The sequence below is a fragment of the Zingiber officinale genome, chromosome 4B (genome assembly GCF_018446385.1).
Source record: "Zingiber officinale cultivar Zhangliang chromosome 4B, Zo_v1.1, whole genome shotgun sequence".
In the NCBI taxonomy this organism is placed as follows: Eukaryota; Viridiplantae; Streptophyta; class Magnoliopsida; order Zingiberales; family Zingiberaceae; genus Zingiber; species Zingiber officinale.
In genome coordinates, this window is record NC_055993.1 from 46,512,113 (window position 1) to 46,584,201 (window position 72,089).

General features: G+C 37.7%; 2 protein-coding genes and 1 pseudogene across 4 annotated transcripts; all 3 read right to left on the reverse strand.

The window, feature by feature from the left end:
• Window positions 1-10,703: 10,703 nt before the first annotated feature.
• Window positions 10,704-12,994, reverse strand: LOC121977526. 3 transcript variants are annotated; one of them, XM_042530052.1, is made up of 5 exons: window positions 12,466-12,994; window positions 12,304-12,374; window positions 12,116-12,180; window positions 11,870-11,933; window positions 10,704-10,851 (listed from the first exon to the last, which is right to left on the reverse strand). In XM_042530052.1, exons 1-5 carry the CDS (start codon window positions 12,617-12,619, stop codon window positions 10,756-10,758), a joined length of 450 nt encoding a protein of 149 aa, XP_042385986.1. In that variant the 5' UTR covers window positions 12,620-12,994; the 3' UTR covers window positions 10,704-10,755. The 3 variants fall into 3 exon arrangements, with proteins under 3 accessions (XP_042385986.1, XP_042385985.1, XP_042385984.1); XM_042530051.1 differs by having other exon boundaries at window positions 12,304-12,377; XM_042530050.1 differs by having other exon boundaries at window positions 12,304-12,392.
• Window positions 12,995-28,342: 15,348 nt separating this feature from the next.
• Window positions 28,343-30,294, reverse strand: LOC121978237 (annotated as a pseudogene).
• A 6,146-nt stretch (window positions 30,295-36,440) lies between these two features.
• Window positions 36,441-51,931, reverse strand: LOC121975020. The gene is made up of 2 exons (XM_042526366.1): window positions 51,448-51,931; window positions 36,441-37,025 (listed from the first exon to the last, which is right to left on the reverse strand). The coding sequence occupies exons 1-2, from the start codon at window positions 51,782-51,784 to the stop codon at window positions 36,697-36,699; spliced, it is 666 nt and encodes a 221-aa protein (XP_042382300.1). The 5' UTR covers window positions 51,785-51,931; the 3' UTR covers window positions 36,441-36,696.
• Window positions 51,932-72,089: the final 20,158 nt, after the last annotated feature.

Here is a 72,089-nt window from a genome sequence, read left to right on the forward strand (position 1 = left end):
TGAGCCATATAGCTTCTTTGGCTACCTCAGAGGCTGCCACATACTCAGCTTCCATGGTGGAGTCTGAAACGCGTTTCTGCTTAGCACTCCTCTATGCTATGGCTCCACCTCCCAAAGTAAACACATACCCCAAGGTTGACTTACTACTGTTTCTATATGATTGGAAGTCTGAATCCGTGTAACCTACAGGGAGCAAGTCATCTGCCTGGTAAACCAGCATATAATCTCTAGTCCTTCTCAAGTACTTTAATATATGCTTTACGGCAGTCCAATGTCCCTGCCCTGGATTACTTTGATATCTGCTAACCATGCTCACGGCAAAATAGATATTCGGTCTCGTATATAGCATTTCATACATTAGGCTTCCTACAGCCGAAGCATAAGGAACTGCCTTCATTTCCTCTATCTCCTTTGATGTTTTAGCACACATCTCTTTAGATAAAGGTACTCTATGCCGAAAAGGTAGAGAACCTTTCTTGGGGTTTTGCATGCTAAAATGAGCTAGGATAGTATCGATGTATGAAGCTTGAGATAAGCACAACATTCTTTTCTTGCGATCCCTTATTACTTTGATCCTAAGGATATGTCCACATTCTCCCAAGTCCTTCATATCAAATTACTTGGACAACCATACCCTTACGTCTAACAACACTTTGATATTATTGCCAATGAGCAAAATGTCATCTACGTATAGTACAAGAAATACCACCACGTTTCCGTCACTTTTCTTGTATACACAAGACTCATCCGGACAGTGAATGAATCCATAAGACTAGATCACTTCATCAAATTGGATGTTTCAAGATCTTGAAGCTTGCTTTAGTCCATAAATGGACTGATTGAGCTTACATACAAGATACTCTTTGCCCTTTGCAATAAATCCCTCTGGTTGCTTCATATAGATGTTTTTTTCAAGACTTCCGTTAAGGAAAGTTTTCTTAACATCCATTTGACAAACCTCATAATCCATATGAGCAACAATAGATAAAAGAATCCGGATAGACTTGAGCATGGCTACCGGTGAAAAGGTTTTCTCATAATCGATTCCCTCTTTCTGAGTATACCTTTTTGCAATAAGTCTTTCTTTGAAGGTTTCCACCTTCCCGTCTATCCCTCATTTTCTTTTGTAGACCCATTTGTTGGAACCCCAAGGTTATTTTGGTGTGATCAACAAGTTAAGTTAGGTCCTGTATGTTTTTAACCTTGTGTCTAAGTGTGCAGGAGCTTAAGAGCACAGGTAGTCGAGCGGAAGACGCAGCTAGCGAGAAGGACGGCATGCGGTGTGTCCGAGGGACGAGGTGCTGTGGAAGAGTACACCGACGGATGAGAAGGAAGCGTGTGGTGGTTCCGAGGGACGAAAGCCAGAGCGGAAGATTGCTCGGGGAGCAAGAGACGCAACTAGCGAGAAGGTCGGCACGGAGTGCGACCGAGGGACGAAGACTGCGGATGAGTACGCTGGCGGACGAGAAGGAAGCACGTTGCGATTCCGAGGGACGAGAAGCCGGAGCGGAAGCCCGCTCAAGAAAATCGGAACTTGGGTTTGGGTGAGCCCTTTTTCGGATGGTCAAGATCACCCAAGCAAGCGGATCCGGAGTTGAAGACCCGGACCGTGGCGATCAGAGTCAGAGCAGAGGACTCGGACCAAAAAAGTCAACCAGAGTTGACTTTTGGGTCCGGGCGTCCGGAACGTACCGGGGCGCTCGGAACGTACCGGGGCGCCCGGAAGTAGACTTTTGACCAGATCAAGTTTTGACTCGATCTGAACGTTGGGGGATAAAGTTTTATCCCCCTAGAGCGCCTGAAACCCTCAGGGCACCCCGACCAAGGCTATAAATATAGCCTTGGTCCAAAAGCTTTTTTAACGAACTCAGAAATTCACTTCCAACGCTTGTGTGCTATAATTTAGAGTTAAGCTTCTATTTTCTGCGCTTCAACGTTGTAAGAGGCTTCTCCACCTGAAGGAGTATTTAGTGATTCAACTTCCTTGGATTAACAACCGCATCAGTTGTAACCAAGTAAATACTTGTGCCTCTTCTTTTAATGTTCTATTTACTTTCTGCTTATTCTTTATGCAAGTATTAGTTTAAAAGTTCGAGAATGATTGGTTTTGTTTTTGTATTTGCAGGATATCCAACCCCCCTTCTAGCCGGCCGCCAACGGTCCTACAAGTGGTATCAGAGCTGAGACGCCTCAGAAGGACTAATTGCCGTCTGAAGTAACAAAACGATGGCCGGAGATAGCATCTATCCATCAACATTCGAGGGGGAGTTTTCTTTATGGAAGAAACAAATGGAGGTATACCTAAGGACTGATTTTGGTATTTGTTTAATAATGAAATCTAGTTATGAAGCACCAAAGACAACGAATGGAGAACAACTCGATAAACGCCTCTGGAACAAGAGGCAATGTAACGAGTGTATGGCAAACGCTCGGGCGGAATTTCACCTTCTAACTGTAATACCAAATGAAGATATTGACAGAGTTGGAGAGTACAAAAGTGCAAAAGAACTTTGAGAAAAGTTCTTGAAACTCTACGAAGAACCTTTGGAAGCCGACAACTTAATGGACATCGAGCCGCCGACAGAACAGTCCGAGAATGAGGAAACTGCCGAGACAGCTGAACTCCATCCCAAGGACACGGATAGCTCATCCCAGATGAGCATCGATGAAGGGGAAGAGACTTCGGAAGAAAGCAATTCAACAGGGGGAGAATCAATTGTTGACAAGGTAAGTCAGGTATGGTCTCCACCTTCTGAACAATTAGTTAAATCAACCGAAAAGTCGCCGAAAGAATTTTGCAAATTAGAAATTGAATCATCGAAAGAGTTTTTCGGATTAGAAAATCTTCTGTCGAATAAATTTTGCAAATTATAAAATATTTTGTCAAACGAATTTTGCAAATTAGAAATATTGTCGAAAAACTTTATTAAGTTAGAATTTATATTCTTGAAATATTTTTGTGAATTAAAAATTCAAAATATAACAAAAGATATTAAGTTAAAAGAAATAACTTGTCGATTAAAGAATTTCGACAAACTAATAATAGAAATTAACATGATACATTTTTTTGCATGTTTAATATTGGTCGCTTTAAATATGAAAAATTATGATTTAAGAAACTATGATAAATTAAAATAAAAATTTAAAACTTTCTGATAAAAGTATTAGAATTAAAAAAATAAATAAATAAATGCATAGAAAGTTTTAAATTTTTCTAAATGTTCTCAAATTTTTTTTTAAAATTTTCCTGCATAAAGTTCTCGGCTTAGAAAGTTCTTAATTCTTGATGACGAAAACTTAGAAATTTTTCAAAAGTTATGTTTGACTTAGAAATTTTCCTTGACTTAGAAAAATTTTCCAGAAAATCATTGAAATAGATTTTTATAATTTTCTAAGTGTCAATCCTTAGATTTTTCTTGCAAGCCCAATTTTTTATGTGATCAAAGGGGAAGAAGAAAAAGTATAAGTCTAGGGGGAGGTAGAAATTAATTTTTCTATCTTGTTGCACGTTATTGCAATATAAAGTGTTCATTTTTATGTCTATTTTAACCCTAGCTTAACTTGGGTTGATCACATTAAAAAGGGGGAGATTGTTGGAACCCCAAGGTTGTTTTGGTGTGATCAACAAGTTAAGTTAGGTCATGTGTGTTTCTAACCTTGTGTCTAAGTATGCAGGAGCTTAGGAGCACAAGTAGTCAAGCAGAAGACGCAGCTAGCGATAAGGACGGCACGTAGTGTGTCCGAGGTACGAGCCATTGCGGAAGAGTACACCGGCGGACGAGAAGGAAGCGTGCGGTGGTTCCGAGGGACGAAAGCCGGAGCGGAAGATTGCTTGGGGAGCAAGAGACGCAACTAGCGAGAAGGTTGGCACGGGGTGCGACCGAGGGACGAAAACTGCGGATGAGTATGCTGGCGGATGAGAAGGAAGCACGCGACGATTCTGAGGGACGAGAAGCCGGAGCGGAAGCCCGCTCGAGAAGACCGGAACTTGGGTTCGGGTGAGCCCTTTTCCGGATGGTCGAGATCACCCAAGTGAGCAGATCCAGAGTTGAAGACCCGGAGCGAGGAGACCAGAGTCAGAGCAGAGGACCCGGACCGAAAAAGTCAACCAGAGTTGACTTTTGGGTCCGGGGCGCCCGAAGTACCGGGGTGCCCGGAAGTCGACTTTTGACCAGATCGAGTTTTGACTAGATCTGAACGTTGGGGGATAAAGTTTTATCCCCCAGGGCTCCCGGAACCCTCAGGGCGCCCCGACCAAGGTTATAAATATAGCCTTGGTCCAGAATCTTTTTCAACGAACTCAGAAATTCACTTCCAACGCTTGTGTGCTGTAATATAGAGTTAAGCTTCTGTTTTCTACGCTTCAACATTGTAAGAGACTTCTCTGCCTGAAGGAGTATTTAGTGATTCAACTTCCTTGGATTAACAACCATATCGGTTGTAATCAAGTAAATACTTGTGCCTCTTCTTTTAATGTTCTATTTACTTTCTGCTTATTCTTTATGCAAGTATTAGTTTAAGAGTTCGAGAAGGGTTGGTTTGTTTTTGTGTTTGCAGGCTATCCAACCCCCCTTCTAGCCGGCCGCCAACGGTCCTACACCATTTACATCCAATGTCTTTTACACCATTTGATGGTTCTACAAACTCCCATATCTGATTAGAATACATAGATTCTATTTTAGAGTTCATTGCATTTTGCTAAGATGCTACATCTTTATCTTGGAGTGCTTCATCATATGTCCAGGGATCAGGTTCTTGTTCACCAGGGACCAAATCCAAAGACTCTCCCAAAAATATGAAACTATCAGGTTGCCTAACAACCCTCCCACTACGATGAGGCATTACTTGTAATTGTGCATTATTTGTGACACGTGTTGCAGTTTCTTATGGTATCTCATCTTGTACCGTTGGTACTAAAGTAGACGTGTCTTCTCTTATTTCCTCAAGAACAATTTTACTCATGGGCTTGTGGTTCATCACATAGTCCTCTTCTTAAAATCGGGCATTGGTGCTAACAATGACCTTATGATCTTTAGGACTATAAAATAAACCACCTTTCATTCGTTTAGGATAACCTACAAACAAGTGAACTTCTGCATATGATTCCAACTTATCAGCATCTCCCTTCAGCACATGTGCTAGACTACCCCAAATCCGAATGTGTTTCAAACTAGGCTTACGTCTATTCCATAATTCTGTGGGAGTAGAGGGTACTGACTTAGAAGGTACTAAGTTCAGAATGTACACTACTGTTTCCAGAGCATATCCCCAAAACGAATTTGGTAATTCTAAAAGGGAAAGATTATAACAATAATTAAAAACTCTCTCTTTTAAATTTCCTATTGTTGTATCATGAGAGTTATTGGATTTAGAGTATATAAATTGTCAACCAACGTACCAAAATAGATAACTACCCTATTTTCTTGACAACTACTTTGTCATCAAAAGAAACAGAATATCCATCCATAAATAGTTTAGAAACTGACATCAAGTTCATTCTAAAACTTGGTACATAAAGATAATTTCTCAAAATCAATGTTTTATTGCTATCAAAAGATAAATAAACATCTCCCATTGCAACAGCCACCACTTTTGTAGCATTACCCATGTAGACGGTAATTTATCTTTCATATAGTCGTCGGGTTTCCTGGAACCCCTGCAATGAATTGCAGACATGATCAGTGGCTCCCGTATCTACACAAGAGGTACCGGTAGATAACATCACTAAACATGTTTCGACAACTAATGAATAAGATACACCTTCATTGTTCTCGTTTCTATGAGGACAGGCCATTAAATGAGCCATCATTTTGAGGATATGATCCCTTATGGGTGTCCCCTCAGTCATGGTGGTCGTCATTAAGTTTCTCATGGCCTCCTGCCTAGCAGCCCAATTCTGGTGTCCAAAGAGTTCCTTGAGATTGAGCATCATGTCATAGGAAGTGGGTAGGGTCTGATGTTGATGTTGCAGTACATTTGACATAGAAGCCAAAATGTAACACCGTGTCATCTCATCTGCCTTAACCCATTTCCTATGTCTGTCAATCTCCTCTTCACTAGAATCGCTATTAAGCATGTTAGGACAAACCTCAAGAAGTACGAACTTATATCCCTCAGCAATTTAAGACAATGTCCAAGTTTATTTTCCAATCAATATAATTGGGACCAATAAGTCTATTCTCTAATATAACAGCAGGAGGTTTGAAGGCCATTTGAAATCCTAAGAATAACAAAATAAGATTTTTGGTCAAAACTTTAGAATTTAAAACAATATTGATTCCTCAAACAATATCATTTAAATTCACCAACTCCTCAAAACACCGTGAATTTTGTATGCCACGATAGTGTGGATGTATACAAATTTAACCATTTGTAAGAAGAGGTTTTACCCATTAATTTTATTATCTTGTCAACCTAACTTTATGACAAATAAAATTAATAGTTGGTTTGTCTTTGGTCACACAAAATAATAGCAGTAACTCCGATGGGAGGATACTATTAAGTGCACCTAAGTGTATACCATTACTTGATACTTAGTCTATTAAATAGGATTGTGCTCCTTCAGATGGAGAAAATCTCACACAAACCTAAATAATTTCCTATAATCATCCATAAAGGAAGTTTGATCTAGTGATCCGCAAATAAACTCATCCGATGTGGAGGAAAGCACTTAGAGCCAATGCGCAAGTTTAAATGCATCACTTACAAACCAGTAATGGAGATCATGGAATTTAAATAAATAAACCCTCTCCCAATTAGTTATTTAAAAACGAGGAATTTTAACATGCACACATATCACACATGCACACAAAAGCATACACATCACAATACATAAAGATAATAAATATGAAAAAAATAATTTTTCAACTATTATGGCCTCATCCATAGCTGTTCTCCGTATGCCGCTGACCCTAGCCGCTGCCAACGGGTCATGTCGTCGCATCTATCTTGCTTCCTTTTCCACTATGCCTCTGGTCCTCAAATAGCACCACGCCTCGCAAGGATACGATCCGCGACAAAAATAAAATTTTACATTTATCGATCCTATATTCCACAAGGGAATGCACATGTAATCTTGATCGAACAGAATGTAAAATCCTAAAACTAATACAACTCCTGCTATATTTAATAATTACAATCATGCACACACAAAATGCCCTCGACATGCCCAAGGGTCCAATCACACACAAACACAATAGGCCATAATAGCTGGATCTAGGATACCTACAACCACAGATTTAATCTATTTGCACATCCTACTATTATCCTGCCTAAATTTTTGTATGAAAAGTGCATAATTTAAATGAAAACCAAACACACAAAGGCAGAAAACTAGCTCTGATACCACTTGCTGGGTGCTACTTGGAATACCGTTCCGTTTCCCCTATATAAAAAATTTATACAAGCACAGAACTTTTCCTAGCAACCCATGTGCTCTTTAGAAGTTAAACTTGGATTGGAAATAAAACTTAACATTTTTACTCCAAGTTCGTTCTTCAAAGTTAAACCTGGATTAAAAACGAAACTTAACATTTTTACTCCAAGTTCAACCCTTGTGTTCTTCTGAAGTTAAACCATATTACAGAAGTTTATTAAATATTTATTTCAAGGATTGACATCCAGGTCATTGGCGAGGCACTATGCCTTCTTGGTTATGAGATCATCCACCATTTCCTAGACAAAGCCTTCCAAAGAAATTGAATATTTAAACTTCTCACAATAACCTTAGGTTTAACTACAGAGACCTTAATCAAAGCACAAGATTGAAACAAAAAATCAAAGCACAAAAATGAAAACACAAAATTACTAGCCTCTTGTGTTGGTGTTTCAGGATCCATACAAAGAAAACAAAAACTAGTTGCGTTGCGGAATAAACAACTAGTTGTACCTTTCTTCGTTGACAAAGACCTCTTGATCTTTTGCCGTATTCCTCTTCTCTTCTTGGACGTCGTGTGGGCGATGATCTACCAAGATAAAAACCACCTGAACCCTCTTTTGTTTCCATGCCACCTACCACCAAAAGTTGCAAAGAAGATGAACACCTCCTCCTTCTTCTCCTCCAAACCATCGGCCACCAAGGTCCTTCGTCTCTTCGTTTTCTTTTCCTCCAAGCTCTGGCTACCAAGAGAAGATGGGGCACCGGCTCTAGAGGGAAGAAAAGGGAAGAAGTAGAAGTGGGGCACCGACCCTAGAGGAAAGAAAAGAAAAGAGAGAAAAGAAGAGATGAGGTACCGACCACAAGCAAGGGGAAACAACTCAAGAGAGATTGGATGATTATAGTGGTATGACCTCCTCCCCTTTTATAACCTTCTACACCAGATAAAAAAGGAGAAAAAGTAATAGATTTTTTTTTAGAAAAAATCTCTAGAAAAAAATTAATATAATTCTTTTTAGAAAAATTTCTTAAGAAAGAATTAGTATAATTCTTTTTAGAAGATTTCTAAAAAATAATCAACATACTTCTTTTTAGAAAAATCTCTAGGAAATAATTAACATAATTCTTTTTTAAAAAATTTCTTAGGAAAGAATTAATATAATTCTTTTTAGAAAATTTCTAAGAAAGAATCTACATAATTCTTTTTAGAAAAATCTCTAGAAAAGAATTAACATAATTCTTTTTAGAAAAATTTCTTAGGAAAGAATTAATATAATTCTTTTTAGAAAATTTCTAAGAAAGAATTAACGTAATTCTTTTTAGAAAAATCTCTAATTCTGTTGAGAAAAAATCTCCTTTTTTTTTCTTTCTTTTCTTTTCTCTTCCTTTTCTTTTTTTTTTCCTTTTTCTTTTGGTTTGGCTGGCCCCTTGCTTGGGCACCAAGCAAGGCTTGGCCGACCCCTTTCTTGGGTAGGAAGAAAGGCTTGGCCGACCCCTTGCTTGGGCACTAAGCAATGATGTGGCCGACCCTTTCTTGGGCAGGAAGCAAAACCAAGATGGGTGTGTTAGGATATATACTAAAAGCCTAGCTTTTTGTATGAACATTTATTTTGAAATGAGAATCGCATTGGTCAAATGTCTGTATTTAGTTAAATGCAATTGTCTATTTAATTTATATTATAGATAACATGATGTGTGGTGTCACACAGAAGATATCAGTTCCTTATAAATTATAAATAGTAGCTCACAACCAAGATGGATTGGGACAAACCATTGGAATGGTTGTAGTGTAATTTGGTATTAGTTTATCTTGACTATAAAATTACACTAGTACACTATGTGTGTATTGAGTAGGACCATTTGAGATTGTTTCTTTTTATACTGACTGCTTAAAAGAACAAAACCTCTGTTATTATGGATGTGCGTACTCTTAATCTCGATATAATAACAAACACATATACTTAGTATTTATTTCTTTAATTTATCAATCGGTGAGATTTGTTCAATTAAATCAATATGCCCGATAAGTTGGGAAATAATATTATTTATATGGTGTATTGTTGATTATAAAAGGAAATCGTGTCCTTGTAATCTAGATTGATGATGTCCCCTTGAGGAGCTTATAAGGATTATCATGTAAACCCTGCAGGTGGATTTAGTCCGACATGATAATAAGGTTGAGTGGTACTACTCTTGGAGCTAGATGTTAATTAAGTGAGTTGTCAGTAACTCATTTAATTAACGAACATACGATATCTTAAACACAGGGAGACTAACGCACTCACGATAAGAAGGAGCACATATTGTAATATGGGATTGATGCGGTAGTTCAATAATAACTCTTTAGTAGTATGAGTTATTATTGATGAACTTGAGTTTAGTGTTCGTGTCGAATACAAGAAGCTCAAGTCCATCAGGAGGCCAAAACTAACTCCTCCTCTCGGTCCCTGTTATAGTCTCTATAAAGCTTCGCATTCACCTGTTTTGGTTTTGCTTCCTACCCAAGAAAGGGGTCGGCCACATCCTTGCTTGGTACCCAAGCAAGGGGTCGGCCAAGCCTTGCTTCCTACCCAAGAAAGGGGTCGGCCTAGCCTTGCTTGGTGCCAAAGCAAGGGGTCGTCCAAACCAAAAGAAAAAGAAAAAAAAAGGAAAAGGAAGAGAAAAGAAAAGAAAGAAAGAAAAAAAGGGAGATTTTTTCTCAACAGAATTAGAGATTTTTCTAAAAAGAATTACGTTGATTCTTTCTTAGAAAATTTCTAAAAAGAATTATATTAATTCTTTCCTAAGAAATTTTTCTAAAAGGAATTATATTAATTCTTTCCTAGAGATTTTTCTAAAAAGAATTATGTTGATCCTTTCTTAGAAAGTTTCTAAAAAGAATTATACTAATTTTTTCTTAAGAAATTTTTCTAAAAAGAATTATGTTAATTCTTTTCTAGAGATTTTTTTTAAACAAAAATCTATTACTATTTCTCCTTTCTTATCTGGTGTAGAAGGTGTCACGCCCCGGAGGAGTCCCTGTCCGAAGAAATTTCGACAGCATCTCCCCTGTACGGCGAACAATATGAAACTTTACTACATCACCATATACCTCAGCCACATGCGGTTGGAATAAATAACAATAATAAACAAACCACAACACATATACATCCACGCAGTTTAACAGGCAATGATACTAAGACTCAAAATCCACCCTACTCAACTACACTTATAAAACTCAAAACTGATATCCTACTCCACTACACTCATAAAACACAAATCACAACGAACTTACCTCTTCTGCCCTCTAGGCAGGCATGCAGTAAAACAAGTCCGAATGAAACTCATCGACAAATAATAGCAATCCATACATGATCCAAAGTATCCAAAACATAACAAGTCTAAACATAGTCAATTAAAGAAAACTCAAGGACCAATAGACGTCCTCGTGGTCTACAGGGGACTAGCAACTGGAACTCTCTCCTGACAACATCAACCTGAAAATAATAACAGAGGCGGGGGTGAGTCCAACGCTCAGCGGGTAACAACTGATATACATAGTAAGGAAGTAACATCTAGCACTAATCATGCGTACAGTCTTCTGACGTAATAAAGGTAAATGCAAACTGAAATAAACAGGAGAATACTGTACTAACCAGGATCTGGTACAAGGATAAACAGTCCGAGAGGTATAGAAATCCTGTATGCATGTCAAGCATGGGCATCCAACCAATATGCAGCAAATAAATGCAGCAAATACAATCACAAGAAATAAATGCATCAATGCGTATGATGCCAATGCAGTCATGGTCACCCCTGACGCCAGTCAACCATCTCACACACAATGGTGGGACCGAGTGGGTAGGGCTGTGACAACCGTGCACTCTGCATCACTACTCCTGATGAGTGACCGAGTGGACGGGATGCTGTCGGAGTATACACATACTTCTACCCCAAATCATAAATGGGGGAGCGCAATGCTCTCATCTCCCGGTACACGATGACGGGGAGGGATCTCGACGTGCTACCACGCTGCAATCACACTACCCATGAGCGGACCAACGGAGCACCGAACGAGCAAACTGACGTGCTACCATGCTGCGTCACGCTACCCCTGAGCATCGATGAAACTGGCGATGTGCTCGACAATAATGGAGCAATCTATCACACAGCATGCAATCATGTGAATGGTGCATGACACTAAGCATGGTAATATACTGAACCAATCTATATACATATATGATGTGCACCATAATCAATAAATCATATCAAGGGTACACAGATCAGATAAGGTATCACACCTAGGTTCTGAACATGGTGAAGCATGGTTATATCACTACCCCTATAAGCATGTATAATCAGGTAAGTAATAACATGAGATGCAAAACAAGCAATCAACCAAGCATGTAACAAGTATCGGGTAGTGACTAACCGAAGTAAATAAGAAACATAATTATTACTATTTGTTAAATTCACTACTATGCATATCAAAGACATAAAGTCAAAAGTACCCGCCTCCAATAAGAAAGGTCCAATCGGTCCAAATCCGACGTCGAGATACTCATCTCGCATCAAAGTCCTGTGTCACAATATTTAGTTTAGTTAATTCTATCATGCATCCATTAATTAAACTAAATCCTAATCCATTGATCAATTATGGTTAACTTCATTAACCCTAATCGTTCCATCTTCTAATTAGGACTTACTATAATATAATCCATCATAGATTAAACACAAAAACTCACCTAAATCTACACTTACCCAAATCCAGGATGTATCACTATTAATCCAAGGTCGAGGAATTCCCTATTGTCACGGCTGAAAACCTTGCTGTCGGAAACCAGAAACAATTAGCAATTCTATCTCCAATTTACCTAAATCAAATCTATCATCACAATAGTCCAACCAACACAGAATCTACAACAAGGATACAATTCTCTACTACTTACCTCACTACCTAGCCACTGTTGACGATGGAAGAAGATGGGCCAGACCAAGAACACCAGAGAGCACGATCTCCCTGCTGGATTCTTTCCCACTGGTCTGATCAGGTTGAGATCAAGAAATAGAGATAACAAATCAAGCAACGACCAAATTCCAACCCACCTTACCTTCTCCCTCTCCACTGATCGGAGGTGAACAAAAATTTGGTGACAGTGCTAAGGCACGGGTGTAGTCAGCAGTCGGCGCTAGGGCATAGCTTCTGTCGGCTACACCTTGGCTGGCGCCAGAAATCCGGTGGAAATCAGGTGGTTTCCCCCTCATTGTGACGGCTAGGGCAAAGTGGCGACACCTAGTGCGGCTCGGGAAGGAGAGGCCGACGGCAAAAATCTAGGGCACAGGTGACAGCTAGAAGGCCGGCGACGGTGCTAGGGCACGAAGGTCGACTGTGATGGTCGGCTTTGGCAGCACAGAGGGAAGAAGGGAGAGCGTCGGCAGTGGTGCTGTGCAGAGCTCGGCATGGAGAAGGCTGACGCCGCAAGAGATGAGGGAGGAAGGAGGGTTCGGCTCGGAAAGGAAAAGAGAAGCAAGACCCTTGCCGAGGGGTTTTGTACTCAGGTGGGGGGAGAAACCGTCAGCGCCGGTTAGGGCTTCGACGTCGGCACGCGCGGGGGGGAGGAGTCGGGCACACGGCGTTGAAGAAGAAGCGGGGGAGAAAAATAAGGAAATAGAAAATAAAGAAAAGAAAATAAAAGGAAATAAAGAAAATCAACATTTCCTCGCTAAAACGGGGTAGTCTAAACAGGCTTTTTTGGGCCCCGTTTTTATCCCCGTAAACTCGTCCATACGAGCTCCGAAAAATTCCCGAAAAAATTCCAAAAATTCCGAAAAATTCCCTTAGTATTATTCTCTATTTTCTGGTATTTTACAGAAGGCTATAAAAGGGGAGGAGGCCATGCCACCATAATCATCCAATCTCTCTTGAGTTGTTTCCCCTTGCTTGTGGCCGACACCTCATCTCTTCTTTTCTCTCTTTTTTTTTCTTTCCTCTAGGGTCGGCGCCCCACTTCTTCTTCTTCCTTTTTCTTCCCTCTAGAGTTGGCGCCCCATCTTTTCTTAATGGATGGAGCTTGGAGGAAAAGAAAATGAAGAGATGAAGCACTTTGGTGGCCTACGGTTTGGAGGAGAAGAAGAAGAAGGAGGCGCTCCTCTTCTTTGCATCTTTTGGTGGTAGGCGCCTTGGAAACAAAAGAGGGTTCGGGTGGTTTTTATCTTGGTAGATCGTCGCCCACACGACGTCCAAGAAGAGGAGAGGAATACGGCAGAAGATCAAGAGGTCTTTGTCTACGAAGAAAGGTACAACTAGTTGTTTATTCCGCAGCGCAACTAGTTTTTGTTTTCTTTGTATGGATCCTGAAATACTAACACAAGAGGCTAGCAATTTTGTGTTTTTGTTTTTGTGCTTCAATTTTGTGTTTCAATCTTTTGCTTTGATTGAGGTCTCTGTAGTTAAACTTAAGGTTACTATGAGAATTTTAAATATTCAAGTGGTGGATGATCCCATAACCAAGAAGGCCTAGTGCCTCGCCAACGACCTAGAAGCCAATCCTTGAAATAAATATTTAATTGACTTCTGTAATATGGTTTAACTTCTGAAGAACACAAGGGTTGAACTTGGAGTAAAAATGTTAAGTTTCGTTTCTAATCCAAGTTTAACTTTGAAGAACGAACTTGGAGTAAAAATGTTAAGTTTTGTTTCCAATCCAAGTTCAACTTTTGAAAAGCACATGGGTTGCTAGGAAAAGTTTTGTGCTTGTATAATTTTTTTTTACAGGGGAAACAAAACGAAATTCCCAGTAGCACCCAACAAGTGGTATCAGAGCTAGTTTTCTGCCTCTGTGTGTTTGGTTTTTTGTTAAATTATGCACTGCTCATACATAAGTTTAGGTCAGATAATAGTAGGATGTACTAGATAGATTAATTCTATAGTTGCAGACATCCTAGATCCAACTATTATGACTTTTTACGTGGTTGTGTGTGATTTGAGCCCTCGGGCATGTCGAGCGTATTTTGTGTGTGCATGATTGTAATTATTAAATACAGCAAGAGCTGTATTAGTTTTAGGATTTTACATTCTATTCGATTTAGATTACATGTGCATTCCCTTGTGGAATATAGGATCTATAAATGTAAAATTTTAATTTGTCGCGGATCGTATCCTTGCGAGACGTGGTGCTATTTGAGGACTAGAGGCGCAGCGGAAAAGGAAGTATGATAGATGCGACGACATGACCTGTTGGCGGCGGCTAGGGTCAGCGACATACAAAGAACAACTATGGATGAGGTCATAATAGTTGGAAAATTATTTTTCATATTTATTGCATTTATGTGCTGTGATGTGTATGCTTTTGTGTGCATGTGTGATATGTGTGCATGTTAAAATTCCTCGTTTAAATAACTAAGTGGGAGAGGGATTATTTATTTAAATTCCATGATCTCTCCATTACTAGTTTGTAAGTGATGCATTCAAACTTGTGCATTGGCTCTGAGTGCCTTCCTCCACATCGGATGAGTTTGTTTGCGGATCACTAGATCAAACTTCCTTAATGAATAATTATAGGAAATTATTTAGTTTTGTGTGATCTTCTCCATCTGAAGGGGCACAATCCTATTTAATGGACTAAGTATCAAGTAATGGTATACACTTAGGCGCATTTAATAGTATCCTCCCCATCGGAGTCACTGTTATTATTTTTTGTGACTGAAGATAAACCAACTATTAATTTTATTTTTCATAAAGTTAGGTTGACAAGATAATAAAATTAATGAGTAAAATTTCCTCTTACAAATGCTTGAATTTGTATACGTCCACACTATCGTGGCATACAAAATTCACGGTGTTTTGAGGTGTTGGTGAATTTAAATGATATTGTTTGAGGAATCAATATTGTTTTAAATTCTAAAGTTTTGACCAAATATTTTGTAATTCTTAGGATTTCAAATGGTTTTCAATCCTCTTGATGTTATATTGAAAGAAAAACTTACTGGTCCCAATTACATTGATTGGAAATAAAACTTAGACATTGTCTTAACTGCTGAAGGTTATAAGTCCGTACTTCTTGAGGTTTGCCCTAGCGTGCCTAATAGCGATTCTAGTGAAGAGGAGATTGATAGGAATAGGAAATGAGTTAAGGAAGATGAGATGGCGCGGTGTTACATTTTGGCTTCTATATCAAATATGCTGCAACATCAGCATCAAGCCCTACCCACTGCCTATGACATAATGTTCAATCTCAAGGAGCTCTTCTGACACCAGAATCGGGCTGCCAGGCAGGAGGCCATGAGAAACTTAATGACGACCACCATGACTGAGGGGATACCCGTAAAGGATCATATCCTCAAGATGATGGCTCATTTGATGGACTGCCCTCGCAGAAACAAGAACAATGAAGGTGTATCTTATTCATTAGTTGTCAAAACATGTTTAGCGGTGTTATCTACCGGTACCTGGTGTGTAGATACAGGAGCCACTGATCATATCTGTAATTCATTGCAGGGGTTCCAGGAAACCCGACGACTACATGAAGGGGAAATCACCGTCTACAGGGGTAATGTTACAAAAGTGGCAACTCTTGCAGTGGGACATGTTTATTTATCTTTTGATAGGAATAAAACATTGATTTTGAGAAATTATATTTACGTACCATGTTTTAGAAAGAACTAGATTTTAGTTTCTAAAATATTTATGGATGGATATTCTGTTTCTTTTGATGAAAAACTAGTTGTCAAGAAAAATACGGTAGTTATCTGTTCTGGTACGTTGGTTGACAATTTGTATACTCTAAATCCAATAACTCCCATGATACTACAATAGGAAATTTAAAAGAGAGAGATTTTAATTATTGTTAAAATCTTTCCTTTTCAGAATTACCAAATTCGTTTTGGGGATATGCTCTAGAAACAGTGGCGTACATTCTGAACTTGGTACCTTCTAAGTCAATACCCTCTACTCCCACAGAATTGTGGAAAAAGCGTAAGCCTAGTTTGAAACACATTTGGATTTGGGGTAGTCCAGCACATGTGCTGAAGGGAGATGCTGATAAGTTGGAATCACATACAGAAGTTCGCTTGTTTGTAGGTTATCCTAAAGGAACGAAAGGTGGTTTATTTTATAGTCCTAAAGATTAGGAGGTCATTGTTAGCACCAATGTCTGATTTTTAGAAGAGGATTATGTGATGAACCACAAGCCCATGAGTAAAATTGTTCTTGAGGAAATAAGAGAAGACACCTCTACTTTAGTACCAACGGTACAAGATTAGATACCACAAGAAACTGCAATACGTGTCACAAATAATGCACAATTACAGGTAGTGCCTCGTCGTAGTGAGAGGGTTGTTCGGCAACCTAATAGATTCATGTTTTTGGGAGAATCTTCGGATTTAATCTCTGGTGAACATGAACCTGATCCCTGGACATATGATGAAGCACTCCAAGATAAAGATGCAGCATCTTGGCAAAATGCAATGAACTCTAAAATAGAATCTATGTATTCTAATCAGGTATGGGAGCTTGTAGAACCACCAAATGGTATAAAAGACATTGGATGTAAATGGGTTTACAAAAGAAAAAGAGAGATATATGGGAAGGTGGAAACCTTCAAAGCAAGGCTTGTTGCAAAAGGGTATACTCAGAAAGAGGGAATCGATTATGAGGAAACCTTTTCGCCAGTAGCCATGCTCAAGTATATTCGGATTATTTTATCTATTGCTACTCATATGGATTATGAGGTTTGGCAAATGGATGTCAAGACAGCTTTCCTTAATGGAAGTCTTGAAGAAAATATCTATATGAAGCAACCAGAGGGATTCATTGCAAAGGGCAAAAAGCATCTAGTTTGTAAGCTCAATCGGTCCATTTATGGACTGAAGCAAGCTTCGAGATCTTAGAACATCCGGTTTGATGAAGTAATCAAGTCTTATGGCTTTATTCAGTATCCGGATGAGTCTTGTGTATATAAGAAAAGTGAAAGAAACGTGGTGGTATTTCTTGTACTATACGTAGATAACATTTTGCTCATTGGTAACATTGTCAAAGTGTTGTCAGACGTAAGGATATGGTTGCCCAAGTAATTTGATATGAAGGACTTGAGAGAATATGGACATATTCTTGAGATCGAAGTAATAAGGGATTGCAAGAAAAGAATGTTGTGATTATCCCAAGCTTCATACATCGATACTATCCTAGCTCGTTTTAGCATGCAAAACTCCAAGAAAGGTTTTCTAGCTTTTCGGCATGGAGTACCTTTATCTAAAGAGATGTGTCCTAAAACATCAAAGGAGATAGAGGAGATGAAGGCAGTTCCTTATGCTTCGGTTGTAGGAAGCTTAATGTATGCAATGCTATGTACGAGACCGGATATCTGTTTTATCGTGGGCATGGTTAGCAGATATCAAAGTAACCCAGGACAAGGACATTGGACTACCGTAAAACATATATTAAAGACCTGGCGGATTAAAGGACACTTGGTCTTATAAATCTCTTAGTATAAGATCAATCAGACAAAAGCCGATCAAATATAAAGCTTTCCGTGTACGCCCGACCGACTAGAGACTGGGCGGATTTAAGGATACTTGGCTTATATTATAGTTTTTTCATATACACATTATAGGGTTTATCCCACCATGCGCCTGACGCCTGTGTACCTACATGTACCTCCCTCTATATCTGTAGGGCCGACACTAGGGGCTTGTTAATATAATGGGTCTATATTTTTTTTTCATATACACGTTATAATTTATATCATATATAGGATATATTATTTATATTTCATTTAAGATTAGAAGGATAATTTATACACATAAATGCTAAGTCAGGTATAATTTCTATATAAAAATTTATATCTATATATTATTTCTTATATAAATACTAAGTAATTTTTGTATGCATACTAAGTCCTATAATTTTTTTATATATTTACTAAGTCATATATATTTTTATATAAAAATTTACACACATGGGTTATATAAATTTTTATATACACTTTTGTTTTTTTAAATAAATTTTATTTATATTCAACCGTTTTCTTAATTGATTAATTCCAATTCCATAAATATAAGCTAACTTAATTAAATCTAACTAAATCTATCTATTAAATTAATAAATTCTTGATTAAATTTGAATTCTAATAAATTACAATTAAATAAAATTAAAATTAAATTAAATTATAATTAATCCAATAAATCTCCTTAATTAAATAAATTTGAATTCTAATTAAATTATAATTGAATAAATTTAAAATATAATTAAATTACAATTAATCTAATAAATCTCCTTAATTAAATAAATCTAAATTCTAATTAAATTCTAATTAAATAAATTTAAATTCTAATTAAATTATTATTAATCCAATAAATCTTCTTAATTAAATAAATTTGAATTCTAATTAAATTATAATTTAATTCAATAAATATCCTTAATTACATAAGTGGTTTCAGACTCTACAACGGTATAATCTTACTAATGTATTGGTATGAGCCTATAAAACAAACAAAGGTTCAATAGGATACTCGATATCCTACACTACAATACAATGTTACTATCATATAAGTATGAGCCTAAATAACAAACAAACGTCTAGTAGGATGCTCGATATCCTACACTATAGTATTGTTATATAAAGGCACAAGTATAAATAGCATAGATAGCGAACGAGGATGCATGGATATTAAATAGATCAAACTAGTACAAGTAACTAAGTATCAACTTAGGAAGCAAATAGAGTCGAGTCAATATAAACTGTAACTGATGTCTATGTTAGAGTGTATACTAAAAGCCTAGCTTTTGAAAATATTTATTTATGAAATAAAAGAATCACATTAGTCAAATGTCTACATTTTATTTGCTAAGTGTAGTTGTTCAATTAATTTATATTGTAGATAACATGGTGTGTGGTGTCACACATAGAAGATCATGTTATCAGTTCTTTATAAATTATAAACAGTTACTCACGACTAAGATGGAAAGGAACAAACCGTTGGAATAGTCGTAGTGTAATTAGGTATTAGTTTATCTTGACTAATAAATTACACTAGTACACTCTAAGTGTATTGAGTAGGACCAATTTAGGTAAGTTCTTTTTATACTGACTTAATAAAAGAACAAGACCTTAGTTATTATGGAAGTGCGTGCTCTTAATCCTAATGTAATAACAAGCACATATATTTAGTATTTATTTCTTTGACTTGTCAAAGGGTGAGATTTAGCTCGATAAATCAAAAGGCCCGATAAGTTGGGAAATGATATTACTTATAGTGTGCATTGTTGATTAAAGAAGGAAACTGTGTCCTAGTAATCTAGGTTGATAATATCCCCAAGAGGAGCTCATAAGTGTTGGGACTTTCAAGCCGCAAAAACTATTTTTTGCGTTGCGGAAACCTCGAAGTCTTGCCACGGATCCGTGCGAAGATATATAAAAATAAATGATGTACATGTTTCTAATCTAGATCTACCTTAGATCAACATGAATAAGAAGCGTTACCCTTGTTGCGAAGCCCTTCGCTTATCCCGCTCGTCCAAAAGGTTGTCAAATCTTGAGAGTGTCAAGCGTACACTCCTCTATACGTATCCACACGGACAATAGGTGGAGAAGAACCACTTAGAGTGTGCTAGCACTCTTGGGTGGCTCAGCAATGGAGGAGAGGGAGAGAGAGCTAGAAGAGAGGAAGAATAAAGATGATTCATTTATAATGAAAAATAAGAATAAAATGGCTTAAGTATTTTCATCTAATGAAAATACTTAATGATCATTAACTCCATTAATGAGCCTCATTAATGAGTCTTAATGAGTATTTAATGAATATTCATTCTTCATTAAATGACCATTTTGAAACTCCTCTTCTCTTCATAATTTGAATTGAAATTTGAATCTAATATTCAAATTGAATTCATAATTCAATGAATGTCAACATTTATCATTGAACTCAAAATTCAATGAATATCATCATTAAGCCTCACTTGAGTCTAACTCAAGTCTACCCTCACTTGAGTCTAACTCAAGTCTAACTTAATCGAGTCTTACTCAATTAATCTAATTTGGATTACACTTAATCTAATTTGGTTCATCATATGAACCTAATCTCCATCTAATTACCCTTTGTGTATGACCCTATAGGTTCTTGTAACGTTGGCAATGCTCCTAAACCCATTTAGAAACATAAGTAATGAGCGGTATCTAGCAACACATCATTACTACCCAAGTTACAAGAATGTTGAGATCCAACATCACCATTGTGACTCTCACAATATGTGACAATGTCCTTCTATCCTTGACATCTAGATTGATCAATTGAGGCATAGACCGTGTCATCCTCTAATCAATATATGTCTTGAACTCCAAGTAGACTCACTCTAAACAAATGAGCTCAATATCTCATATTGACTCATTTGGGCATGACCATGTAGTTAGTGGTCTCACTCTATCAAGAATCATGATGTCACTCCCGTCATATAGGAGGGATAGATCCCATCTACATCACTCACATCCCTCCTCCTAATTTGTTACATACCCAGTAATCGCCTTTATAGTCCACCCAGTTACAGGTGACGTTGGACGAAGCCAAAGTATGCAACTCCTTATGTAGGGAACCATGGTGACTTCAGGTCCAAGGACTGATAGTCATACTAATAGTCACATGATAAAGTATATGACACTCATATAACGATCCATGATACTTTCTCATGGTGGGTCATTCAGTATACATTCTCCAATGCATACCCATGTGTCAACTTGATATCTCTATATCCATGACTTGTGAGATCAAGTCATCGAGTTGACCTACATGCTAGTCTCATCGCATTAACATTGTCCCTGAATGTTAATACTTGACTAGGAATGATTAAGAGTAGTGTTCTCTATATCATCTCACTATCAATTCAACCAATTGATTGATATAGATAAGAACCTTCTACTCAAGGACGCTATTATACTTAGTTATTTGGCTCCAATACAAGCAAGTATAATAACCATAAAGAAATACCTTTATTAATATATAGGAATATGATACATCGAGTCCATACAACAATCATCATATGATTGGCTCTAGGGCTCTAACTAACAATCTCCCACTAGCACTAGTGCCAATCAGTGTAGGCTCTAAGGCCCAATGACCTAGTGTGACCATCATGCTTTCTCTGTGCCAAAGCGTTGGTCAAGGGATCAGCGACGTTAGCCTCTGTGGGTACTATGCAAATCTTCACATCTCCTCTATCGATGATCTCTCAAATGAGATGGAAGCGCTGTAGTATGTGTTTGGTCTGCTGGTGTGAGCGAGGTTCCTTAGCCTGTGCAATTGCTCCATTGTTGTCACAATAGAGCTCTATAGGATCGGCTATGCTAGGAACCACCCCAAGCTCAGTAATGAACTTGCGGATCCAAACTACCTCCTTTGCTGCTTCTGATGCAGCAATATACTCGGCCTCTATTATAGAATCAGCAACTGTGTCCTACTTCGAACCCTTCCAGCTCACAGCACCACCATTCAAGCAAAACATGAACCTAGACTGCGATCTATAATCATCCTGGTCAGTTTAGAATCTGGCATCACTGTAACCCTTTACAGCAAGATCGTCATCGCCTCCAAATATCAAGAAATATTCTTTAGTCCTTCTCAAGTACTTAAGAATACTCTTGACTTCTATCCAGTGATGTTCACCTGGATCTGACTAGTATCTACTCGTCATGCTCAAAGCATACAAAACATCAGGACGAGTACATAGCATGGCGTACATGATAGATCCTATGGCTGAAGCATAAGGGATCTTATCCATGCGGTCTCTCTCCTCTCTTGAAGAGGGACTTTGAGTCTTCGAAAGACTCACACCATGTGACATCGGCAGAAATCCTTTCTTGGAATTCTGCATGGCAAACAGTAGTAATACCGTGTCAATATATGTACTTTGACTTAGGCCAAGCAACCTCTTAGATCTATCTCTATAGATCTTTATGCCTAGAATACAGGCTGCTTCACCTAAGTCCTTCATTGAGAAACAATTCCCCAGCCAAGTCTTTACAGACTGCAGCAAAGGGATGTCATTTCCAATGAGTAGTATGTCATTCACATACAATACAAGGAAGACAACTGTGTTCCCAACAACCTTGTTGTAGACACAGGGTTCATCTTCATTCTTGATGAAACCAAACTGTTTGATCGCATCATCGAATCAAATATTCCAGCTCCGAGAAGCTTGCTTTAGTCCATAAATGGACTTATGCAGCTTGCATACTCTGCCAGTATGCAGTGGATCTACAAAACCCTCAGGTTGTGTTATGTACACATCCTCGAGCAAGTTTCCATTCAAAAACGCGGTTTTGACATCCATCTGCCAGATCTCATAATCGTGGTATGCTACAATAGCAAGCATGATCTGAATGGATTTAAACATCGCTACTGGAGAAAAGGTTTCATCATAGTCAATACCATGAATTTGTTTGAAACCTTTAGCTACCAAGCGACCCTTATAGGTAATAAGTCCATCCATGTTAGTCTTTCTCTTAAAGACCCATTTACACCCAATGGGTTTGACGCATTCAGGTGGATCAACCAAAGTCCATACTTGGTTGGTGTACATGGATTCCATCTTAGATCTCATGACCTCTAGCCATGACTCAGAATCTGGTCTCATCATAGCTTCCTGATAGGAGGTAGGCTCATTCTCAACGAGCATAACGTCATCATGGTCAGACAAGAGAAATGAGTATCTCTCATGCTGACGACGTACCCTATCAGACCTGCGATGAGGTAGGTCTACTTGAACTGGTTGTTGTTCCTCAACTCCTCGTAGAACAATCTCATCATCCACAACACTTTGTGGTTCCAGTTCAACTTTCATCAAGGCTGCAGTGCTATGGTCCATATCTTGAACTTCTTCAAGATTGAACGTACTCCCACTAGTTTTTCTAGAAACAAAGTCCCTTTCTAGAAATACCCCAGTCTTAGCCACAAACACTTTGTGTTGACTAGGAATGTAGAAGTAATATCCCTTCGTTTCCTTGGGATATCCTATAAAATAACACTTATCAGATTTGAGTCCCAATTTGTCTGAGACTTGACGTTGAACGTAAGCCTCACAACCCCAAATCCTCATAAAAGACACCTGGGCATCTCTCCCAGTCCATATCCTATATGGTGTCTTTATCACAGCCTTGGATGGAACATGGTTAAGTGAGAAGGCTGCTGTGTCTAGAGCATATCCCCAAAAAGATATAGGAAGATCTGTGTGACTCATCATAGATCGTACCATATCTAATAGGATGCGATTCCTCCTTTCGGATACACCATTCCACTATGGTGTTCCAGGAGGAGTGAGTTGGGATAGAATCCCACAGTCAGCTAGATAGTCACGAAACTCATGGCTAAGGTATTTACCACCTCGATCTGATCAAAGTATTTTAATACACTTGCCTAGCTGGTTTTGTACTTCATTCTTGAATTCTTTGAACTTTTCAAAGGATTATGATTTATGTGTCATAAGATACACATAACCATATCTACTGAAGTCATCAGTAAATGTAATGAAGTACCTATAACCACCTCTAGCAGCGACATTGAAAGGGCCACATACATCACTATATATAAGTCCTAACAAGTCAATCGCTCTTTCGCTGTATCCACTAAAGGGAGTCTTGGTCATCTTTCCCAGTAGGCATGACTCGCATGTCTCATATGATTCGAAATCAAATGAGTTCAGCAAACCATCTTTATGGAGCTGAGATAAGTGATTCTCATTTATATGACCTAAGCGACAATGCCAGAGATAGGTTTGGTTCATTTCATTTGACTTGAACCTTTTGGTACATATGTTATAGATGGGGTTCTCTAAGTCTAACATATAGAGTCCATTCATCAAAGGTGCACTACAGTAGAACATATCTTTTAAATAAACAGAACAACATTTGTTCTTTATTACAAAAGAAAAGCCTTTCTTGTCCAAACAAGAGACTGAAATGATGTTCTTTGTAAGAGCAGGCACATAACAACATTCATCTAATTCTAGTACAAGCCCAGAGGGCAGAGATAGAAAGTAAGTTCCTACAGCAACAGCAGTAACCCGTGCTCCATTGCCTACTCGTAGGTTTATCTCGCTCTTCGTCAATGCCCTGCTATTTCTCAACGCATGTACATTAGTACAAATGTGAGAAGCACATCTGATATCTAATACCCACGATGAAGAAATAGAGAGATTGACTTCTATAACATGTATACCTGAAGTAGAAATCTTATTTCTCTTCTTCTTAAGATCTTCCAGGTATCCTTTGCAGTTCCTCTTCCAGTGCCCTGCATGTCCTCGATATATTTAACGAAGATGTTTAACCATGTCATAAGCAATCATCAACTCGTGTTGCTTCTGAAGCTCAGAGTTCATGGTTACGAGCATGAGGCATGACACATCTAATGCGTCATCTTGATGCTTCTTATAAGCATCTCGGTTAGCTCGCGTGATAGTGGCAGGAGGTGCCTCCGGAATGGGCTGCTCCAGGACGTACAATTTTCTTTCTTGTGTGAGAGCAATTCTCATATTCCTGTACCAGTCTAGGAAATTAGCTCCATTGAGCTTGTCCTTGTCAAGGACAGAACGCAGGGAGAAGGTGTTCGTGTTTGTCAACATGGAAATCTACAACAGAAATAATGCAAAAAATAAATATCATATTCCTTTAATCATTTAATTAGGCCTTTAACTAAATGATGCTCACACTGAATTATAGAGCTTTTGTAGAATCAAGTCATGGATGTGGTCAAACCACACTACTAGATTCTTACCAATTAGCTATAATTTTCATGGGACAAGATCCACATCATACCATGACTTGAGTTAGCTTTGGCTAAAACGCCCAAGACTTAGTATGATCGGTAGATAACTAATTATCAATTATATCTCTATGCAACTCTTATTTATAGGATCAAAAATCTCATTTATATTAAAACTTGAGTTAGCTTTGGCTAAATCGCCCAAGATTTAGTATAAATGTGATTTTTATCCTATCGTCCAACCGTTGGAAAATGCCTATCGTATACTCGATCCAATTGAGTTAACTAGTTATGCTCAATCTAATTGAGTTTGTACTCACCCAAGCTTTGATAGGCGTGACCAAGGTTGTCCCTCCGCACCCTACCAAGATAATATGCGTTGCTCTGCTTTGGCAGATTCAACAACAACATATGATCGAGGTAGTGATGGGTATCAAAACTTGGTAGGCATATCAAGTTGACTTGATTAAGATCTAATCTAATCATAGATTCGTATCTTATACGTATTAAGGCACTAATTATCCTACATTATCATGCATCACATACACAAGCAATGATAGATAACTAATTATTTTGTGATGAGGTCATGGCCCTACTACGATCTTTTCAAGCCAATGAAAAGATCGGATGGTCAACCTAGGGTCAACGACTTCTTCAAGCGCCTCCCTTTGACCGTCATGTGTTGAAATCACCTTCCTCTCGTAACTCCTTCTTGAGTGGACCTTCCACCGCTTCATTTTGTACATTACAAATGTGAAACTTGAGTTACATTCGAGTCTAAATTCTATTTACAACAAGAATATAAAAGAGAAGGTACGACGCGCAGGTCGCATATCAATACAACACGCACAACACAAAAATGGCGTGTAGGCCATATTATGAATTACAACACATTTTAACCAATAATATTGAGGTTTTTGGGTCATGACCATCACAAAATCACACATAATTCTAAATTATGTATTTTATATAAATTTCTATAATTTTACTACTGATTTTATCGATTTTATGAGTCACAACTTCCCGGTGGTCCCCGTTTAGCGGTTTTCGGGCGCGATCGTGGGACAATGCCCCTTGCGGGGTTAGGGGCAGCGCCCCTTCTCGCGAAATGAATATCACGAGTGTCCCATCTTGATCTAACAGCACCTTAAGCCGTTGTCCCAAAATGATTTGGGCAAGACCTTGTCGTTTCGGTAGGTTTTTCTCGATAGTCGAAGCCTACAAGTGTCCAAGCACTTGTTGTTTCGCTTCTATGAGAAAAATACTCAAAAAATCTATAAAAATAGAAAACTTACAGATCTGAAATATTTTCATAAAAATAAAATACAAACTTGTACATGCTTCGCACGTGGATCTGATACCACTGTTGGGACTTTCGAGCCGTAAAAACCGCTTTTTGCGTTGCGGAAACCTCAAAGTCTTGCCACGGATCCGTGCGAAGATATATAAAAATAAATCATGTACATGTTTCTAACCTAGATCTACCTTAGATCTACATGAATAAGAAACGTTACCCTTGTTACGAAGCCCTTCGCTTATTCCGCTCGTCCAAAAGGTTGTCGGATCTTGAGAGTATCAAGCGTACACTCCTCTATACGTATCCACACGGACAATAGGTGGAGAAGAACCACTTAGAGTGTGCTAGCACTCTTGGGTGGCTCGGCAATGGAGGAAAGGGAGAGAGAGAGCTAGAAGAGAGGAGGAATAAAGATGATTCATTTATAATGAAAAATAAGAGTAAAATGACTTAAGTATTTTTATCTAATGAAAATACTTAATGCTCATTAACTCCATTAATGAGCCTCATTAATGAGTCTTAATGAGTATTTAATGAATATTCATTCTTCATTAAATGACCATTTTGAAACTCCTCTTCTCTTCATAATTTGAATCGAAATTTGAATCTAATATTCAAATTGAATTCATAATTCAATGAATGTCAACATTTATCAATGAATTCAAAATTCAATGAATATCAACATTAAGCCTCACTTGAGTCTAACTCAAGTCTAGCCTCACTTGAGTCTAACTCAAGTCTAACATAATCGAGTCTTACTCAATTAATCTAATTTAGATTACACTTAATCCAATTTGGTTCATCATATGAACCTAATCCTCTTGGTTGATCATATGAACCTAATCTCCATCTAATTGCCCTTTGTGTATGACCCTATAGGTTCTTGTAACATTGGCAATGCTTCTAAACCCATTTAGAAACATAAGTAATGAGCGGTATCTAGCAACACATCATTACTACCCAAGTTACAAGAATGTTGAGATCCCACTACAACAAAAACCCTCATAGACATCGGTTTTCCACCGGTGTCTATTACATTTTCGACCGATGTCTATGAAGGCGATGTAAAAGGTCTGCTATTTTAGACATCGGGTTAAAACCAGTGTAGTATCACTTAACGATATCGATTTTCGAATCGGTTATCAACCGATGTAGTATCACTTAACGACACTGTTTCAGTAACGGTGTAAAACCGATGTAATATGAATATACATTGACAACTACCCATGTTGGTTGTTTTTCCCTTGGCATTTTGAATTTGTAGAGCTCAAACACCCATTCCTTATCAATTACATGTTACACTCAAAACTTATTTTGTACACAAAATCACCAAAGAAATTATAGCGACGGAACTGCAATAAGGGAAAAGATTGTTATTATACATGGCTCATAATAATTGTTAACCTCGGTTTGTCTCGACAAGGAAAGAATAACTACCACAAAAACACTATTGGTGAGCAACTTTCAATCAACTTTACATGTTGAAATATCTAAGAGCTTTACAAATTTTGATGGCCAGTTTATAAACCCAGCTTCTTGTTCAAAAGAGTAGGTCCAACAGCTGAACCACCAGGAACCTCAGTTCACAGGAGGGGAATTAGTATACCATATTTGGGATGATTTCTATATCCAGGCTAGAGAACCTCGATCATTTGCCACTTGAGGTCTGCCTCGGGTAGGCGTGGCTGGTCTGTTGGCATTAATTTCTTGAGGAGATAAACAATTTTGTTTCCAAGTCATAAAGAATGCAGATAGATGCAACAATAAAGTGCAAACATCAAAAGAGTTAACGCAGCAATACTTGCATCCATGTATCCTCAATATGACGTTCCGGTGATGTTTCAGGAGAATGGAAGGCAGGAGGTAAGGGATGAATTAGCTTTGGGACAACCACAAGATCTCGTCCCAAAACCAAAATTGCCCCCGTGTTATTTGTTGGTCCTGGATATATGGATTGAAAGAAAATTAGGAGAATTAATAGACAAACAATAGACTGAGCAAAGCTATGGATCCTCACCACAATAGTTAGTTGCAGAGAAAAGAGTGATTAAATGACCCTGAGCAAATCGTTCAAAACCATCCATGACACACTCATGTGCCCTTACTATCAACTGGAGGTCATTATTATTGCAGAACTCAATAACTAACTCGGTCAGGTTGTCACATCAAAAGATAAAAAATTTGAAACCATTGTATAGGAATTGAGTAGAAAATGGTCCGAGCCAAACATATAATCACTCACCCCAAAAGTAACCAAGCCAGGCCCCCTGGCATTTGGTCTTAACCCCTCAACACTGTCGTTCTCTGTTGGATCAGACCTGCATGAATAAGAAACAGGAAATAGTTATTCACAGAAATAAGGTATTTCTTTTTAGTTATTTATTTGTATGACCATAGCAGATCCATAAGAACTATTGTGCCAGTTTCCATTGTGATAGGTCGTTGAAGGTTTTCGATCTTCTCTACATGATTTATGGAATGACCAATACCACCATGCATGCAGATAACTTTCTTCTCCATTAAAGCAGCTAAAGGCAACTAATTAAACAATCTATTAATACGGTGCCATGCCCAGATTCCGTCTTGTTCTCCCTGTTTCCAAACAATAAACAATAATATGGAACATAATTTTTTCTTGATAAACTAAATAATGACAGCAAATAAAAATTAGTGGTACCATTCTCTCGATGCACTCGGTACGAAACCCAAATAAAGCATTAATGTCTGTTGCCTCATGGTTTCCACGAATTAAATGTATATTATGTGGATATTCAATCTGTAACATTGATTCATCAAATTTTGAAAAGTTTAAAGATACAACATATTTGTAAACATAAACCTGCACAAGAAGAGTGCAAAGTAATACCTTCAAGAATTCTTTGATGCTAAATATTTTCATAAAAATATTTGCTTGGATAAGACTGATCACATTGACAAGCTTGAGGGGAAAGTAATACCTTCAATGCAAGGAGAAGAGTAATAGTTTCCAGGCTATGTTGGCCACGATCAATGTAATCACCCAAAAAGAGATAATCAATATAACTGGAAGTGGCAAAAACATAAGACAGTGTCACAAGCGGATAAAGAAAAATATGAACTAAAAATAACACTACAGATTTAAAAAAAGATGCACCCAAGTGTGTAGCCAAAACTGTGTATCAACATCTATTTTTATGCTGCAATATATGCAAATAGGACAAAGCAAACTTAAACCTAGGATCTGAATAACTGAAGTCATAAGAGTACAAGTGCAAACCAAAATAATACAGGTCAAAAAAAGCTGCACATTATCATCTGGGAAAAACTTGCAGTCAGTAGCTGCTTTCACACTGCAACATAAGCAATAGATCAAAGCAAACTTAAGTCTAGCGTTTAAATATCTGGTGTTAAGAGCGTAAGGGAAGGATATAGATAAGAATTCTGTGCTAACTGAAACATGAAGAAAACCTGGTGGAAATCATGGAGGAAACATGGTAGAAATCTAGTCATGCTTGATAATATTAGTGAAAGTTGAAAGTGCTTACGAAATGTCCCCTGCCGTTGAAGGAGCACCATACTCATCAAACAAGCGCATGAGATCCCCAAACTGACCATGTAAATCACCAAAGATTTTGACAGGAGCTTTAATTTGTAGAACAGTTGGCTCATTAGTGAATATTCTTTCAGCACTATCACAAAGCTCAGAGATCTCATTACAATCTAAGAAGAACTGCCTGCGTACAGGGGGTTTCCAACCACGTGGTTTCAGAAGATGAGAAACAACCTGTAAATTGAACACATTAGGCTATCATCAATAGAAGATTTACTTTACACGCATAATCAACAAGACATTATAGATATTAGATACATTGTTCTTGCTCTTGTATGAAGTATCTATTTGGTTAGCAATATGAACCATGTTCTAAAGTACTGATAAGTGCTGATACTAGCAAATATTCTCTGCACTGCTTAACTTTGAGAATTCAAACCTAATCTATAATAGCTATGTCTGTATTAAACTGTGCATTAGCCTATGTGAAAGGTTTGCTACTCCCTTTCCTGATAAGTAGTGGCTTGACAGTTCACAGACACCAGAATCAGTCATTATATACTTATTTAATATCATGAACCAAAAATGAAAGCATAAAAATAGAAAACAATTATTTGTTATTTGTTATTGAACTGTCTAGTTAACTAGATATGCTTAGAAAGCTGCACTCTACCTTGTATTAGATAATCACTAAAAAAGGTGACAAGGAAAGTTACGTGAGAGGTGAAGGATTGAGCATCTGTAGCATATCTCGTACTGAATCAGAATTACAAAAAAATAATAAGAAGAAAGATCTTGGTGCCTTACAGCAACAAGGAAAGTTGAAAATTGATGGCAAAGCAATGGTATAGAATCCCTCACCTTTCAGCTTCTCAAAGAGCCATTTAGCCTTCTCCTCCACTGTGCTTGAAAAAGCGATGATGAAGTCAAGATCAGATCATCATAAGACATCAATCGAGAAAAGATCGGATTAAAAAGGTAAACGTAGGCATGCATGCAATTTCTCCCTTGTATGAACCAGAAAAGGGCAAAAACCAGACTGTAAAAGACTCAAGCATCACGGTTGTGTGGCGAACGTCAGAAATATGATCCACGAGATGACCTAAAAAAATCCCTTGGATTGGGCTAGGGAACATCATGGATCTCAACACGCACACTACTCTTCCTCTGCTCAAGATCGACATTTGGGCGAAAATGCTTTCTTTTACACCGCTTCTTCCATGAGATCAAAGAAACCGGTAGGGCTCACAGAGAAAATCTGAGAAAATACAAAAAAGGAAAGGTTCTGCTTACAGAAAGGTCATCGCTCATGGAGGAAATCTCTGCTTTGGCTTAAAAATGATCGGAATGCGAAGAAGGCCTCCTCTTCTCGAGTTGGAGGAGATGCGGTGTGGTTGGACGGAGAAGCAAGGGCGTTGTGTCTTGATCCTGATCGAGAGAGGAAGGGGCGTCGATCTAGGAAGGGGAAGAGGGAGATGAGGCTGAGAGAGATGGTCGGACGGCCAGCGGCTAGGAGGAAAGTCGTGGTGGTGTCGCGACGGTATACGGTGGACGGCGCAATATAGGTTTAGGTTTGCAGGGAAGAGTGAAGTGTTACAAATTTTGGCTAAGTATTGGTGGGAAAATTAAATTATTTTATTTATCATAGACACTAGGTTTTAAAAACCGTTGTTAAAATCGATGTCTATTAACGAAAAAAAGGCGCTCATAGACATCGGCTAAAAAACCGATGTCTATGAGCGAAAGGTTGCGCTCATAGACCCCAGTTTTTGGAAAAACCGGTGTAAAATACTCAAAGACATCAATTTTTGCTTAAAACTGTTGTTGTTCTACCGATGTCTATGAGGGTTTTTGTTGTAGTGTCCAACATCACCATTGTGACTACTAATTGTGACTCTCACAATATGTGACAATGTCCTTCTATCCTTGACATCTAGATTGATCAATTGAGGTATAGACCGTGTCATCCTCTAATCAATCTATGTCTTGAACTCCAAGTAGACTCACTCTAAACAAATGAGCTCAATATCTCATATTGACTCATTTGGGCATGGCCATGCACTTAGTGGTCTCACTCTATCAAGAATCATAATGTCACTCTCATCATATAGGAGGGATAGATCCCATCTACATCACTCACATCCCTCCGCATAATTTGTTACATACCCAGTAATCGCCTTTATAGTCCACCCAATTACGGGTGACGTTTGACGAAGCCAAAGTATGCAACTCCTTATGTAGGGAACCATGGTGACTTCAAGTTCAAGGACTGATAGTCATACTAATAGTCACATGATAAAGTATATGACACTCATATAACGATCCATGATACTTTCTCATGGCGGGTCATTCAGTATACATTCTCCAATGCATACCCATGTGTCAACTTGATATCTCTATATCCATGACTTGTGAGATCAAGTCATCGAGTTGACCTACATGCTAGTCTCATCACATTAACATTGTCCCTGAATGTTAATACTTGACTAGGAATGATTAAGAGTAGTGTTCTTTATATCATCTCACTATCAATTCAACCAATTGATTGATATAGATAAGAACCTTCTACTCAAGGACGTTATTATACTTAGTTATTTGACTCCAATACAAGTAAGTATAATAACCATAAAGAAATACCTTTATTAATATATAGGAATATGATACATCAAGTTCATACAACAATCATCATATGATTGGCTCTAGGACTCTAACTAACAATAAGGATTGTCATGTTAAACCCTGCAGGTGGACTTAGTCCGACATGACGATAAAGTTGAGTGATACTACTCTTGGACTGAGATATTAATTAAAATGAGTTGTTAGTAACTCAATTAATTAGTGGTCATCCAACATCTTAAACACAGGGAGACTAACACACTCATAATAAGAAGGAGCCCAAAATGTAATTTGGGATTGGTGCGGTAGTTCAATAATAATTCTTTAGTGGTATGAATTATTATTGATGAAATTAAGTTGAGTGTTCGGGGCGAACACGGGAAGCTTAATTTCATCGGGAGACCAAAATCAATTTCTCCTCTCGGTCCCTATCGTAGCCTCTTATTTATAAAGTATTATACCCACCATTACCCACTTTCTTTCCCATCCTAATGGGGCCGGCCAAGCAAGCTTGGAACCCAAGCTTGGACCGGCCAAAGAAGAAAGGATGAGTCAAGTTAGGGGTCGGCCAATGCTTGGAGTCCAAGCATGGTGTGGCTGGCCCTAAGCAAAATAAAAGGTTTTTTATTTTAAAAATTTTTCTTATGTGGATTCTATGGTTTTAAAAGAAAGTTTAAAATTTAAATCTTTCCTTTTATAACTTTCTACAAAAGATTAAGAAGAGATTCGATATCTTTCCTTATTTGTAGATTGATAGGAAGATTTTAATTTTGATAAAACTTTCCTTTTTTGTAACCATGTTCATGATTTAAAAAGAGAGTTTTAAAATTAAATATTTCCTTTATAGTCTTTTACAAAAGATTAAGAGAAAGATTAAATATCTTTCCTTATTTGTAGATTGAAAGGAGATTTTAATTTTAGAGATAACTTTCTTTTTTGGAAATCAACCACATGTTTAAAAGAAAGTTTTTAATTTATAAAATTTCCTTTTATAACCAACCATGAAGGGAAAAATTGTTAGAGAAATTTTTATTTAAAATTTTCGGAAACAAATTAGGAAGTTTTAATTCTTATGATTAAAATTTTCCTTGTTTGGAGTTTTAGAGTGGTCGACTATAGTTTAAGAAAAGGATTTTGATTTTAAATCAAATTAAATTTTCCTTTTCATGGCAAAGTAATAAGGAAGTTTTTATTTAAAATTTTCTTATTTGCCAAGACCAAGGATTATAAAAGAGGGGGTAGGGGTGCCTTCATGGAGAAGAACTCTATTCTATTCTTCTCTTCTCCTCTCTTCCTTGGTGTGGTCGGATTTATTTTCTCCTCTTCCCCTATTCTTCCTCTCAAGTGGCCGGTGGCATCATCCTCTTGAAGAAAGCTTGGTGGCCGGATTTTGCTTGGTGAAGAAGGAGAGATAGGAGACTTTGTTTTTAGTATCCCTTGGAGCTTGGTGATGGTGGCCGAACCTCACATCTCTTGGAGTTTTTGTGGTGGCCGAAACTAGCTTGGAGAAGAAGGAGCTTGGGTGGTTCTCGTCTCGGTAGATCGTCGCCCACACGACGTCCGAGATAAGAAGAGGAATACGGTAGAAGATCAAGAGGTCGTTGCATATAAAGAAAGGTATAACTAGTAATTATTTTCCACATCATGCTAGTTTTTCTTTGTATGAATTCCAAACACAAGAGGCATATGATTCTAGATTTTCGGATTAGATATTCGAAGTTGTGTTTTTTTTTTTAATTTTTTGAATTTATGATTCGATTGTTCTTTTCGGTTAAACCTAATGTTATTTTAGGAAATTAAATATTAAATTTTTATTAAAGGCTTTGTCGAGACAGTGGTGGATGATCCTATACCCAAGAATGCCTAGTGTCTTGCCATGTTTGACCTGGGAGCCGATTTTAGAAATAAATATTTAATCAACTTTATAACATAAGTGAATTTGGATCTCGATCGAAATCTAAACCATTAAGAACAAATAAGTTAAATTTGGAATCAATAATATTAAGTTCCGTTTTCGATTCCTAATTTAATTTCTAAAGAACACAATAGGTTGTTTAGGAAAGGTTCGACACTTGTACAAAATTTGTATACAGTGGAACCGGTACGATGTTCCTAGGGCCAACCAACAATCTAATCAATATATAGCAATTAATAATCATGCATTAAGATTAAAGAAATTATAGAAGTCAAAGCAAAAACTATAAATCTACCTCGAGCTCAAGTCCTATAAGTATATGATACAAAGTCGATCTAAGGATATATAACTCATTTAATCAATCTATTGATTATATTAATCCATTACTACTCAATTCTTGATCATCTAATTGATTAATTTACCTAAATTAATTATAAATACTTAATCAATTAAACTTCTTTTATTAAAACTTTGCTTCATCTAAATTATCTTAATTATTAATAACTTAATTTAATCATTTAAAATATTCACATAAGTGATTTATCGTTATCAATAAATTGTAACTAATTAATTAATCAATGTTATTAATCCAATTAAACTTATTATGCCTTTAATCATATTTATCCATTTAATAAACATGAGTAGTTAATAAATTATTATTCAATTAACTAATCCAATGTTAATCTAATTGCATCGACTCATAATTTTCTTAGTTAACCATGAGATAAATTTAACCTTAATTAATCACCCAATTGATTAACCTGCTAAATCAATTATCTAATAAATCACTTAATCACTCCATCATTTCTTAAATTGATTACATAACTAAATCCTCAAGCTGATTCAATTAGCTTTTTTTCATTAATTAATGAAACTTATTAATATTTGATTAATCTTCTAATCAGATAACATTCACTGCTTCCTTTCTCTTCCTTCCTCTTCGGCGGCGACGAACACAACAGTCGGCGAAGACCATGATCACCCGTGTCTCCCGACCTGCAGGAGGAATGACGAAGGAGGGCCACGGCGGTGACGACGTCTTAGCAGTGGTAAAGGACGCCTAGCACGGCGGGTCACGTGCGCTAGCCAAAAGGAAACGTGGCCGTGGCCCTTGCGCTCACGGTGGACAACAATAACAATGGCTTCTCCACCGTGAAGCAGCTGTGATGTGGCCTCCTCGTTTCAGCTCTAGCAGAGAAGTAACAGCACAATGGCCGACAATGGCGACCGAGTAGAGGGACACGACGCTGGCTACTCACGCACTGAGGCACCGAGACTGGATGCGAAGAGGCTACGAGCGACGGTGGCTGGTCTCTTGGGACGACAGTGCAGGATTTCTTTGAGAAGGAGCGACAGACAGTGACGATCAACCAAGGTGCTCACGAGCATTCGACGGGGAGACAGCGAGGCGCACTTGTTTACTATGGTGAAGTAAGACGGCGGATGTTGGCTTCAGCTCAGAGATGAGAAGGTGAGGGATGGGTTACCGATGTCTCGCATGGAGGTGCTGCCATCGGTTGGGAGCATGGCAGAACCCGTGGCTACCCGCGAGCGGCGGACACTGTGTTGTCAAATTTAATTTCATATCAATATAAATTAATTTTCTTAAATGAATTTAATTATGCCACATTTTAATCATTTTAATTTATATATATATATATATTTTAATATAATTTAGTTGTCCTAACACAGCAGCCTATACATGGAGAGGTCAAACATAGGTATTTTGCTAAGTCATATAATACGGTGCTATACGATGTGATTGGATCAAATTAAGTCTTCTCACAGCGATACAAAGATATAACGCTCATCCCAAATGTAATATATTTCTTTGGTAAAAGTCATAGACCATAAAGAAATTTCTCCAACTTGAAGCGGCTCCAGTTCAAGCAAGCATACCTGATACCAGGCCCTTGCAGTGAGGTCGATGGATCGATTTCATTCTTTACTAAACAAATTAACAATGTAAAATTGTCTCAATCAGTTTTACCATTAATGCTACTAGTCAAACAAGTCAATTTGATAATTGAATAAATGCATGTACACTCCTCCAAAACATTAGTAGATATGAACCAAGTGTCGTATTCTAATTTACAAAAGATTTGCTCGCTAAAATTTCATAAAAATGATCAGCTCCCTAGCAATAATTTCATAAACAGCACAAACACAATGAGACAATAGAAGATGAGAGTGTACTTCCTTTTTTTTTCCATAACTCTCTACAGCTTGCACCTGAACAGTTATCCCTGCAGTGACTCCGCAAATGTGGATATAAAATTAACCATCTGAGCATCAAACGCAGGCCCTTCCATCTGAAAATGGCCAGCTCCTTCAATCAGATGAATGTCCACTTTCCCAGCAGCAGTTTTGAGCTTATTCTCCAATTGTTTTACACTTGTGAAACCATCTTTTGTTCCCATGATAAATAGTTTAGGTTTCTTGGACTGCAAGATAGTTTCATGATGCCGCCCAAAAAGAATGGAAGCCATGAAACCAAAAGGATAGCCTATACTCACATAACCAATCACTTGGTCTATTTTATCAACCGCTGAACCAGCAATTGGGGCACCTGTAACCACAGTATGGGTTAACATTGTCTACCACACAAAAACATCTCAGTGAGATAATGCTAGATCAACTTAGAGAAAAGAATACGTACTTGTGCATTCAGATCTAATAACTAAAAAAGTAAAAAACTCCATTTCACAGTAGTCCCCAAAAAGTTTAATACGGGAAACAGGCAAATGTGGACAGCAGGAATGAATTATGATATGTTATCCCATGATAAAAGGCATGATTAAAGGAATAATTGTAAAATAAAATCCATTTTAAGGTTGATAAAATTGAGCATGTTATACTACATCTGTCGCTTTGTCCAGATTATGTTATATTATTTATCACAGCAAACAAACAAACAAAAGTATTATTCCAGAACAACCAATAACTGCACCCACAACAATGTGCTGGCCGTTAATAAAAAAAATGTAATTATGTGGGTAATTTACCCACATCAGGAATCCATGCCAAACAGAGTAGTCTTATGTTTAAGCTGGCATTGTTCCATAGAAGTCAATTAGAAACTGCTCCATTGTTATGCCTATATTGCTCATAGGTAGAACTTGGAGAAGGTTGCAGACATCAACTCAAGCACCTTTGCATTTATTGTATTAAGTGAGGAGAAATCACTTATAAACATTATTTTAAGATGATTTTTTAATTACCTCTTATGAAGGGACAAATCATAGTAGAATCTTTGTGAAGATGGCTCACCAGAGAAAGTAGAAGCTGGGTAATTGAACCACATTTCATCTAGTGTGCTAGCATTGGTATTATTCTTTGTTAGTGTTTATTTTTATTTTCACTATATTTATTTCTGAAGGGGAGCCTTGGCACAACGGTAAAGTTGTTGTCATATGACCAAAAGGTCACGGGTTCGAATCCTGGAAACAGCCTCTTGCAAAAAGCAAGGTAAGACTGCGTACAATGGATCCTTCCCCGAGATCCCGCATAGCGGGAGCTTCGTGCACCGGACTACCCTTTTTAAGAAACAAGAAGGGGAGTCTGGCGCAACGATAAAGTTGTTGCTTTGTAACCAAAAGGTCACGAGTTCGAATCCTAGAAACAGCCTCTTATAAAAAGCAAGGTAAGGCTACGTACAATGGATCCTTCTCCGGGACCCCGCATAGCGGGAGCTTCGTGCACCGGGCTAGACCTATTGGTTCTTCACCTCTCCCCTCTAGCTAGGAAAACTTGAATCCCAACCAACCATTGATCCTCAAAGGAATAACATTTGAGATATTTATTGATTATAAAGTCTGTAGTACCTTTTCACCTAAACAGAATTGTCAATTGGAATACCTGCTCCTTGGGTCAATTGTTGGAGAGCTAGAGCATGAGCCAAAGCCAGAGTTCTCATGCGACATTAATGCAGTATTATGGATCCAAATTAAGTTGTACATTCTTGAATCACATTCTACAAATAAAGAGTATTCAGGAGTGGTGGCTCTCAGTTTGCCGTGTATTCGGGAACAGGAAGTATTCAAATGCACATGGACCTTAAGTGGTCCTATTATTGGTGACGCGTGAAAGAGATGATAATTTCTGGCTCAACGTTTTATGTGTCAGTAGAGTAAGGTAGAACAATAGAGAGTTGTTGTAGAAGATCGAGATCAAGAGTAGGAACAAAAACATAGTCCTATGGATGTTATTATTGGTCTTCCAAGGCCCCAAAAGTGGCGTGATTCCATTTGGATGATAGTCAATCGATTGGATAGATTGGCCATATTCTATCCTTTCCAAGATGGATTCTCTCAATCAATTATTTGGATAGATTGTAGAGAAATAATCAATTTATAGGGTTCCCCTCAGTATCATTTACAAACAAGATCTCATTCAATGTCGACATTTTGGTTGAAATTTGCAACTAGTTATGGGTATAAAATTTTCGATACCATTTTCAACCAACAAAGAACACTCGACCATCAAAAACCTTAGAGGACCTTTTAGAGATTTGTGTGCTAGACTATGGAGATCAATGGGAGGCCTTTGCTTATAGAACATTGTAGGATCGATGCGTTAGAGAGGGGTTGAATAGCGCTTGTAGATGTTTTTCGGAAAACAATCGAAAGAGAAAAACACAGCAGAATAATAGTAAAGGAAATCAATCGCTAACACTTTAATTTACTTAGTTCGAAGCATATGATGACTCCTACGCTCGCGATCGTCGATCTCCTTCGTTGGTCAATCCACCCTCAATTCAAAGTATTACAAAGGTTATCTTAAGTACAATATAGAATATTTAAAAGTTATTGACAACTACAGATCTGAAAATTCTTGATTTCGGTTGTCGGAGCAGCGTTTGGACATCATCAAGTCATTTCGGAGCTGCGTGCATGAGCAAAAGTCGTTCGAATTGATGTTCTTGAGCTGCTGGTCGAACTCTCTTTTTATAGCCCACTCTGGGCGCCTAGATCCCTCTCTGTTAAATTTTGAGAAATGTCCTAAGACAATCACTTTATGGTTTTACTATTTATTTGATAAATATACATTCACTATTTTTGTGCATATTATATGTTTGAATTATCTTAAACTCATTTACTGAATGTTTGCAACACAATTTATAACATGAGAGAATTTGTGATTATCTCTACATGTGTAATTATGAACGTATTGAAATTTCCCTAGTCGTCGAATTGGTGCATTTCGAACATCATCAATTCTATAAAATTAGCACGGGTTATATTCCTTGGTTCGTCCAAGCAGCTGTTTCTCACTAGATGGAGACATTGGGATGTCGAGAGTTAAATGTGGTTGCTAGTTATGATAAATAGATCATTGGAGTAACTTGTTGTAAGACTTTATATGGTTCTCTACATATATATGGATATGTCTATGAAGTTCTTACTACAACTTGAGTGCAAATTTCCTTCAACTTGAGGTATACAAGTTATCTTGGTAATAAAGACTTATACTTTAACATCTTAAGCAAGCATCTCTTGGAGGTGTGGATTCGAGATAATTGGGTATAAGTTACAGTGTCCAAAAGTGTTTGAATAACCCACAAAGGATTCACCGCTCCATGCGTGAAGACATATACCCTATGACCACTCATTAGGATTATTACTCAAAATCTTTGGTCAAAGTATCACATGTTAAGAGTATGAGACTCTTGTATACATGTATGAGTAATTTAAATCTGTAGAACGAGAAAGTATTACTTGGGTTAGGTGTGACGTAGTCAGCCAAGTGGGAGCATACACATAGACCATGTTCTGAACTAAATGAGTATAAGACGAGTGAAAGGAACAAGGCACGATTCACTGTAACTACTGAAGGGTTCAGAATTAGTTCTGAGATCAACTGTGATTTTCCAGTTAATTGGGATCATGATATACTACTAGGTGTCACTCATGATCGTTTCATAATTAAGTAGTTAATTATGGACGACAAGATAAACCGGGAACTTATTGCATTACGCGCACTATGAGTCTCTAAAAGACGTAAAACAAGTTAGAGAATAGAATTCTCAGATCAAGAGATAAATGTTTGGTTGGACCATACATAAAACAAATATGGAAATATTTGTCGGAGAGGAAGTGTGGATGAACCACATCTTTCATGAAAGAGTTGGACCCTATTTGGTTTAGCCACGAACCAATTTAGTTTAACTATGAACCAACTTAATTTAGTTGTGAACCAAACCAAAGGGCTAAAGGGCTAATTTTTTTTTGTTAAGGCATAATGGGTTAGATTTGGACTTTATGATCCAACTTATTAAAGTGGATTATATATTGATATGATTAAGAGATTCATTATTGGATTGATTAGGTTTTGGAAACCTAAACCCAATACCTCTCTCTCCCTCTCCCTCTCTCTTGCCGTCGACCATAACAAGAGGGTCTCCTCTTGTTTTCGTGAATCACCCAAAGGATGAAGATCTTCCTTTTTCTTCTTCCTCTTCTTGATCCTTCTCCTTCACTCGTAGCTAGTATCTTCCGAAGGCGAAGTTTATTCTCTTGGAGTTGTCTTGAAGAGCTCGGCGTAGATATAAATAGAGGCAAGATTTGATAGCATCGCAAAAGGTTGATGCTCTTCTCGTTACAGGTCATCCGTAAGGTATACCTAGAATAATTATTATTTGATTTTGTTTTGTTTTATGATCTTGTCTGCGTGATTGTATCTTGCATGCGAATGGTGTGTATAATATAATAAATTAGTTTATTTATCGTTAAGTCTTCTGCTGTGTATGTTTACGAAACGTGTTTTAGTATACACCGTATCAAGCATATCCCAACACTCCCCGAGCATCCCCACAGGGTTGACGTGGCTGTACATCGTTGAAACTTCATTTAGGAAGTTTATCCATGTCCGGACGCTCGGACCACCTCCGGGTGTCTGAACTGCTTACATGGGTCGGCCAGTCAATGCACTCCAACCAGTCTGCATATGAATTTTACCGTTCCGAGCGCCTTGAGCAACTTTGGGGGCCTGAACGGTCCGGGTGCTTGCGGTGATGGAGGTTGGCCGCCTGGGTGCTCCCTCGAAGCCCCTGACTCAAGCGCTTAGAGCAACTTTTGGTGCCTGGACGTCCGGGTGCTTAGACATGCTCCAGGCGCCTGGACTCCTCTTTTTCAGCCATCATCTTTCTGCAACACAAAGTTAGCATAAGCATAAATAATATATAACGCAAGGTAAATTTTGACACTCTGGGTTGTCCGATACTGACTTTGAGTTTCGTTGAAATTTAGGTCGGATTAATGCCTACTATTCCCTCTATGGAGAGCGCGTCCTCACCTACTCCTCTTAGGAGAGATTACCTTTTATCAAACTAATCATCCAGAGTGTTTGGACGTCTGACCTCAGGACTTTCCGCTGGACATCCAAACCCTGACCCGTCCAGCCTTTCTCCGTGACCCCTAGGACTTTTACGTAATGTTATCGACCCTAAAATTTCGCCTAACGTCCTCAACCTACCAAGACTCTGACCAGTCCCACGGACCAAGACTTCATTGCTAGTCACAACTAGGACTTTCCACCATGAGGGATTGTCAGGTTTAGTTAGTTTAAAGGGATGCAGATATGAACTCTCAGGTAAGATTGTTGCACGAATGAATTGTTGGGACCGGTTGCGATAGATGGTTGGATAGTCAGAGAGGGGTGATTATCCATTGTACCTATAATAGAATTCCAATAGAAATGAAAACATAAAGAATATCACTACAGTAGCACAGGCATATAAAGTAGTTTAGAACTCTCATTCCTACTCCATGGTTTATGACTCGTCGATGAGTCACTCTTGAAAACTCACTATTTTTCTCCTTTGCATATAACTTCCAGATGTAAAGAAACTTCATACAACAAGCACATACAAGAAGCTCAGGGAGGAAAGCTTAAAGAATTACAAGGAAATACTCAATCATATCTAGCGAATCACTAATTTTTCAATCTTCAAAGCTCCACTTTACTCCCCTTTATGCCTTTAACCTCTTCAATCTTCACTTGTTGCATAGCTCATTTATCACTGAGTCGATTGGATCCACCATTAGTCAACTGGTTCCTTTAATTTTTTAAACGCTAGGCTACCAACGACAACTTGAATCGATTGGATCACACCATCAGTTGACTACTCCATTTTACCCTTAGGTCATCCAACCATTGAAGTAAATTTGCAAGATCAAGCAATAGTCGATTGGAGTTCTTCATCGATTGGCTGACCACTACACCACAAATTAGTAGATTGTTCAGTCAACTTAGCCACGAATAGAAACATTCCATTCGCTTACTAATCACCCTAAGTCAATTCCTTAGTTGGCTCAACTCCCTAATCTACAAGAACTCTAACTATGATCATCTTAATGATTGAATCTCACCTAAGCTAAGAACCACCCTATCCTAACGATATATTCTCTCAATTCTCATAACTGGCATACTAGAGCTTAACTTCCACACCTTGACTTTGCCACCAAGGCCATCTCCAATTAGGTTACTCATCTAATGATGTGGAGATGTTGGCTAAGAGAACATGAGGAAACATGTCACACCACGATTGTGTCCCTCCTTGACACGATGAGATGTCTCAATCAAGGTTGATTTCCTCCCCCTTCTCCTTTGTAATTAATTTCGTTATTTCTTTTGCATCAAGGACAATGTGTAGTTTAAGTCTGGGGGAGTTTAGTTAGTTTTTCTTTATCCATCATGCATCTTGTCTCTTTATTTGCTTTTAATTTTTGCATTATTATGACTATCATGTTCAGCATGCATTTATTTGTTTGTTTCTTATAGCATAACCTTAGCATGTTAAAATTTAATGTATTTATGAAAAGCATGCTCATGTCTTTGGTGATTCATATTTTCTAGCTATAGTAATAGGACATGAGCATTGTTGAGTTGAAGAAATTTCAATGTATGCCTACATGTATAGTATCTCTTTTCACATGTATGTAAAACTTAGTTTCAAGAGTTGAATTATCCGAAAAAAGGTACAATTCATTTCGTTGGACTAGTACCTTAGTATTCATAAGGGACCCTTAATTACATTTTGGTTAGTAGAGAAACACACGAATTGGAAAAAAAATAAAATCGTTACCAATGTAGATAAGTGTGCTCAATAAGAAATAAATAATAATTAGGTATTTATCTATTTGTTAATCTCGACATCGAGTGCTTCTTTGAGACCTTATGTGGATAATGCAAAGCATTAGGAGGAACGATTCTTGCATATGGCAGATAAGTTTCTCTTGTGTGGATAACTCTGGGAACATGATGAAATGACGAAATAACTTAGATTAGTAATTGATACTTTAGAATCGAGTTACATTGCACCGCGCATGAAGAACTTCAAAGTTAGGTCTTAGTAAAATAATTCGTATGCTTTTGCCCATTAGTAATATTGCTCAATAAAACTAAATGAACTTGCTAGGGATATGATGTTTCATTCACTCACATAGATTTTAGTTGTAGGTTTTTGCTCGAGGACAAACAAAAGTTTAAGTTCGTGGGTATTTGATGTGTGTGATTTATACCTATATTTTTCATCTTATTATGCATGAATTTCCTATATTACATGAGTATATTTGCATTATCTTCTAACATTTTCATCTTTGTAGTTCGGAAGACTACTCTTTTGTATTCTATGTTAACAGGACATTAATATCTCAACATTTGGAAGCATTGAAGTCGGAAAGCCTCATTTCAACACCATGCAAGGCCTACTTGTACGATACTTAGAGGCAAAGTGCGCAATCAGAGCAACATTGAGGGGTCCAATAGAGAACATGACCTGACCTTGTCATCTGCGAATTGGACCGTATCAGCCAGCAAGCCACACGACCATGGCGTGTGTGGTCGTTTCCTCCTTTTTTTTTATAGGGTTTCGTTAGAGACCAAGCAACCTTTAAACCCTAAAAAGGATAAGGAGGTAGAGGCTAAAGATCAACAAGGGTTTGTGACAGAAATCATATTTAAGAGAGTCATGTTCGAGGTTTCGAGATTATTCCGTCGTCAAGGAGTGCGTGTAGTTCTTCTGAAGACATCGAGATCGTCTACAACGGAATTCCTTCTAAACTTAATTCTTATTTCTAGTTGTAGAACGATGCTCTTCTTGTTTTTGACTTGTAACTCCAACGTTATGGAGTAGTCTTCCTAATTCTAGGATTAGGGAGTAACTTGGTGTTTTATTTGACGAAATAATGCATTGATCCTCTTTTTATTAATGATGCGTATGATTCTTAATTGGTTCTAATTTTTCTCTCCATCCATCTATGTTGCTAGGTTCAAGTTGGATAGCAACCTCATTGGGATAGACCAAGTGTTGAACCCTAACCCATAATCATTGCATATAAACATATTTTAGATTCACAGAGAGTAGGGTACGAACTTAAAACCATAATTTCTAACCTCTAGAACTGACTTGAGAGTTCCTCTCACGAAGTAAGGGTATCATCTAGGAGATCACGAACCTCCTTAAGAAAGCATTCCTAGCACAACTACCACGAAAGTAGTTGAACTCTCTCGAGGCTTCCATGATTTGTCATCGAACTTACAGGGTCAATCCTAAGTTATTTTATGAGTTACAATTGGTATAGACACATCGGTGTTTTCTTTCTTCTCTTCTTCCCGTAAACACATTCGATTACCTTTGGACAAATATCTTCAACATAATTATACGTAGAAATAAAGAGGTGCATTCGTCAATAAACATTATAATGAAATCGAAATCCTAGAATTGCCTTCCGAATTAGCTTTCACATTGTATTCGTTCAATCACTCTTGTTTTTTTTCCCACAACACTACTTTTTTCGATTGTCTAGACAACGTCCTTTGCAAATATTTTGGTATTCAACAACACAGTTCAAGTGGAAAATATTTTTATTACTTGACGATACCGTACACTTGTGGTACGAGTACATCACAATGCAATGACGAATGCTCTATCCAAGATAGAGTTTCTCATCTCCTTGGAAAGGGCCCAAGAAGTTGTCATAGAGCTGGTCAAGAGGCATAGTATTAACACAATAATAGATAACAATTATTGGGTCGAGGGGGTTCCAACCTATCTCTTGCAAGGAGACCTCCCCACACAAGCTAACTAAAAGTTGCTTAGGACACAAGCCTCGAGGTAAAGTTATATCAATGACACCATATACAAGTGGTCCTACTCCATGGCATACTTGAAATGTTTGTAGCCCCAGAAGATTAGCTAGTCTTGTGAGAGATATATGAGAAAATTTATGGTAACTATAGTGGTGCTTGCAACCTCTATTTCAAGGTAATGAGAGTTGGATACTTTTGGCCTTCCCTTCAACAAGATGTTACAGAGGTTTTGATGAGGACAGACAAATTTGAGGAGATACACTGAGTGCAAGTAAATGTGTAAAGGATCTATGATGTCATAGAAGCGTTTAATGCTGCTGATATAAGACTGATGTTGATGCAATGCTACTGATTACAACCTCTCCGAAATTCCAGCCATCACAAAGATTAGATAACATATGACATATCAGATTTTAAAGGATGCTATAAGAGCACTGATGGTACAACAGTGTTAAAAAACTATAACTGTTAGAACCCCACTTGAGTATGTAGCAAATTCTGTTCTATTTTTGTATGAAGTATCTAGCAAAAATATGATTTGTAGTTTGCGCTTCAAAACTGCACAGACAAGCCCCTTTTTGTTAAGGTCAGATAAACAACAGTGGGACATAAACTTCATAGGCCCCTTCCCACTCAGGAAAGAGAAAAGGATGTTCCTCGTAGTAGCCATTGACTACTTTACGAAACTGGTTTGAACTCATTTTGGTAGAGCAGTTAGAGGAATTCCTGTGAAGAATATCATAATTTGATTTGAACTATCAAGGAAGTTGGTGACAAATAATGAAACAGAATTCAACAAGGACATATTCAAGCAACACTACACAATCTATGGCAGCAATCTAAAGTTCACATTAATGACTTATTTGCAAACAAATAGACAAATGAGGTACCCAACAGAATAATCTGTGAGTGGCAAAGTTTGGTACCTTGTCGGTTGCTGATTTGCCAAACATATTATGGTTGTATAGGACACGCCTTATGTAGGAATAGGGGAATCACCTTCCAATTTAATGTTCAGGGCAAAGGTAAATCTCAGCTGAGGTAATAGTGCAATCACTCGAGATGACTAACTTCATCCAGAAGGCTTAGCTAAGTTATTCAAGTTAAACCTAAATCTCTTGGAGTTAGTTTGATACCAAACCTCCACCCAAATTGCACTCAAATTGCATGGCTAAATTAGATTGCAACTAGACGTTACAATAAAACCGTAAGGAAGAGGGAATTGAAGGTCCTAAGAAATTCTCACCCGTTATTTAGTAAACCTAACTAGACTGAAACTTGTGCAAATTGGAGATCTTGTAATGTAAAAGTTGGCGGCAAGTCAACCCTAGGAGAAGGGCATGATGACACTAATGTGGGAAGGGCCCTATCAAATGAAGATTGAGTTGCACCTTGGGACATCCAAGTTAAAGTACTTGGACAAGAATGAAATACCAAGATCACGGCATGTCTCAAATCTATGATGATTCTATATCCAACGCTACCTTGTTGCAACCCCACTCTGACTAAACCCTAGCTAGCTTCAAGGAAATATAAATCGTAATTTCCCTTATTGTAATCTCTCACCCATTATTATAAACATAATATCAATGAAACTTTCATGTCTTATCTGAGAAAAAAAGTTCGGTCAAATCGAGACTAAGGGAAGTGACCAAGGTATCCACAAGGGCCTCGGAGTGAGAGCCCTCGCAAGAGGAAGCAATCTAGATCCGTAATTGGATTGTGAGCTATTTATGGCCTAGCCACAAGTTCACGATCGCAATTTGCAGCCAAGCCAGAGATTGTGCTCACTACGATTGTGATTCATGGCAAAGCCACCAGAGTAACTTGTGGCCATGAGTTCGCCGGCCTGAGCTGTTATGAAAATTTAAAAGGATAAAAACTTGTTTTATCCATCGATGGATTTACAATTCATTCGCGGATCATTTTTACCTCGAGTGAACAAAGGAAGTTGTCTTGACTCTCATGCAATCCATTCTTTCTTTTGCCCATCTTATAGAATAAGAGGGCATAAGTGTCAAGCCAAGACTCACTATTAAGACATGGAATGGCCCAAAGTGTCAAAGGAATACTAACCTTATCACTTTTAGATGGACTTTTATGGGCAAAGGAATGGTTCAAACATGTAGTTCTAATATTGAATTGGAGAGATTTTGTGGAATTAAATTTGGGTAGAACCTCATTTATAAAATGAAAAAAATAATGAATGATGATCATCTTGCTTTTGCTTCTATTCTCTTGATATTTAGCCATTAATTTGCTTTACCCTCTATCTCGCATTGAAAATTTTGAAAATTTCATACTTAGACATTAATTTGCTTTACCCTCTATGTGTTCGCATTGAAAAGTTTGTAATTTTCCTTTCTCTTGTAGAATAAATGCTAGGTAGCATTTCCATATAATAAAGAGGATAATACATAGAAACAAAAATGAATGATGTACTGAGTTAGGTCTTTTAGATTTTTAAGAATTTAAAAAAGGAAAGACCAAATTTGATACGGTAAATTCCATTTCACCCTCACCCCCAAGGTTTACCTACTTTTTAAAATGCCACCTATAATTTTCAAATTGTCAAAATGCCCTCCACAACAACCACAGCAACAACAACAACTAAGTTGTATCCCACTAGGTGGGGTCGGCTATCAAAATGTCCTCCAAAGTTTGAAAACTTTTGTCATCCCCCAACTACTAACACTATCAAGTGACACACCAAAAAATTGTACGGATAACATGGTCAGAGAAATCACCACATCAATATTTCCATTAAGTCACTTGACAGTGCTTATAGTTGTTTGCATGGGTGGGGCACTCTAGGAGCATCATAGCAATCTTAAAATTCTAAGGGAAGAGGGTGATTTAGAAAAAGTAAATAAATCTTGTGTGTGTTTCATGTATGTAACTCTTATAGATACGAGGAATATCAAAGATGTGAAAATTGGAATTCATACATGAGATACCAATTTTATGAGAATGAAGTTGAACTCATAATCATATAATATAGGTAGGATAGTCTGCAGTATATGTTTGTATTCTCGTTGATGGTTGCATACTTGATGTATATGGTTGTACTCTTGTTAGGTACCAGGTTATGGAATTGATGTATATGTTGTGTTCTTGATAGATACATGGTCACACAGCCACGTACATGGTTTTGTACTTCATATATGATTGCATTCCTGTACAATATAAGGTTTTCTAATTCATCTATATATTTGTAGGACTGTTAAATACATGGTTTTACACTATACATGCTTATGTTTATATTCTTGTTGGGATGGTAACAGACGGTTGTTTGTATTTATTTTCTTGTTGGCCACAAACTGTTGTTTGGTTTTAGTCATGTTTGATATGTTAGGGCTTCATCTCTTCATCTCCCACATTGACAGAGTGATCTCAAGCATTATTAAGGTCATTTTTACACTTTCTTCTTATATTTCTTATTGGGGTTTAGTCTTTGGCACTGGAGAAGTAATCTCAGGCATTATTGGTGACGGCTTCAGTGTTATTTATGCTTTTGTTGTGCTTGAGGCTATATATATTGATGCACTACATTCATTGCGTGTTTGGGATTTAGTTGTCAGCAGTGCAGAAGTAATCTCATGCATTATTGGTGAAGGCTTCAACCTATTTCATTTATGTTCTCATTGGGCCTCTAACCATTTATATTAATGCACTGCTTTCACTACATGTTTGATTTTACTATTATGTTATTGTTACTAAAATTTGGATTTTAGTGTTTTTATACTTTATCTCAGTAAATGTAGAGATAAAGTGATATGATAAGTTGCAAGCATACCTCATACCACTACAGTGATGGAAAATGAAATATTTCTTTTTTCTAACTACAGAATAATTTGCAAGACATGGTAATAAGGTGAACATAAAAGAAATGTACTAATGTTGCATTCTTTATCGGTCTTTGTTTCTCATGTTAGACTCATGTACTCTGGGCACATTTGTTCTCATATCCTTATTTTCCTTTAGCTTCTAGATTCACAGACTAAACTAGATTATTGAAATTTTATGTGTTGCTCAAAAGGCTTCTCTCGAGTCAAGTGGAGCTTCATTCAATGTTTGATTAAATGTTTATGCCTTTTTTTATTTGAAAGATTTTCAGATTTTTTCTGATATGAAGTTTGATTCAAGACTATGTCATTTTCCATTCTATGATGAGTTTTAGCATATGGTGTTTTCTTTTTTTCACTGTTACGATTTTCAAATGCTTATAATTGTAGTTGCATATGAATATTTTTTTTATGTTGTTATTTATTTGGTGTTTGTATTATTGTATTGTTGCATATAGTTTTTCTCTATTGGTTGTATAAAAGGATTTTCTTGAAAAATACAAGTGAGTTTCCTCTGAAACTTATTTCATCAACCAAAATTAATTTTGATTTAAAAGATAAAAATTTGACACATGACCTCACAGAGGCACTTCCTTTAGGGGAAGTCACCCTTGGGGAATGACATTCTTTATGGTAGTAAACGAGCTAAGGAGCTCAGGTAGTTATAAGTTGCTGAAGCTCATTTCATATAGTGAGCCAACACTGAACTATAATTTTAACTATATCACTATTTGAACCTAGTGTTGTGTTTTTTTCAAACTTATTTTTCTTTCTGAACACACTTCTTTATAAGCTCATGAATACATGGTGAACAAACAAACTTGTATGTTTGTAAAAAAGATTCATTTATAGTTCCATAACAATTTCCATTTAAAAGGTATCAAATAATTTCAATTATTAGCTTATGTATATGTTCACAGACAAGATTAGTTACAAGTTTGATGAGACATTCATAAAGAAATTCAGTTGTAGGTATTTTGATAGACCAATAAAGTTACAGTAAGATTGTATTGGAAGTTGCCTCAAGGTAGATTCAATAGAATACACAAATAAAGTTTGAGATTAGGTAAACTTCTAAGCTCAGGCTTGTTCAGCAACATAAACAAGCGTAGGCTATACCGAGCTTTCCAACTCAAAAATTATTAGCCATCAAGCTTGAATTCAGTAGTTTAAACGTGCAACAAATTAAATCTAAAGCTTACTAGTAATTTGTTTAACCAAGTAGAAAAAAGCTATGACATGAACCCTGCTTGATTGTAGCTGCATAGGAGGTTGGATGTAAAGTTAAACCATCCAAGCTGAACTACTAAAAATACATTTCAAGTTGTTCTCTTCTTGGTGAGATGGTATAATTAAAAATGGAAAAAACTTGAGCGGTCAGTCTCATCACATAACCCAAAAAATGAAAATATACTAATTATTTTGAACATTAGTTCAGTTTAAGATAAGGGTCAAGGAAGACAAACAAAATCACTTGATCTATTTGGATGAATTTGGAAAAGAACAATTCAGGACAACTAGTGGATATAAACCATAAGTGAAAAATTGTGAAGTCTATGAATTTTGGGCCTTCTACAATTCAGTCAAAGATCATGTTGTCCATTCTTTTCAGTAAAGAAAATTGGCTGATTTGTAGTAAATTCATGGTGCGTTACGTGAGTAAAGAACCAGATATTTCCAGTCTAAAATTTTGACAGATGACTCCTAAAAGATTGATTAGGAATTCAACTTTTGTCCGTAATGCTACCATAAGGTGCCCAAGCTACTTATTTATGTAGTGTAATGCGTGCTCTTAATCTGGCAAGAAGTGGGGGCATTAAATTAACCGAGAATGAACTCAGAGACTCTAAAATCCAACTGTTGATTGGCAAACGAGATTAACTCAGTTGTTTCATCAGGTCCAAACATACAATAACCTAAACAAATTAAGATAATATTCATTCTTGAACCACAATTCAGACTGAATACTTTGTGCAGTGTGTTGAGCAGGATCACGAAGCACTAACGAAGCAAAAGAAGAAACAAGCAACTAGGTACCAAGAATAGTTTAAGCACCTGCGGAGGAGCCAACGAGTATGATGCCACGAGGGGAGAGGGTAACGGAGACCCACTGGCAAACGGCGATGACGTCGTTGATCTCGGCAGAGCCGAAGATGGAGGCCCGGCCGGAGGAGCGGCCGGCGCCCCTCATGTCAAAGGTAACTGCCTGGTATCCCTTCTCGGCGAGTCCGGTGGCGATCCCCCGGAGTAAGCCTTGGAAGCCGCCGAGGACGGTATAGGGGTGGACAAGAACGAGGACGAGATCGCTCACAGGAGGATCCGCCGGTTTGAAGAGCCGCACGTGAAGCTTAACGCCGTCGCTGGTCTCCACGGTCTGAGATTCCATCCCCATCACCACCAACAGCTATGATGAGGCGGCAGCAAGGGAGCAGAGATAGTAGGGGGATTTTGATTCGGAGGAGAATGGAAGAGGAAAGACCGAATCTTAACCGAGAGAGGATGCCCAGAGTCGCCTCTGGCTCTAGCTAATAGTTCGAAAGTACTGACTTTAATAATCCAAGGATTTAAACGGATCGGAGTGTGAATTGTATCGGGAGACAAGGATTTATTAATCCAATTACCATCCCCGTGGAGACCTCGTCGTGATAAAAAGGTAATTCGTTCATTCCTAACGTTCCTACTAATTTATTCCTAGGTCAATACGGAGAAGATAAATCACGGATAACTACTAATCATTAGTACAAATGGTCAAGACATGGGGGACGTTATGTTCGATCACACCGAGTTTCGATCTCCAGACCTCATGTGATAACACCCCAAGATCTCGTCGTCATTATTATCACCATGCTTGGGTAGTTGATCGTCCGATTTCTCGAGCAATCATCTTCTCCGATTATTTTTCTTAAAAAAAAATTATAGAAAACCTGTGCTCCATCCCCATTTCAACTAATTTTTATGGGTTATTTTTATTGAAGATCATAAGGGGCACTCAATGTTTCTATATTCTCTCTCGTATTCAAGTGAAAAGGGAATGAATATAGATATGTAATAATATATAATGATTAATTGGGTGGGCCATGAGAAATGATCATATCCGGATTAAAATAAATTTAAATATTTAGAGAGAATGATTATTTTTTTAATAACCTACTTAATCTAACATTTATTTATTTATTTATATACATGTATACATATTATTCATATACATACATACATAATAATCTCATTTTTTATGAAAGTGTCGGGATTTCATTCTAATTTTGCAAATCAAAATACCATCATTATTAAGTTTTGGATTGTGAGAATTGATTATGGGAATAATAGGACATAATCATATTTTTGATGTGTATTTCAAAGATTTTAAATTAGGTTTTCATATTGTTTTAATATGTGTTTGAGTCATGCAAGACTTGGTGAAATATATTGTGGCAAAAGGTGAATATGTTCGTCCCCAGCGTCCCCACCAACCCGTCTCAGGGCCAACACGGAAGAGGTAAATCACGGGCGGCTACTAGCCTTTGGAATAGTGACTAGCACAAACCTCGGCTTTGCCGAGATTCGAACCCCAGGCCTCATTGTGGCAACACCTCATGCGCTAGCCACTAGACCCATCCGAGGGGACAGACTTGGTGAAATACATGAGAAACTTAGTGTAGGAGATCGGTAGTCGGCTAGAAGGGAGATTGGATAGACGACACCCCTAAATTAATAGCTTCCTATGTATTCGTCAGTGTACAGCGGAAATCTAATACTAAATAGAAAGCTATTCTAAAGACAATAAGGAAATGCAAACTAATACACGTCGATTTACATAGTTCAGAGATAAACCACCTACTCCACGACTATTCGTAAGGTGGACGATCCCTATCCGTCGGTGGATTACTCCCCGGAAGACCTCCGGCTAGCTCATGTAGCTTCTTGTGGGTGGAGAAACCTCACCACAACTCTCATAAGAACTCTTGAGACATTAGGGCACAAGTAGACTACTAATAGGAATTAACCACTTCTATTTCGTCAACTATAACCAAGCTCTCAAGCCTTGGTTATATAGGCCATAGGTTGGAAAACTCCGCCTACTAGTCGACTGCTAAAACTATCAGTCGACTTCTCTCTGTGGAGATTCGACTGTTACATCCCAACAGCTCGATACCAATCGACTAGTAAAAGTACTAGTCAACTGCTCCACATTGGTCGAGCGAACAGAAGCATTCTGTTCGCTCCCAATCGACTACACCAGTCGACTGATGAAAACACCAGTCGACTGCTATAGTAACTGCTACAATATTGCTATAGTAACTGCTACAGTAAAACTCTAAACCTAGGATTTTATCCTAAGTACAATCTCTCATGCACTCGTACCCTCACGACTCACTTAACCCTTCATTGCAGCCTTGACCTCTAGCCTTCAAGACTACTTCCTTTGGCTCTCGTCCCTCGGATGCATCCAAGCCCGCGGCTTATCCCCAATGTCATCCTTTGTGTATGCCTCGAAGTCGCTTCCCTCGACCCTTGTCCTTAATACCTTGTCCACAGTCCCTCAGATGCTTCATCCTTCATCGGACCCGAAGCTATCAAGCTAAGTCATATGTGTATCCTGCAAATCTGCACATTCATATACACATATCAACTATAAGGATAAACCTAACTTAAACCCTTTGTCCAAATACCAAAACACATGGTCGTACAGACCATTGGGATTGCTCCAACAATCTCTCTCTTTTTTATTTTTGGCAATATGTTTAAGTTAGGGAAAATATAATAGAAAAACAATATACTTAAAACAATGGACTTACGATGTCAAAGCTACACTTGGACTTACTCCGCGCGAATGGACTTATGTTGCCAAGGTTACACACATGGATTTACACCGCCGAATGGACTTACGTTGCTAAGGCTACATGATAACCATGATTTTGGCTATTTTATTTTGAATCATAATGCATGTTTTTATTAGTTTATTCATAGCTTAATCTCACATTAGCATCATATCTCAATATTGCGTTTGATTTTGGACCTAATTGCAAATTAGCTAATTTTCATGGTATTTGGTGCTAATATTTGATTCTTATTTTGTAGGCATCAAAAGAGTCATGGACCCGATCAAATCATACCACACTTGGGCTCAAATCAAGGGCTAATCAAGTCGATCAAGCCTCGGAGCATTATAAGTCGTTCATCCAAGAATGAGTAGATCTGAGCCATCCGTTGAAGATCTGGCCGATCCAACCTAATGGGGAGCAGATCTGAGCCATTGACGAAGATCCAGAAGTTTTGATGCAGATCTGAGTTCATCTAGCTATTGATCCAGCCCGACTTAATCTGGGCCGTTCATTGAATACTGTGCAGATCCGGGCCATCCAGTGATGATCTGATCGATCCGACTTAAGGGAGAGTAGATCCAGACCCTAGAGCAAGATCAGTACCTTCAGATCGGATTTTGGGCAAACTTTCACCGTTGATTTAGCTCCAAATCAATCCCAGCCATCCGTTCAGATCCAGATCTGATTCAAAACAAAAGCTACAGTACCCAGCTTCCTTCGTCGACTCCTCCGCGCACAGCGCCGCATCCCGCGAGATTTCCAGTGGATTCCGACCACCATCCTCTTCCAGATCTACTTCTCAGTGAGTCTCATTGGTGTAGGAGCTTCCATCCGTTGGCTTCCAAGTCTTGATCATCTGCACGCGCCGGTGAACATCTCTCCGTAGCTCAGATCTGTTCGTGAGTTTCCTCTGCTTCAGCCATCATTGGAGGAATTCTTCGGTGACAATGGCTTGCCCTCCATCAGAGAGCATCGATTCAGAGGTTGCATTCTTCAGATCTGCAGAATTTCGAGCTTGGTAGATTCATTCTTCACCAGCTTTTCCGGGAAGATTTTCTTCGGTGCTGGGGAATTCTGAACTGAGTTAAGTGTTTGAGAGCTTCTTCATTCATGTTCCTTGTGTGACGGCAAGGAAAGACTCATTAGAAGAGTAGATTTGAGTAGAGATGGTTTAGATTTTGATTTTACAATTTATTGTTTTTACATTTTGTTTCTTTCATGTTCTGATTTTGTTGATTTACTGCTTAACAAACCCCGGTTCTGATTTCTAGTGTGCAGTTCTGATTTCTCTGAGTTAATACAATCTAAATCTTGTCTAACTTCTGGATTAGTTGTTTAACTAGTTTGTGATTTAAACTAGATGTTCTGATTAGCATGAATTTGTTAGTTTTGGTTGTTTAGTTAGCAAAGCTTTTGTTTGGTTCATTGGATATGTTAAGTCTGTGATCATGCCTAAATGTTGGATGCTTATTCTGATATATAGATTGTTTCCTCTGAACAATGCTATTTTGACTGAATTCTTGAAGTTGACTATTGAAGTGATTGTAATTGAAGATTGTATGTAGTTTGGTTTATCAAGTAGTGATAAAGCTTTGAGGTTAATTGTTGCTGTAATGGTTAGTTCAAGAAATTGATTCCATGATGCTTGATAGATGAGAATGCCTAATAAACTTTGTTTATGTGAGAAAACAATGTGAATTAATTCTAGAGTACTCACACATTTATTTTGCTAGTAACCCTTGAAAAAAAATACGACTTGGGACTCATTGCTACAATGCTTGTATTAATTTTAATGAGTTTCAATCTTAATTAATTTGATGTGCCAAGTGACATGAAAATGGCTAACACCAAATTTTGGCGCCGTTGCCGGGGAAATAACTAGCAATGTGTGTTTATTTTAGATTCATCATTGTGTGATTTTAATTGGTTAGCATTTATCTTACTTGATTTGATTGCCTATTCTTTTTGTATTTTCATGTTGGTTTATTCTTGAAATGTTTAGTGATTCTACTGTTCATGTTTTCATGAGATTGAAACTTTATGCTCTTGGATCTTCTAACATTTATTTTTAGTGTTGAATTGTAAGAATAGGAGATTTCTTTATCATGGATCCATATTTTCAGAATTTTGGAGGTGGAATGGAGAATTATCAGTGTTTTCAACCTGAGTATCAAATTTACTTAACAATGGATCAACAAAATAGGTATGATTTATTTTCAAATGGTTTTAATGCTAATTGGGTGGATAATTCATGTTTCAGGTATGAAAGTGCACAAGGACAATTTATTGAGCCAGATCCAGCTTTCCAGAGTTCATATGGGTTCCAGGAAGTTTCAACAAATTTTATGCCACAATATTTTCAACAAAATGACCCTCAGATGGATGAGTCAACATGGAAACTCAAGGAGATCATGCAACAAATGAATGAGCATCAAGAGCAACAATTTTCAAGGATACAGAACATACAGAGTCAGATAGACCAAATTGCATCATCCATCAATCAGCTGCAAGCACGAAATTCCAGTGAAGAGATGGAAAGTGGCGATTCTGTCAGGCCTGGCCCTACTCCCATTACTTCACATGATTTTTCTAGTATTTTTTGTGATGATTATGTGATTATGCATATTTCTGATCCTACTGATATTGTTGTTGAAGATGTTGTTAGTGATTCAGGTTCTGAACATGTTTTTGAAGAGGATCTAAGTGTAGGGGAATGCTTACTGGATGCATTACCTCAAGAATCACCTGATGATGATGAAAAGAGTGTAGGGACTTGTGCTATGGAGCCAAGCACCCAAGAATCACTACATGAAGTTGTACATCCACCTGAACCATCACTTGAACCAGAACTTGAGCATTCACATGATGAAGAAGAGGTAACAATCACCACTCTAGGTACCTTTCAACATGAAAAGGTGAGTTTTTCTTGTGATTTATCAGAAAATTTCATTGAGGTACCAATTGTTGACTTTATTAGATGTGATTCATTTCTTGATACATATTTTACCCACACTAATATTCTCCTATCTTCTTTTTACCCCACATGCGTGTGGGAGATGTTTTCTTTGATTGATGTTGTGGGAGAACATAAGCTTCCGGAGTGGATGCTTACACTGAACTGCCTTAGACCTCCAGAAAAAATTTATAATGGAAAAATGGTCAATAAAAAGAAATTGATTGCAACCAAAAGTACTCCATTTCCGGTGTGGATTTTGTTGCTAAATCTACTTCGACCTCCGGAATTAAAGGGGAGTTGTTTCTAATTTCATTTTCTTTTCCATTTTAATTCATACTTGGTTAATAAATTCTTACTTTATACGTTCCTCTAGTTTTATACTTAGCAATTGCATTTTATTTCCATACTTTGCATTTTGTTTAGTACATAGCATTTCAATTTTGAATAAATTCTCCCATGAATTGTTTAGTGATACTTTTAAGATGGTAAAAGTCTCTTAAATTTGACCATCAATTTTAGGTCATTTAACATGATTGGATGCTTTTCTTGCATTATATTGGTTAATTTGGTGGTGGATTCCATTTTGATTAATTAAGCTTGATTGCATAAAAATACCTAGAGAGGACCACTTTAAGCCTATACACGATTATATTCTTTTGTGTGGTATGCACTCATAGCAATTGAAACTCTAGAACTTGCTTAATTTCTTTTCAAAGTCATAATAGCATATGTATGCATGAAAATCGAGGATTTTGTCAATTTTGTTCCCCCTCATAATTTCCAATGTCTTTCTCCACAATTTTTCTTGAAACATTTTCATCAAGTATTCACATTCTTGAACACTTTGCCTTGTCTTCATTCCATTATGAGTATTGGTTGAATTCTTGATGATTTGGATTGACAAGATGACAAAGGATTAAGTGTGGGGGAGATGTATAGAGCTTTTGTATGCTTGGATTCGTTTGTGAATGGGATTCAAGTTCAAGCCAATGATGGAGATTTGGAAGATGCAATGGTGTTAAATGCTAAAGGTTTTAAAGATGGAGTTGCTACTGTACTAGAAAAGAAAATGCTGAAAAAAATTGTCAAGAATGAAGTGCTCTTAAGTTTGTATGCTAAATGTATCCATATTTTGAGTTTTATCATGTAAAGAGTAAGCTCAAATTGCATTGAATTTTAAGACTTGATACTATGTTGATACATTCAAATTTTAAGAAAGATATGTTGGAAGAAGGTGCTGGTTTGGAAATAAAAATTCTGAAGGTTGAATTGAAGTATGATATTTCAAGTTCTCAATTTGAATTTGGGGTATGCAGCAACTGAAATTACAGCAGCTAGATTTAAATGTACATAATCAAGATTAAGTGGAAATTTGTATGGTCATCTTAGGCTTTGACATTTCTGTAATTTCCTTGAAGCTGAATCCTTAAGTTGAGGTCTAAAATGAATCATACAAATTTTATACATTGAATTAGAGAATTTGCTACCAAGTTGTATTTCTGAACTTGAAGCTATAGCATGTAACTTCAACTCTTACATATATCAGAACACTTCAAAATCCAGATTCTGGATCTATTGAAGTTCATGTAGGCTTCCTACTGCTTTGGAATGAAGTTGGAATTCAGAATTTGGAAATCTTTGAAAATTTAAAGGCAGAAATTCAAGAGCTTGAAGCCATTCTGAAGGAGAAAAGGCAGTGACAACAACCTTAGACATGTGTGATTTCTGAAATTGTTGCTACTGGATACCAAGTTCCTGGTTTCTAAGTTCTGTCCAAACAACTGAAATCTGCTGCTGATCAGAAATCAGAAGCTTAAATTCGAATATGAAGTCATATCCTTTAACTTATCCTACATGAAACTAAACTGTCTTGAATTCTGAAGTCTGAAATTGGATTGCTGCAATAGGAGCTGCAAGGTGTGTGCCAGTTTTTGTATGAAATCTGAACAAGAACAGCAGGAACTAATGTACAATTGTGAAAAATCTGAAACTGAAGAACACCAAAAACAGAGTGAGGAAAAGAGCAGAATCTGCAGAGACTGGCTGGAAAATGGATGAAGGAGTAGAAATGAAGGTAGTCAGTAATGTATTTCAAGTTATGAAGTGATATTTTATTCAAGGATTATAATCTCAACTTTGAAATGGAACCAATGAAAATAAAAGGAGGCGTTTGCTGTAAAAACAGAAAATCTGAGCAGGGAAGAGGAAATGCTGTAAACTGCAGCAATGAGAAGATGTGCCAGTTCGTGCCAATCTACAAGCTATTTTCTGATCAGCATTGTTTTGAATTGAAGCTCCATTCACTTTAATGCTAATTGAGTCCTAGTTCTGATTTCTTGAAAGACATGCTTAGCAGTTGGACTAAGTGATTGAAGAGTTCAAGAAAAGTCTTTAATGTGTAAGATGATATCCTCTTAGCTTTAGTTGGAGTTCAAGAGCTGCAACCAAATGATTGCAATCTAATATGGAATTCTCTGTTATTGAAGTCAGTAAGTTTTAGGAAATTCTGAACTTTTGTGTATCAGACTAATCTGCAGAATTGTGTAAATCTACTGGAATTTTGTACAATCTGCAGGATTATAAATAAAAGCATAAACTAAGGAATTGAAGAACTTATATCCTGAATTCTGATTCTTGAAACTATTTTCTGGTATCAAGTAATTTGGAGCTCAAGCTGCATTTCAGTTTTTGTTCAGTAAGTTGACACTGTTTTGTGCCAGGATTTTAGTTCTGTAGTTGTGGATTTTCAAGAGTTAGCATCTTTATTGGATTGTTAATTGAGTACCAAGTATAGGTGATGATAGCACCCTATTGTGAGAAATTTGTAACTAAAGAAAACCTCAGTAATAACAGGGACAGAGGAAGAGGAAAAATACAGATTGAAGAAAGGGTAAAACAGTGGATACATGTTGTATTTGATTGTCCGAGACGTCCAATAGTTTAAGTGTGGGGGAGGGTGTTGGATACGTGTTGTGAGATTTGTTTCCAAATGCTGAAATTGAAGTGGAAAGACAGTTAAAATACAGTGAAAATTTTTGAAAAATGGCACATCAAGAGAGTATCAAGTGGAAGATAGAGTATCAAGATTATTTGTTTGCCATCAAATTGAAGGAGATGTTAGCTTGATATGTTGAATTGGTAATGACAAATGGTATACAACTCTTTTCACATCAAATTGGTCAACTCATCAAGTATATTCCTCCAATACTCTTATCTTCTCATTTTCTTCATTGAAATTCTTTTCTTTTGCCATTTCATCCATTTTTATTGTTCTTTTTGCTTTCATTTCAATTCTTGTTGATAAAATCCTTTTGATTCATGTATGCTATATTTATAGTGGTGGAGAATTAGACACTAAGCAAGCTTATGGTAGTGAAATGTTGTGAGTTGCATTGAGAGAGCTCCACTTATATGAAATTTTGAGTGTGAGAGCTAGAATAGGTAAATCCCTTGTGAGATTGCAACTTGCTTAATTTTTCATTTGGATTGAAACTACCATATCTACTGATTATTGTTTGAATTGTATTCATGATTGTTTGTGATCTTTTTAAGATGATCTTAGTTAATTACCTTTTACTATCTTCTAGGTATTGCTAGGGAATTTGTGTGGAGATGATTTTTAATTTTCTTGACTTGAACGGGACGTCCAAGATTAAGTGTGGGGGATTTGATAACCATGATTTTGGCTATTTTATTTTGAATCATAATGCATGTTTTTATTAGTTTATTCATAGCTTAATCTCACATTAGCATCATATCTCAATATTGCGTTTGATTTTGGACCTAATTGCAAATTAGCTAATTTTCATGGTATTTGGTGCTAATATTTGATTCTTATTTTGTAGGCATCAAAAGGGTCATGGACCCGATCAAATCAGACCACACTTGGGCTCAAATCAAGGGCTAATCAAGTCGATCAAGCCTCGGAGCATTACAAGCCGTTCATCCAAGAATGAGTAGATCTGAGCCATCCGTTGAAGATCTGGCCGATCCAACCTAATGGGGAGCAGATCTGAGCCATTGACGAAGATCCAGAAGTTTTGATGCAGATCTGAGTTCATCTAGCTATTGATCCAGCCCGACTTAATCTGGGCCGTTCATTGAATACTGTGCAGATCCGGGCCATCCAGTGATGATCTGATCGATCCGACTTAAGGGAGAGTAGATCCAGACCCTAGAGCAAGATCAGTACCTTCAGATCGGATTTTGGGCAAACTTTCACCGTTGATTTAGCTCCAAATCAATCCCAGCCATCCGTTCAGATCCAGATCTGATTCAAAACAGAAGCTACAGTACCCAGCTTCCTTCGTCGACTCCTCCGCGCACAGCGCCGCATCCCGCGAGATTTTCAGTGGATTCCGACCACCATCCTCTTCCAGATCTACTTCTCAATGTGTCTCATTGGTGTAGGAGCTTCCATCCGTTGGCTTCCAAGTCTTGATCATCTGCACGCGCCGGCGAACATCTCTCCAGAGCTCAGATCTGTCCGTGAGTTTCCTCTGCTTCAGCCATCATCGGAGGAATTCTTCGGTGATAGTGGCTTGCCCTCCATCAGAGAGCATCGATTCAGAGGTTGCATTCTTCAGATCTGCAGAATTTCGAGCTTGGTAGATTCATTCTTCACCAGCTTTTCCGGGAAGATTTTCTTTGGTGCTGGGGAATTCTGAACTGAGTTAAGTGTTTGAGAGCTTCTTCATTCATGTTCCTTGTGTGACGGCAAGGAAAGACTCATTAGAAGAGTAGATTTGAGTAGAGATGGTTTAGATTTTGATTTTACAGTTTATTGTTTTTGCATTTTGTTTCTTTCATGTTCTGATTTTGTTGATTTATTGCTTAACAAACCCCGGTTCTGATTTCTAGTGTGCAGTTCTGATTTCTCTGAGTTAATACAATCTAAATCTTGTCTAACTTCTGGATTAGTTGTTTAACTAGTTTGTGATTTAAACTAGATGTTCTGATTAGCATGAATTTGTTAGTTTTGGTTGTTTAGTTAGCAAAGCTTTTGTTTGGTTCATTGGATATGTTAAGTCTGTGATCATGCCTAAATGTTGGATGCTTATTCTGATATATAGATTGTTTCCTCTGAACAATGCTATTTTGACTGAATTCTTGAAGTTGACTGTTGAAGTGATTGTAATTGAAGATTGTATGTAGTTTGGTTTATCAAGTAGTGATAAAGCTTTGAGGTTAATTGTTGCTGTAATGGTTAGTTCAAGAATTTGATTCCATGATGCTTGATAGATGAGAATGCCTAATAAACTTTGTTTATGTGAGAAAACAATGTGAATTAATTCTAGAGTACTCACACATTTATTTTGCTAGTAACCCTTGGAAAAAAATACGACTTGGGACTCATTACTATAACGCTTGTATTAATTTTAATGAGTTTCAATCTTAATTAATTTGATGTGCCAAGTGACATGAAAATGGCTAACACCACTACACACTTGGACTTACATCGCCGAATGGACTTACGTTGCCAAGGCTACACACTTGGACTTGTTGGAGCAATCTAGGTGCCCTAGGTTTTGATGTTTCGACAAATGTTTAAGTTAGATTTATTGTTGTATTTGATATGCATTGTGAGTGTGCAGGATACAGGTACAACGAGGAAAATCCAAGTGTGATCTTGCCAAAGGAGAAAAGTCTTAGGATGAGTCTTGGCAATGTAAGTCCAAGTATGTAGTCTTGCCAACGTAAGTCCAAGTGTGACTTGGTAATGGATGAAGTCTCTGAGGTGAGGAGCCTCTTGGCAAAGGAAGACCCGACAACAAGGACAAGGACGAAGGAAGCTCCAGAAGGCAAGACGTGAAGGATGGGGAGACATCTGAGGGACGCGAGACTGATGGAGAAGGCTAGGTCCAGGTTGGTTGGGTGAGGACGAGTGTTGAGTGATTGTACTCAGGGCAAAATCCTATGGTTTTAGGGTTTACTGTAGTAGTACTATAGCGTCACTGTAGCAGTACTGTAGCGTCACTATAGTAGTACTGTAGCACTATAGTAGCAGTCGACTGGTCACTATAGCAGTCAATTAGTACACTATAGCAGTCGACTGGTACACTGTAGCAGTCGACTGGTAGCCGGCCGTTCGGTAACGGTCGGCTTCACTTAAAGGACCAGTCGACTGGTGCATACACCAGTCTACTGGTAGTGGAAAAATAGTTTAGTGTTTTCCTCTCGAGCTCTATTTAATAGAGCTCGGGTGCTTGGGCATGGTTGACGAAATAGAGGTGGTTAACCCCTATTAGTAGTCTTTCAAAGTCTCCAAGCTCTTCTTGTGATCTAAGAGTATTTGGATCAAGGTTGTGGTGAGGTTTCTCCACCGAGAAGGAGGTTTGAGCTAGCCGGAGGTTTCCGTGGAGTCATCCATCGATGGATTGGGATCATCCACCTTACGGACGGTCGTGGAGTAGGAGCTCTAATCTCCGAACCACGTAAACGCCTTGTGTTATGGTTTGTTTTTGGTTTATTATTTTTCCTTATTGTTTATAGGGTTTAGTTTTCTTCTTGTTAGTTTGTATTTTATTTTCCCCTGCATACTAACAAGTGTAGGAAGTGACGATTTGGGTAAGATGCTATTCACCCCCCTTCTAGCAAACGTCAAGGTCCCAACAAGTGGTATCAGAGCTAGGTGAGCTCTTATTGGACTAATAGCCAAGAGAGCGAATGCTAGAGGAAGAAGATGGAGTCGGAAGGTCTGCTAGGATGGGACATCTGAATCCTACCTCCATACGAGCGCGAGGACTCTACTATTGAAGGAAGCGCATGGAGATGTGGTTCCAAATGAATTAGAACTAATGGATTGTGTTGAAAGAATAGTTTAAAGCTCCAATGGATAAGAAGGGAAAGCATCTCCACCTCGATATTGGACGGAGGAGCAAAGGGAGCAATCAGAGATGGACAAGGAGGTAACTACAATTTTAATTAATTTATTACCTCCTAATGCGGTATTGAATGTAGATGAATATGAGAATGCAAGCGACCTTTGGAAAAAGGTAATTGCGCTTCATGAGAGTCCTACACAAATCTAAGAAAAGGAGGAGTCCAAAGAGAAGGGCTCATTAGTCCAAGAAGAGACAGACCAATCGGATGTTGACATGTGTTCAACATTCGAGGAGGAGAAGGAAGATGAGGAGGTATCATTCACATCTTTAAGGGAGGACGAAGTGGAACCATCCACATCTTCAAGTGAAGAAGAAGAAGAGCAATCCAAGGATGAGGAGGTCTTGGAAGCTGAACCCTCAACTACTAAGAAGAGCGAGAAGAGCCACATCAAATTCTTTGAGTGTGGTAAGATAGGACACTACAAGAGTAGGTGTCCTTCGCTCAAGAAGGTAAAGAAGGAAAACTCTAAACTCACTAAAGTTAATTTAGAAACTAATGTGAGTTGTAGGAAGAAGAAGGAGAAAAAGTATATTCGATACTTTACATGTGGTGAGTGGGGTCACCACCACACAAAGTGCCCAAGAAGAGGAGAGCTCAAGAAATTGGCCTACTTAAAGAAGTGGGAGAAGAAGAGAGCTTCAAGGGTAAGAGAGGTAAACCCTAACTTGAATTCAAGTTCAAATTCAAATTCCTCCATGCATGTTAAAATAATATGAATTATTTGCCCATGCATATTTATGGTTTTAGATAAAATGATAGAAATAAAGTTAATATAGGTGATAATCCTAGGAAATCATTTTTAAATGATAAACCTAAAAGGAAACAACCTATCTTGCCTAAAGAGAAGAAGGTGGTTGAAAACCTAGGCATTAATCCCAAGAAGGGGAGACACATGCCTAGGAAGGGTAGGTCTAGGAATGCCCATGATGGACATATTGATTCTAGGGTTAGAACCCTAGAATTGGAAAATCAAGCCTTGAAGGCAAATCTTGAGGAAATGCAGAAAGTCCTAGAGAGGTTCATTATTGGGCCTAAAAGACTTGACATGTATTTGGGTGGTCAAATATCCAAAAATATCAAATTGGGTCCCTCCAAGATCAAAAGGAGGTCAAGTGCTAAGGTGACACATGACATTAGTAAAGGAGGAGTGACCAAGGACAAGGGAAAGTCATCCAAGGCCAATAAAAAGGAATATTCTAGGGTGACATATAATTATGACAAGGATGAGGTGTCCAAAGTTAAGTACAAGAAGAAATTAACCAAAGACAAGATGTCTAAGGTTAAAAAGGTGAGTTTTGTAGGCCAAGTGTCACTCGAGGTACACCAAAGTGGCATAGCCATAGTGGATGAGTCACCTAGAGAGGTGACTAAGACTAAGTGCTCTAGGGGGAGCTCAAAGAGTCTTTGGGATATATGGTAAATGAATCTCAAGCGGACCATGCTTGGGACTCAAAATGAGTCATCAAATGTGTCAAAGTGATTTAGAGACATACTTTAGTCTCAAATCCAAGAAATTGACACAATTGGGTTGAATATTATGCATGAAAATATGAAAAGGATTTCATATTGCATGAAAATTAATTTTGGATGTATATATGCCATATAAACCAATACTAGGGATGCATTATGGTTTAGTATGAGCAAATACATCAAGAGGAAGCTAAAACTAGGAGTTTAGGTTAAAGTTCAATTAAACTATTTAGATAATTTTGAATTTTATGTCATTCTTGGGATCTGTGATAAATATATTTATATATATATTTTTCACAAATAGACAAGGGTAAAATAGACTTCTCCATAAAATTTAAGAATTTTTTGAGGTCTGTGAAATTTTTGGTGCATTTCTGGTACATTTCTGAAGTTGGTCAGAAAAGGTTGATTTTTGTAGAATAGGGCACCAATCGACTAGTGCAAATACGATTCGACTTGTAACAGTATTTTTGAGCACAGAATGTCTCTGAAGCTCATTTTGATGAGGGTAGTCGACTGGCGCCAATACTAGTCGACTGGTAACAGTGTATTTCGAATACAGAGGGTTCTGTTAGTTGAAATCGAAGGGGTCAGTCGACTGGTACATAGTGCAAGCTACTGATACCAGGCTGGAAGTGTTTTTTAGCATTAGAAACTGACCAAAAAGATGATAAACATATATATAATCTTATGAGGGATTAATACATGATGTTTATAGTCATTAGAGGTCAAATAGTCCAATAATTGAGAGATTGTTGGAGCTTTTTTTTTATGTATGGCAAAGGGGGAGAAGTTTAGGTTTAAGTGGAAAATCTACACACTTTTGCAAGAAATCCTAGCTCAAGAGGAGCTTAGGTGAAGAGGGTGATGGTTAAACCTAGGAAAACATACCGGTTTCACTGTACAAAAATTTTTGTACAAGTGTCGAACCTTTCCTTAAATAACCTATTGTGTTCTTTAGAAGTTAAATAAGGAATCGCAGACAGAACTTAACATCATTGATTCCAAATTTAACTTATCTGTTCTTAATGGTTTAGATTTGAATCGCAAGCGGAACTTAACACTATTGATTCAAATCTACCTAGGTTATTAATTCTATAAATATTAATTTCTAAAATTGGCTTCCAAGACTGCATGGCGAGGCACATGGCCTTCTTGGATATGGGAGCAACCACCACCGCCTAGGCAAAGCCTTTTAAGGAAAGCTAATATTTATTTCCTTAAATAACTCTAGGTTAACCAAAAGGAACAATCGAATCACAAGTTTGAAAAAGAAGAAAACACAAACTCGAAAAACTATTTCGAAAAATTAGATCTAATTGCCTCTTGTATTTAGAATTCTTACAAAGAGAAAAACTAGTATGATGCGGAAAACAATTGCTAATTATACCTTCTCTTTGTATGCTAATGACTTCGAGATCTTCTGCCGTATTCCTCGCCTCGCCTTAGACGTCGTGTGGGTGACGATCCTCCAAGATGAACACCACCCAAAGGCTTCCTCCTTCTTCTTCTAAAATCCGGCCACCACCACCACCAAAGAGAAGAGAGCAAAGGGAGAGGAAGAAGGGAGAGGGCCGGCCACACCAAGAGATCACCCAAGCAAAAGAATAAGAGTTGTGTCTCATGAAGCCCCCTCACCCCTTCTTTTATATTACTTGCCCAAGGCAAATAAGGAAAAACCTTTTACAAAAAAAATAAAATCATCCAAGAGTTTTTCCTTTTCCCTTTTTATTTTTCCTTTTCTTTCCTCTTGATTGAATCAATCACCAATCAATGGTTATAATCAATCCTATTTGGTTTAGGATTGAATTTGGTTTAATCCTATTGGCCGACCCTTGCTTGGGCACCAAGCAAGGTGGCCGACCACAATTAAAAGGAAAGGAAAAATAATTTTTAAAAATTTTACAAGAAGAAATCCTCTTATAAAATTTACAAGCTATCTTTCCTAAAGTATGAGTTAAAAAAGGAAAGTTTATAAAAATTAAAATCATGTTTTAAAATTTAAAAACTCTCTTATAAAATTTCCTTTTTTAACATGGTGATAGAAAATTTAAATTTTAAAACTTCTTTTCCTTTTTTTTTTCAAACCATAAGGATGGTTAAAAAAGGAAAGTTTTAAAATCTTTTAAACTCTCTATTTAAACATGTGACATAATTCAAATAAGGAAAGTTTTAAAAATTAAAATCTCTCTTTTAAAACTTATAGTTTTCTACAAAGAGAAGATTTTAAAAATTCAAAACAACCCTCCCTTTTTGAATTATTATGGCCGGCCCCTACAAGCTTGGTCACCAAGCTATAGGGTCGGCCCCTTCAAGAGGATGTGGCCGGCCATTGCTTGGTCACCAAGCAATGGTCCGACCCCCTTCTTGGACACCAAGAAAAGCCTTACATTTGGATGGACTTGAGGCTATAATGAGGCTACGACAGGGACCTAGAGGAGAAATTGGTTTTGGCCTTCCGATGAGCTTGAGTATCCCGTGTTCGCCCCGAACACACAACTCAAGTTCATCGATAATAACTCATTCCACTAGAGAGTTATTACCGCACTACCGCACCAATCCCAAATTACATTATGGGCTCCTTCTTATCATGAGTGTGTTAGTCTCCCTGTGTTTAAGATTACGAATGTCCACTAATTAAGTAAGTTACTGACAACTCACTTAATTAATATCTAGCTCCAAGAGTAGTACCACTCAACTTTATTGTCATGTCGGACTATGTCCACTTGCAGGGTTTAACATGGCAATCCTTATGAGCTCCTCTTGGGGACATTCTCAACCTAGATAACTAGGACACAGATTCCTTTTATAATCAACAACACACACTATAAGTAATATCATTTCCCAACTTATCGGGCATATTGATTTATCGAGCTAAATCTCACCCTTTTATAAATCAAAGAAATAAATATTAAATATATGTGCTTGTTATTATATTAGGATTAAGAGCACACACTTCCATAATAACTAAGGTTTAGTTCTTTTACTAAGTCAGTACAAAAAGAACATACCTAAATGATCCTACTCAATACACTTAAAGTGTATTAGTGTAATTTATTAGTCAAGATAAACTAATACTTAATTACACTACGACTATACTGATAATTTGTTCCTTTCTATCTTAGTCGCGAGCTACTGTTTATAATTTATAGAGAACCGACAACATGATCTTCTGAGTGTGACACCACACTCCATGTTGTCTACTATATAAATTAATTAAACAATTACATTTAATAAATAAATACAGATATTGACCAATGTAATTCTTTTATTTTAACAAATAAATGTTTACAAAAGCTAGACTTTTAGTATACACCCCAACAGAGGGTACGATTGCACTAGCAAAGGGGGATAAGTTTATCTTTGCAGGAAATCCTAGCTCAAGGGGGAGCTTAGGTCAAGGGGTAGCCTAGGGATTTAGGCTCCATTATTTATGAATGAGATGATTTACATATTTATTTGCATTGTTATTGCATTTATGTTTCTCTAATTTAAACGGGTTGCCAAACATAAAAAAGGGAGAGATTGTTGGAGCAATCTAGGTGCCCTAGATTTTGATGTTTGGGCAAAGCTTTAAGTTAGATTTATTGTTGTATTTGATATGCATTGTGAGTGTGCAAGATATAGGTACAACGAGGAAAATCCAAGTGTGATCTTGCCAAAGGAGAAAAGTCTAAGGATGAGTCTTGGAAGTGTAAGTCCAAATATGTAGTCTTGGCAACGTAAGTCCTAGTGTAACTTGGTAATGGATGAAGTCTCGGAGGTGAGGAGCCTCTTGGCAAAGGAAGACCTGACAACAAGGACAAGACCGAAGGAAACTCCAGAAGGCAAGACGTGAAGGATGGGGAGACATCCGAGGGACGCGAGGCTGATGGAGAAGGCTAGAAGGCTAGGTCTAGGTTGGTCAGGCGAGGACGAGTGTTGAGTGATTATACTCAGGACAAAATCATATGGTTTTAGGGTTTACTGTAATAGTACTGTAGCAATATTATAGCGTCACTGTAGCAGCATTGTTGCGACACTGTAGCAGTCGACTGGTTATTATAGCAGTCGACTGGTACACTGTAGCAGTCGACTGGTAGCCAACCGTTGGATAACGATCGGCTTCACTTAAAGGACCAATCGATTGGTGCATACACCAGTCGACTGGTAGTGGAAAAACATCTTAGTGTTTTCCTCTTGAGCTCTATTTAATAGAGCTCGAGGTGCTTGAGCATGGTTGACAAAATAGATATGGTTAACCCCTATTAGTAGTCTTCCAAAGCCTCTAAGCTCTTCTTGTGATCTAAGAGTGTTTGGATCAAGGTTGTGGTGAGGTTTCTCCACCGAGAAGGAGGTTTGAGCTACCCGAAGGTTTCCAAGGAGTTATCCACCGACGAATTAGAATCGTCCACCTTACGGACAGCCGTGGAGTAGGAGCTCTAATCTCCGAACCACGTAAAAACCTTATGTTATGGTTTATTTTTGGTTTATTGTCTTTCCTTATTATTTATAAGGTTTAGTTTTCTTCTTGTTAGTTTGTATTTTATTTTTCACTGTGTACTAATAAGTGTAGGAAGTGACGATTTGGGTGAGACGTTATTCACCCCCCGCTCTAGCGGACATCAAGGTCCCAACATGACTTACACTGCCGAATAGACTTACGTTGCCAAGGTTACACACTTAGACTTACACTGCCTTAAGGACATGCAAACATGCTTTGGAACCTATCACAAGACTTCCCCTACACCTAAGCTCCCCATTGAGTTAGGAATTTTACCACAGGAATATTTAAGAGTCTATCATAAGGACCCCCCTACACAAAGACAATTAAGATTTTCCCAACTAAACCTTACTTCTCCCCCTTTGCCTAATATTAAAAAGCTCCAACAATATCCCAATTGTTGAAAACTTGATCATCAAATTGACCTTAAACTCGTGTATTCATTCTCCATGGATCTTATAAACATATACGAACTGATCCGGTCAAAATCCAGTGCTGAAAATAATTTCAGACTGGTATCAATCGACTGCCAGAAGTACCAATCGGCTGCCCTTATCGAAATGAGCTTACAGAGACATTCTGTGCTAAAAAATACTGTTACCAGTCGACTAATAACTGTACCAGTCGACTGGTACACTATTTCTACAAAAATTAACTTTTCTGACCCAACTTCAGAAATGCACCAGAAATTCCATAGACCTCCAAAATTTCTCAAATTTTGTGGAGAGGTCTATTTTATTAATGTCCACTTGGGAAAAATATATATAAAAATATATTTATTACAATTCCCAAGATTGACATAAAACTCAAAACTAGCTAAATGGTTTAATTGAACATTGACCTAAAGTCCTAGTTTTGGCTTCCTCTTGATGTATTTGCTCACACTAACCCTCAATGCATCCCTAGCATTGGGTTATATGACATCTATACATCCAAAACTAATTATTATGCAATATGACCCAAATTTCATATTTCCTTGCATGAAATACAAACCAATTGTGCCAAATCCCTTGAGACCCAAGTGTTGGGCGCTGGAATTCCGTTCTGTGTAAATCCCTTGTACAAAATTTTGTAAGAGCACAAAACCTTTCCTAGCAACCCACATGCTCGATCAGACATGTGTTTAATCAATCAAGCAAGTTCTTGATTGATTAAAGCGCACCTTGATTGAAGCACAAGATCGCTGGCCTCTTGTGTTGGTGTTCAGGATCCATACGAAGAAAAATAAACTAATTTCACTGCAAACTTTTCCTCGTATGCTAATACATCTTGATCTTCTTCTGTATTTCTCTCCTCCTCTTGGACGTCGTGTGGGTGACGATCTACCAAGACAAAACCACCCGACTCCTTCTTGTTTCCAATCTTTCGGCCACCAAGAGATGCTAGAATAGGATGCCTCCTTCTCTTCTTCTTCTCCTCCAAGCAACTGGCCACAAAGTAAACTCTTCTCCAAAGGGGTGCCGACCCTAATGAAGAGGAAGGGAAAGATGCCGCCAGCCCTAGGGAAAGAAGCAAGGGGAAAATAAGAGAGGAGGGGTGCCGACCACATTAGAGAATAGAAGAGGAAGGGAAAGATGTCGCCGACCCTAGGGAAAGAAGCAAGGAGAAAATAAGAGAGGAGGGGCACCGGCCACAAGAGAATAGAAGAGGATTCTTAGGTTAGTTTTTGGGCACCACCCTCTCTTCTTTTATAATCTTTGCTGGCGGCTAAAAAGGAAAGATTTTAAAAAAATTCTATTTTAAATAAAATTTTCCTTTTACTCCTATTGTGGATGGTTAAAAAAAAAAGATTTCAACAAAATCAAAATTTCTCTTTTAAACCATTATAAATAGCTATAAAAGGAAAAATTTTAATAAAATTCTGTTTTAAATAAAATATTCTTTTTATTCCTATTGTGGTCGACCCCTTGCTTGGGCACAAAGCAAGGCTTGGTCTGCCCTTATCTTGGGCGCCAAGCAAGGCTTGGCCGACCCTATGCTTGAGCAACAAGCAAGGCTTGGTCGGCCCCTTGTTTGAGTAAGAAGTAGGGCTTGGGTGGATGTGAGGCTTTATATATATAGAGGATACAACAGGGACCAAGAG

Bases quoted from the DNA above. Each gene is read 5' to 3' on its own strand.
- LOC121977526 (XM_042530050.1), bottom strand. From the start codon at position 12,619: ATGAGGGGGAAACCACCTGATTTCCACCGGATTTCTGGCGCCAGCCAA. The intron at 12,393-12,465 runs GTAAGGTGGGTT...TGATCAGACCAG, and splicing joins GATCAGTGGAGAGGGAGAAG to TGGGAAAGAATCCAGCAGGG. The intron at 11,934-12,115 runs GTAAGTGTAGAT...ATTGTGACACAG, and splicing joins GTGATACATCCTGGATTTGG to GACTTTGATGCGAGATGAGT.
- LOC121975020 (XM_042526366.1), bottom strand. From the start codon at position 51,784: ATGGGGATGGAATCTCAGACCGTGGAGACCAGCGACGGCGTTAAGCTT. The intron at 37,026-51,447 runs GTGCTTAAACTA...CTGTGGTTACAG, and splicing joins ACTCGTTGGCTCCTCCGCAG to GTGCCCCAATTGCTGGTTCA.